A 61514-nucleotide genomic window follows, 5' to 3' on the forward strand; every position below is an offset into this window, starting at 1 on the left:
AAAAAGGCAGCATCTGCGGGTGGTCTGCAATTCCTGCCAGTGGCAGGTGTGGGTGGTCGCCGACCCTTGTCGGTCCTCGCCACCCCCCGTGCCAGTGGCATCTGCAGAAGCTCACTGCCACTGTGACCCCGCAGCCGCTGGGGGCATGTGCCATTCATGTCCAGATTAAATAAAACCAGTTCCTTCAGCTTCTCCTCAGAAGTCCTGTTCCCCAGCCTCCTCACCAGTGGCAACATGTAGGGCATGCATGGGGGGTGCACATGCACCCCAAGAGCACTGCTGCATTCCCTCACAGCCAGCATCCCCCTGCTAAGGCGGCAGGCAGATGGGAGTGCTGGTGCACCCCCTGAGAGCACTGGCCAGGGGGTGGGGGCACTAGGAGAACCTGGGTGGCCCTTCGGGCAGCGTTCCCGCTCAGGGCCAGTTCAGAGGGAATGCTGCTTTTGGGTTGCCGTGATTGGCTCCCTGGTTGCCGACTGGCCGCTGGGGAGGCAAATGTCCCCTCCGGCTTAGGAGGCACCAGTCACCCATGCCCCTCACCGTTTTCATTGCCCGCCACTGGACTCCCTCCAATTTGGCCACATCCTTTCTATAGTGGGGAGCCAAAAACTGGACACAGTACTCCAGATCTGGTGTCACTAGGGTGGTCATCAAGGAGGACAGTCCAATTGTCCTCTGTCCTCTATTGATGTGAAACCGGACACCTTTATGTCCTCTATTTTTCTTTTGAAAAGAAACACAGAGGACATAAAGGTGCTGGGTTTCATATCAACAGAGAACAAAGTAGCAGACAACCAGAACGTCCTCTACGATGGCCACCGTAGGTGTCACCAGCGCCGAATAGCGGGGAAGAAGCACTTCTCCGTCTGCTGGCAACACCCCTACAGTCCCCCTTTAGCCTTCTTCCCAGCCAGAGCACGGGGCTGGATCATGCCCGCTGAGGCAACAGGACCTTTTCTGCATGAAGGTTGCCAGCCCTCCAGGACTGTCCAGGAATTAGACATCAGTCTCCAGGGCGTTCATGGAAAGAAGTATGAAATGTTGAATCCCATGTAGACAGTCGCGCGGTGAGTTTCTAAAGCGTGCCGGTCACGTGCATTTTGCCTTCCTGCCCTCAAGTCTCCCCAGCGCAGTCCGCGAGGCGAGGCGCGGCCCCGTCCTGCGGCCTTCGGCACGGAAGGGCTCGGCTCCAGGGCGAGCTGGGATGCGGAGACCTCGAAGCCGCGGCTGCTGGAGCAGGGGCTGGGCCCGGCGGCCACCCCGCGGTTTCTGTGCTGTTCGCCTGGGTGTAACGCTGCCCGGGAAGCTGGCGGCGCGCGGGGCGGGTTGGACCAGGGGCCGCCTGGGAGCAGCTTCCTGCGCTCCAGCGCCGGGCACTCCCGCGGGGCGGGGAGGAGGAGACGCCCAGCCTGGCTCCCTCCCTCCCGGCCTAGGCCCCTGGCCTCGCTCCTCCCCTTTATTTTCCTTTCCCGGGGCCGGAGCGGCGGTAAGTGGCGCGGGGCCGGGGCCGGGGCGCGGGGCAGGGCTGCCGCGTCTGCTGAACGGAGCCTCCCGGCGGCCGCCTCGTGCCGACCCGCGGGGCTCCTCTGCTGGCCTGGCTCTGCCGGCTTTGCTGTGGCGGGAGGGGGGGAGGCAAAAGGACCGGGCAAGGCTGGGGCCCTGGGAAAGCCCAGATGGGCCCAGCCCCTCTGACAGGAGCCAAGGGAGGCAGGAGGGCAGGCGTGGGGGGCAGCAGGGCCCTGAGGAAAGGCAGCGCATGCCCAGCTTTGGGAATGAAAACCTAGAAAAGTGAACAAAGTGATCCCCTGACGTCTGCTGTCATGGTTGTGCTGCACGTCCACATTTAGTCAGGCTCCCCAAGACTAAGGAAAACAGCCCTGCAGAGGCGAGGGGTCGATCAGAGCGATATGATCCCCACCGTCCAGATTCAAGACAAATCTTGCTTGCAACTGGGGCTCTTGCTCTTGGCTTTATTTGCGCTTTGTGCATGGAGGGGCCCAGCTTGCCTGCAGATTGCAAGTGGGGGATTTTGGGTTGCTTCAATGAGAGGCACACCCTTTTCCCAGAAAATTATCCCATGACTCATCTGCTCTTACACAGGGCTTCGAAAATTTATCAGGCAGTGTCTAGGTAGAGAGTTAAACCAGGCAGCCAGAGAAAAATAGGGGTAACATTAACCCAGGGGCGGGCAATTATTTTGGGCAGAGGGCTGTTTACTGAGTTTTGGCAAGCCATTGAGGGCTGCATGACAGGCAGCCCAGTGCAGATTAATATTAATTTTCTAAACATTTGAGGGGCCCCATGGGCCAGATAGAGTGTCCTTGAGGGCTGCTTCTGGCCCCCAGGTCACATTTTGCCCACCCCTGCACTAACCTAAAAAGTAATCTGAAACTTTCCCCCTGCTCTCCTAGTTGGAAAGACATTGGGTGAGTGAGTGTGAATGCGTTTTCTTTTCAATCCACAAAGAGAAACAGAATAAAGCCAGACTCAGGCTCAACTGTAAATCCATCCATTTCAATCTGATGTACATACTAATACAGTTTAGGCCTATATGCCCTGTTCAATGAATATGAGGACAGACATAGAAGTCAGCAGAACTATGCAAATGTAAAAGAGGCACAAGGCTTTTTGCCTCTTCTCACCTCTGGATTATGTCGGTGCTCTAAGGATCAGCAGGCAGACCTGCCTAAAGGCTCCAGTCAGAGTTCCAGTGTGTTAGGAGCTGTTCCCGACTCTTCTCCCCAAATAATTCCTAGCAAGAATTAATCTTGTTCCAATCGTGAACAGATACCAAGCATGGAAATGTATCCTGAAAAAAATCCTGAGAGCACGAAACAGACATTTTGCACTCTTGACTACATCATTCCCCAACTAAAATAATAAGAGAGAATACTAGCTCCCTTATTAGAAAGACTAGAATATTGATCCAGTAAAACCATAGAGAAAAATTCTTCATTAAGGGTAAGATGAAGATTATTTTTCTTTGTTTTTAGTAGCAGCCCATTCTGATATATGGCAAGAACTTTTGGAAAACCATAAAAGGAGTATCAGGAAACCTACACCGGAGCTCTTTAATGACTCAGATTTGCCACTTCAGTCAAACCTGGAATTAATAAATTTCTGTTTGAAAAGAGAGGAGTAGTAGGGAATCTAATGGCAAATCCAAATAAGGAGAAGATACATGAACAAGAACACAGAACTATAAATGAAAATCACTAGCCATTTGTATAGAAAGGTGTACCTTAAAAACAGCATGGACCATCAATCTGCCAGCGAGCATAATTAATGTCTTCTCTGAGTTCTTGTACATCTGTTGCTTCTCAATTAAAAAAGCTTACGGCAATTTCAAAAATGGCAGAGAGATAGGGGGAAAAACACTGCAGAGGAAAGATTGTCTTAGTTATGCAGGTTATGCAGGAGTAAAGGCAAAGGAACTCCAGTGAAACCATAGAAGCTATTGTGCATTAACATCTGTGTATGATTAGCATATGGGTCTTAAAATATTGGTTGACATAAGCATTACTGATTTTAATTGTTATACTGAGATTGTAAACCTGGATGAAATGAATTTGGTTCACTCACAGACACAATATTTTTTTTTGAATCAGAGTCAGGGCTTTGGATAGATTCTGCTAATGCACTGTTATAAAATTAAAACCAATTTTCTCTCATCTTTAGGACTTTTGTAGCATCAGTTTTCAGTAAGACTTAGAAATAGAGAAAAATAGGCCTCAAGAAACCATCTAATGCATGCTCCTCCCAAATCAAGATCATCCTTGTCTAAACTATCCCAGACATATGTTTGTCTAACGTGCATTTAAAAAGTTCCAGTGATGGAGACTCCAAAATCTCTCTAGGTAATGTTTTAGAATTAAACTTAAAAGAGTTAAAAATTAAAATTAGAATGAATTAAACTTAATTGAATTTTAGAATTAAAATTCATTAGAATTTTAGAATTAAAAAGGTTTTCCTCATATCCAACCTAAATCTCCCTTGCTGCAGCTTAAGCTTATTACTTCTTGTCCTGTCCCCTGTGGACACAGAATATTTGATCACCTTCCTCTTTATAACAGTCTTTTTTGTATTTGAAGGTTATTGTCAAATCCCCTTGAGTCCTCTCTCCTTTGTACAAAATAAGATCAGTTCTTCCAGCTTTTCTTCATATCTTTCTAGCCTACTAATAATTATTTTCGTGTTGCTATCCTCTGAACTCTCCAATTTGCCCTCATCTTTCTTGAAGCATGATGCTCAAACCTTTAATGCAGGGGTGTGTGTGTACTCACATGCCTCTCAAATGTATTGTTTTTACCTACTCTTGTAAATTCTCTTCACAAGGGTTGCATCTACACGTGCCCTATGGTGCCATTGTTACCGCACCATCATTTGATACTTTGGACGTATACCGAGGGAGTGCATCGCTATGGCAGTGTAGCAGCTGGTTTGTGCCTGCTGATGCTATGTCATCATAGTGCAGGGGCAGACAATTATTTTGAGTGGAGGGCCGCTTACTGAGTTTTAGTAAGCCATATATAACCATTACATTTTTTTTTTTTTTTTTAGACCAGAGCCTCTTGATGATTTCCGGATTATATGCCTAGATCTAGTCTAGAAATGTCTGTTAGATCATACAAAATATATTAAATGTTCAGATAATTACATATAGAGGCTATTATGATTGTCTTTCTATGTAAGCTCAGCCCAGCATTCTTGCGCCTCATACTTCTGTGTCCTTCCCACACCTACCATTCCACTTCCATGCCACAAGCAGAGATGGAGAAAAGTGAGAAAGAAAACCCATATATGAACTTGGGTATCTTTCAGCATGAACCAGGTTCTGTACTGAATTAGACTCTGGCAGAAACAATGCAATATTTCTCTCTTCTCCCGAGTACTTCTGTCCTTTTAATTATGTTTTCTTTTCAAGAAAATAATCTTGTGTTCATATATCTTTTTTCTCTCTTTTCATTTGCCCATGATGTGTGGAATGTAGGCTAATTTTTTTTTCTTTAAATGTAGAATACAACTTAAATTCTGTATGCCTGAAAACGTTCTTCCTGTTACAAGCAGCCACTTAAGTTTACAAGAATCGAAACAAGTAGAAAGAAAAGGATATTGCTTCCTAATTCTTGGCCTGTTTTGCACATGTGACAATGCTTTGTGTAGTCAGCTAAAGGGAGTTTGCATGAGTCTTTCACAGAAGTGGGAGAAACAATAAGAAAGTGAGGTTCTAGAAAAACAAAAATGAGCAGAGAAACCCAGATGTAAAACCTTAGAAGAGAATGAACTATATATTTTGGGGTGACAGTTTCTCTTTAAATAAGACAGAAACCTCAGGATGGCAGTTTAGAAACTGTCTAGTCATTGTGGTTCAGAGAATAATAAAATAAGCTTCTGACAAAGAGAAAAGGCACTGCAACTTCTAGAAAGCCAAGTGAGTCAGAAACCAGCCACCCCTGCTGAGTGAATAATATAAATGGTTTAATGAATAAATGGTGTCTTGTAGATGCAGATCACTTACGTGGGTAGAAAGTTAGTAAGCCTGCTTGGTTTCACTGCAGTCAGTCAAAGGAATTTGCCATGTTCTGGCCTGCTCTAAACCATGTTACAGATTTGCCCTGTTTTCAGCTATTGATGGCCAGTTCCTGGTACAGATAGAGCGGTGTAAACTGTTTGGGCCAGATTCAGAGCAGTGTAAACTGGTGAGTCACCAGTTTGGTCCCTTGAAGTCCATGTGCGCTATTTGAAAATGTAGTCCTTAGTATAGATTGGCAAACTCACATTAAGCTGCAGCATTTCAAATCACAGCTTCAGACAGTCAAGCTGCATTGGTGCAGCTGGCCACTTCTAGTGTGGAAATGCAAAATGCAGAGTCTGGTGGCAGCTAATTGCTAGGGCAAATGCCCAAGTGTGCATGAGAGTTTAGTTATATTTTAGATGAAAAAGAGCAGGAACTTATAAAAAAAGCTTTTCTGTATGTCAGATGGCTCAGGATATTACAAATGATTTGAAGAAACAACACTGGCTTTACTTTTTTTACAGAGATTATTGTAGTTATAGAAACATCACTGAACAACTGCATCTAGGTTTCACATTGGGCTTTTCATCCTGTGAAGCATAGTTATGGTACACAATGCAGGTTTGATTAACAGTTTCTCAGTTGATCCTATAAATTCATCTGATTGTGATCTCATAAGATTTCTTAGGTATTAAGTTAAATCTAGGTACAGCACTTATATCTAAAAGGTACTTAAATGTACTTCATAATTCTCTTTAACTACAATTTAGATTTGTGTCTGTTCTTGCATTGCTGCATTAGCTGTCATTAGGCATCCAGAAAAACAAATCATGTTATCCCAGGGCAATTTGTTCTTATTGAGGCTCATCATTTTCCACTGTGATCAAGGAAAATACCAATAATTTAGCCAGGTGAGGAGGGCTGTGAGCTCCATCAGTGTAAGACTGGGACGTGTAACATGTATTCATGCATGTGTACAGGCTGATCTCATAGATGCTGCCATGTACAGCTCTTAATTTGCTAGAGGCAACATCTATTATAACAGCAAGGAAGATTTTTATTCTGTAACAGGATTTTATCTTTGGTATGGAGTTCACTGAGTTGTGTTAGTGATCATATTGTGTTTCCAGGGGCATTTCTACATGAGATGCTAAATGCGCAGTAAACTAATTCTACTGCACATTAGCACAGCAGGCAAAAAGAGTGCTAAATGCAGAGTAGAATTAGTCTACTGCACATCAGCATCACAAAAAAGTGTGTGCTGGTGCTCCTGCGCAGTAGCACCAATTATGTTACGTTGCATTAAGTTAGTAACTGTTATTACCGGTACTAAATTTAATGCGCCTTAATTACGACGCATTAATGAATGTGTAAACATGCCCTTGGTGGGTACAGCTCGGCCAGGGAGAAACTAATACTTGCAAACCGTTCAAATTGACAGCTATGGTACATGGCTGCTTGCGTGCAAATTCTTCTTTTTTTTACAGACTGAGATGGATTTGATGCAAGTGATATTAATGAACTTGAATTATGATGCCCTCCAGGCATAATTAATCATATCTACTGGCAGCATTTTAGAGAGACTCTTAACATACTGTAATAAAGTGATCTGTGAGAAGTAACTACCTACTATGCAGTATTATTTTATTTCATTTTATGAAATCTAGAATCATGCACCAAGAATGTCTAATAAAGTGGACATAAGCTGAATGCATAGCAGACTAGAGGACAGCTTCTGTATCACAGACCACTTTGCATCCTTTTCTTAGCTTTAAACAATAAATAACCTATCCCCTGAAGCTTGCTTGGATAGGATGTCAGTATTGTTTTGCATGCTGAAATTAGCAAGCTTTCTGTTAGCAGACTGGAAATCCGTTTGGTATTGGTGGGACAAGTCTCATACTATTGAATTTTTTATTTGTTGTTGCACACTTACTGTCATAGGTCCAATAGCATGAAGGGACAGTTGGTGTTTGACCTGAATTCAACTCCAATCCTGATTTCACACTGCAAATCTCCAGTTGCTTGAAGATGAGACTAGAAGGCTTGGCATATGGTTACCTTAAGAATGGCAGGTGAGCCATATACTAATATAAGGATTATCCAACAAGTACCCTCAGGAACAAGTCCTCCATCATTCATTAACTTGCTGAAAATACATCGAGAACATTTAGTCACTAGTATCCGAAACACCCAGTGTTTGATTGACAACTTGATTAAGAATGAATACTTCTCAAATGAAGACGCTGAGATTGCTGCACAGTTTCCAACTCAAACAGATAAGGTATTTTTCTTATTTCATTATTTAGCTCATACTTACTGTTGTGGTTCAGTGGTAGAATCCTTGTCTACCCCATGGGAAACCCAGATGCAATTCCCAGACCTTTGTGTAACTACAGCTGTCAAGGCACTGAAGGTCTAGACCTGGTTTGGCCTTTGGATGTTGTCTCAATGGTCTAAAAGAAGGGATGGAAAGTCTGGCAGCCTCCACTCCTCCATATTCCAGCCTAGGTGCATGCATTGAAGGTCCTGGTGACCTCTTGTGCATACACCATGATCCAGAAAGATTGACAGTTGCCTACTACTGTTTAGCTCAAGCTTTTTATTAGCCTTGTAAACTCCCATAGGCTTAAGTACATCTGGCAACTTTCCTTCTTAGATTTATATTATATTTGATATACCCAGTCCAGCCTCCCCTGGAGAGAAATATCTGTCACAAGTATCCCTGCCAGCGCTGGAACTAATTGGCCTTCCTGTTGGCAGGCTGTTCTATGGATGAGGCAACTGACTCAGTCTTTCCTCCACTCACATTTTCCTTCCTATGAGTAGGGTCATTGCTGAGGTGGTCTATGTAAATTTTCACAGTTGTGAACTTTGCTCTAGGCAAGACACAATGTTCCTTAAGGTGTGATCCAGTTCCCGTTAAAATCCATGGTAGCCTTTGAGTTGTACCCTCAAGCAACTGTTATATTATCCCTGGAGATTTATTTTGTTTTTTAGCAATTTTAATTTTAAAAAATCTATGAAATCTATTTTTAAAAATCTATGATGTTAAGGCATTTTAAATGTACACCTTTAAAGTCTTGCTGTTTAATTACCATGCAAAATACTAAACTAAGAAACCATCTTATTTCACCATAACATGGGACATATGAAAAGTTGATCCTAGTTTTAAGGGGGAGGCATTTATTTTAAAATTGTAATTATTTTCCACCTGTGCAGTACTTCTCTTTGTAAAGAGAGGAGTTCCTTCCATATCCTCCTATGTGAACTTAGGAAAAACTTTGATATTCTGATACATTCTGGCCTTAGATTTGTCCCTAGTAGAGAACAACAGTAAAAACTTCTTGGAATTCTAAGTCTTCCATTAGAGGAAAAAGATTGGTTCAGGAAGTTTTCCCTTTTATAATGGAGACATTGTTTTAAAACAACACCTGGCTCTGATTTCCCTGATAAACCAGTTACGCAGCTTAGAAATTTCAAAACTGCCTCATAGCCAGAGGTACATAAACCATAAAATGCTCAGAGCCCTGGCCTTCATCAATTTACAGACTTCTCCTAGCATAATCAGTCTTCTTGAATAATGAAAGTTTTAATAACAGTGCTTATCTGTGTAGTAAAAAAGGCTGAGAGCTGAAAAATGACAATCTTTATGGTCATCTTGCCATTGTAACAAGACAGGCTGTCAGCAGAGGCAGCATGCACTTTACAATATTAGCTGAAAAGGAGATTTTTGTGAACCTCTCTAAAAAGCTGTAAGTTAGGTTACAGAACAGTCTTTGCTTTAAATCACCTGTCCAAAAAAAAACAAAAAAGCGATCGTCTTTTTGGTCACTAAGATCATGGCAGACAAAAGCAGCTATCTCCAGAAACCTGAGGAATTTGAAAGCTTGAGGAATTTGCCTACTGAAGAATTTACGTCTTTGGCTAGCTCAGTTTCTTGAGCAGGAACAGAATCCAATCCAAGAAGTACTCAGAGGGACTGCTGTACTTTCTAGGGGCACTTGAACTAAGGTCCTTATACACTGGTTGCACAAAAGTCAGACTACACCTTGCCCTCATACCTACCCACACTGCAAATCTACAGTTGCTTGAAGATGAGACCAGAAGGGTTGGCATGTGGTTATCTTAAGAATGGCAGGTCAGCCGTCTGCTAATATAAAGATTATCCATCAAGTACCGTCAGAAACAAGTCCTCCATCACTCATTTCCAGCTGTCAACCTTTCCAGCTGTCAGTTGGAGTCAGTCCTTTTTGCTAACAGGTGTGAGCATTAAATCTCTGGCTTCTGGGTGAGTTGGGAATCCAGCATAGCCTGTTCGTGGTAGCCTTGAAGCACTGAACTAGTCTGCTTGGAGGGAAGAATGCTCATGTTTAGCTCTATATTCAGTCTTGGAGAAGCCTTCCACCTCCTATACCGCAGATCAGGCTAGGGTCTGATGTACACCACAGCTGAAACTTACATTTTGAAGGGCCAAGTCTGGAGGCCAGAAATCTGTTTTCTAATATCACTTTAATTTGGGGAGGATTTAAAATTTCCTTTCCTAGTCTGTGGTTCCCAACCAGGTCTGGAAGGTGCTTTGCTGCTCCACAGTACAGAGCCATTCATCTCTGTAATTAACATCTGTAATTAAGGAGACTGAGATTGAAATCAGAGCTCCAGGTCCAGTCTCTCTGTAACAGCTCAAATCTAGCTACATCATCCAAACATACTGAACTTTGGGATTTTGAAGGTCCAGATTTTGAACTGAAATTTTTAAGATGGACTTGAGTTTTCTTTTTCAAGTCCTGTCTCCAGTGCTGAAGGGCCTCAAAGCATTCTGTAAATGTAACAGATAGCAAACTCTGCATATTACTAACATTTCACTTGGTCTTTCTTCAGGTTCGTAAAATTCTGGATCTGGTTCAAAGCAAGGGAGAAGAAGTTTCAGAATACTTCATCTATACCCTGCAGAAAGTCACTGATGCTTATCATGAGCTTCAACCCTGGTTGGATGAAATAAGGTTTCAGCCTTCTGAGAATATTCAGAGTAAATTGGTTGTAAATACAGATCCAGGTAGGTAGTCATGTAAGGTCTTGTATGCAAGTCAGTTCTATGGAAAAAACATTTCTCCAGTAAACTCAATTCATGCATGAACTGTAACTTAATTAACCTGTATGTTGATTATTTTCATTCTTTGCCTTTAATTATTTTATCTGTCAAAATCAAGCTTTAAAAAAATGTATGACCAGAGATATAACCCTCTGGTTTTCAGTGTAGGGAGTATGTGGTGAGATTTTTCAGCTCTGCTGTTACTGTGCATGGCTGAATGTGGGCTAAAGACCCATATACAGTTGCTGGAAATTATCTTGGTGAGGACAGCACTTAGTATAGCTATATACTTCCAGATACAGGTCCCACCATTCCTCAGTGAAGGAAATATGAAGCAAGAAGGTCCTTAGAACTATGGGAGACCCTGAATAGTGCCAAGACCAGCTGCTGTGACTTGGACAGTCCTCTCTTCTGCCTAAGTTAAGGCAGTCTCCGTTCCAGACCCCAAAACATGGTAGAACCATGAGGGTCCAAAGATGGATGAATGACACAATAGCCCCTTTTCTCAGAAGTTCGCAAGCCTCCCCCAAGATGATTAGCAATAGCCAGCCATATGATAGAGATTTCAATAGTGCAGTTACACCATTCCAAAAGTGGTGATCAGTTTGTGATGAAGTGATCAATTTGAGGTGAATTAAGAGACATTTAAAACAAAATACTAATGTTAGGGTGAAGAGAGGAACAATGTCAGAATGTCTTACTGGAGGCCAGATGGAGCAGCTACAGTGCTACACTGTGCTCTGTAGTATCAAGACTTTCAAGTGAATTAAAGCTTTCCTTTTAATCCAGTGGTAACAGCAGACATTTTTTAAGCATGAGCATCCTTAACTACTTTGTCTCAGTTCTTTTTAAGGTAAACATTCTGGGGTTGTAAAGAGGGGCTTGAGTAATCAGTCAGCCTGTACTTTTAAAACAGCATGGCATCTAAATTATCCTTACAGGCTGGATGTTCCAATCAGGAATGGTGCAATACGAACACAGAGCAACCTATATGTAAGATCACCATTTTTAACATGGAATAGGAAGAAACATAAGTATTTCTGTAAGGTCCATGCAGCCACAGCCAAAGAAAAAAAATATAGAAACGCTCAGCTCGTAGATGAAAGTGTTACGTCTTTGTAAGCTCCATCTGCAAGTCATGTACAGTATTAAATTACAGTCCCATTGATTTAGTTGAAGAGGTGTCTGTCTCATTTCACTTTTTCTCCCCTGAATCTCAAGGCCATTTTGAAATTAGAGCATCAGTCTCGCATTTAAGTCTAATATTGACTAGCTTTTTACATAATGCAGTATCTTTGTGGTGACTGTTTGTGGCAAAGTGACAGACTGCTGATTTATTAAGCAGGACATTTATGTATTTCTGTTCTTTTAAATGTGAGAACTGGAACATTTCCCAGGTGGCATAAATACAGAAATCACTCCACCCCTCTCCCCACCTGAAGTAAAGAGCCCTTTGCAACATTACCAACAGCCATGCTGCACAATAGTGTGAAGTTTCTAGAGCCTGAGCTATGTGTTTTACACATAGAAATCATAACAACAAGGCAAGGAGTGAATATTAACTAGTTCAGTAAAACTTAAAGAAGAATTTAGATGGGTAAATTGTAGCTACCCAAATACTGCAGGCATGTCAAACTCACCCTGGGCTGAATCTGGTAGACCTGACAAAATGAGCTGTGCCTTACAAAAGCTTGTGCATCTCTGAATTAGTCTAAAAGGTGTAATTCTGCCCTGGCTTCTGCTTGACTTCAGACTAGCATAGCTAACTACTTCTCTTTGCTCAAGGTAGATGCAAAAAAAAAAAAAAGAATGCTAAGCATATAGCTGTTAGGAGGTAGAAGGGAGTTAGCTGTAGCCTTCAGCAAAACAATTTTTTATTATGCTAACTACTTACCTGTGAACTAGAAGCAGTTGAGCTTGCGTGGCCTGTAAGTCTGTCTTAATTCTCAAGCATGGCAGGATGCTTTGTATTTAATGAAGTATTGGACCTGACTGCTTTTAATAATAGTTCATTCCCTTTTTTAGTTAGCAGGTACCGTCAGAAACTCAAGTATGAATTGGGAAGAGACACAAAGTTTGTCATGTCATATGCCCAGAAGGAGGAGATGCTGCTGGAGGAAATCTACTCTGATAATATCATGGAGCTGGTCAGTTATGCCAATGAGAGTCTTGGCAATGTGAACTGCTTAGAAGCCCTGTTTGATGATAGAACTGGGCTGATTAATGAAGATGGAGAGACCATCTGTGTCTTTGGTGATGCAGGAATTGGAAAATCTATTTTGCTGCAAAAAATGCAAAGTCTTTGGGCCCGAGGAGAGTTGGATGTTGGTGCCAAATATTTTTTCCGGTTCCGGTGCAGGACGTTTAGCTGCTTTAAGGAGAATGAAACCATCAGTCTGAAAGATCTTCTGTTCAAATACAACTGTTACCCAGACCAGGACCAAGAGGAGGTATTCAACCACATCCTGCAGTTCCCTCACACAGTCCTTTTCACGTTTGATGGGTTTGATGAGATCTATTCTGACTTTGACGTAAACAGCATTCCTGAGATCTGCTCACCCAGTGAACCTATCCACCCACTCGCCCTGTTGGTGAGTCTTCTTAGAGGAAAGCTTTTGAAAGGATCAAGGAAAGTTCTCACAGCAAGGACTGGGACTGAGGTCCATCAAAACATTATTAGGAAGAAAGTATTGCTCCGAGGCTTCTCCAGCAACAACTTGAAGGCATACACTAAGATGTTTTTCAAAGATGAGGGGCACCAAACATTGGTACTGAATCATTTAGAAGCTAACCCCAATCTCTGTAGTTTGTGTTCTGTACCTTTGTTTTGTTGGATTATTTTTAAATGCTATGAACATTTGCATTCCATGTTTGACATCCATGAGCTTCCAGATTACTCTGTTACATTGACGGACGTGTTTTTGCTCATGACTGAAGTCCACTTGAACCGAACTCTGAAAACAGATTTGCTGAAGAAAAACACCAGGAGCCAAGTGGAGACATTCAGGTCAAAAAAGGAAACCCTGCTGTCTTTGGGTAGAATAGCCTATCAGGGAATGGAGAAGTCTCTCTTTGTCTTTGAGCATGAGGAGGTCATGGCTGTGAACGTATTGGAAGAGGATTTGCAGTTGGGATTCCTCAGGACAGTTTACAACTATGCAGGCTGTGGAGACCAGTCCTCTTATGAGTTCCTGCACTTGACCCTTCAGTCTTTTTTCACAGCTTTTTTCCTAATTGCTGAAGAGAAAGTGGGTACAAAAGAGTTACTGAAGTTTTTTAATGAATGCTCCACCCTTGAGACTACCCAATTTACCTGCCTCCCTATTCCATGGTTCAATAATCGGCCAATAAGAGAAGATCCTTTCCGAAACAATGAACACTTTCACTTCACCAACCTTTTCCTCTGTGGTCTGCTTTCCAAAGCTAGACAGAAGCTCTTGAGACATCTAGTCTCACCTATGGCCATTAAGAGGAAAAGAAATGCTCTTTTAACGTATCTCTCAGAAAGCATGAAATCTCATATGAAGGGCCTGACACGATCAAAGCTTGCAAACTATAAGCAAGTTCAGGTTACACCCAATTTTGTTTGGATGCTGCGGTGCATTTATGAGACTCAAAGTGAAAAAGTGGGGAAGTTGGCTGCTAAAGACATGCGGGCCAATTACATCAAACTCACTTACTGCAATGCCTATTCAGCTGACTGCAGTGCCATTTCCTTTATTGTGCATCATTTCCAAAAGCATCTAGCTCTCGATCTAGACAACAACAACATCAATGACTATGGAGTTAGACAACTGCTTCCTTGCTTTAGCAAGCTTCTGGTGATCAGGTAGGGTTCTGTGCCAAGAAATTGCTTCTCTGCGGTCTGTTACACAGCACAAATATTAACCTTACAGAAATTCTTTGAAGTGTGATACTGCTAGTGTCAGTGCTCCTAGAAGTAAAATGCTTTCAGATGGTAAGATTTGGTTTCAGAAGCCTCTTCCAAAAGCGGAAGCCTAACTGGAGATAGGTTCATAAAGCCAAATTTTGATCAGCCCATAGTTTGCCCATTTCATATCCTTGGGGGTCTTTGCTGAGTCAGTGAATAGTCAACCATAGGGAGGAGGTTTGATTTGAAAATCCAAATCGCAAAAAAAAAAAGGAATGAAAAATCAAAACCACCAGAAAAGCTTAAAGTGCTTAGGCCAGTGGTTTTGGTTGGGTTCCTCTCAAGTCTGTCTTTCAAAAAATTAGTCACAGCTGCTTCTCTCTCAAAGGTCCAATAAAAACTTTATTTGCACTCCTTTGAAGGAGAAAAGAAGAGGCACCTAAACATTTCAAACAAAATGAAGCGCTAAGGTCACAATTCAGACTCCTCAGCTTGTAGTCCTGTAGCATTCCATCCTCTCACAGTCTTTGACTGCCTTGATAGTCTGTGGCAGTATCTTCTAGCATTTTTTTTTAATTCCCTGAAACTCAGGAGAGTTGGTTTTTCACTGGATCTGTTACTCCTAATTGGCCATAGCCTCTGCTTTTTTCTGTAAACCTCACCTGCCCTTGAGGAATAAGCCAGGGCTGTTAGACTCTGCCTCCTCTGACTAATTTGTAAAACAATGTAGCTCAGTTCCCCAAAGAAGGAATTGGAGGAAAAGTGCCATAGCACAGTAATTTTCAATCTTTTTTCATTTGAGGACCCCTAAAAATGTTGATTGGAGGTGCATACCCCTTTGGAAATTTTGAATGGAGGTGTGGACCCCTTTGAATTATAAGTCTGGGTATTCCCTTACTTTTGATTGATCATTGTAAGTGTGGGTATTCACATACTTTGATAGTCATCTTTTGCAGACCCCTTAGACAGTCTGCAGACCCACAGGGGTCCATGGACCACAGGTTGAAAATCACTCCCATAGCATAAAACAAAAGGGAGAAACACGTAAGTCAGGACAATCTTTCTGACTCCATCAGTAGTCACATGTGCTTACCCAATCTTACTACATGCAGGTGTTGAAAAATACAGAAACAACACCACTCAGCATTAGACTGCCCTGTCATAGTGCTTTTTGTTAGCTTGGTGCATCTTGGCTCATGGTGTTTCATTTCCAGTGCCTAGCTCCTATGGGATAGAAAATGTATTGTGTAATTAGAGAAGTTACCGTATTTTTCGGACCATAAGACGCACCGGACCATAAGACGCACCCCTCTTGGAGCCTCAGTCTCCGCGGCAGCGAGTCCCTCCTTCGGACTCCTGCCCCGTCTGTTCTGGCCGGCCATTTTTATTGCCGGCTCCCGGCCACCGGCACGGGCGCCGGCTTCCGGTCTAAACAAGCGGCGGATGTCCCGCTCGGGCTCCGCTGCCTCCGCGGGCAAGCTCCGCCCCGTCTCCCCGGGACACGCACCTTCGGACCATAAGACGCACCCTCGTTTTCCCCCCACTTTTGGGGGGGAAAAAGTGCGTCTTATGGTCCGAAAAATATGGTAATTGCCTGACCAGTCACTTCCAAAGCAGAAGGCTCTGATATATAGAAGTAAAGCCAGATTTCCTTTCCCTACCAACATATTTCAGAGCAGTTAAGACACCAACTCAGAATGAACAGGCAGGTGAGAGGTATTTCTCCATAAACAGATCCTTGACTATAGAGCTTGTTTGCAATTAGGACTGCTTGCAAATCTTTCAGCTGAACAGTTTTCCTCTCAAAAAAAAAAAAAAAAATTGATAACATTCAGAGTTTCCCTGGAACATATCAATTTAGATAAGATCAAAATCTCCCATTTCAACAGAATCAAAATATTTTCTAGTATAAAAATCAAAACAAAACATTTTGACCTTATGGAACTGAATATTTTGCTTAATCAATTTCCATTTGTTTGTCCCAGTTTAAGATAAACACATAATTTGAAATGTTTGAATTTTCCTGCGGGACTCCAGTCCTATTATTCAATCTTGTCTCTTTACAGCCTTGGTCAGCCTACAGCCTGTCACAGTCTGAAGGATATTGTAACTATGGGCACGTCTACACGAGATGCATTAATGTATATTAGCCTAATGTGCATCACAGGTGCTTGTCTACACATACATACCCTTAATGTACATTAAAAATGACAAAATTAGGCTAATCATGCCTAAATTTGATACCTACAAATGCAGGTATCAAATTTAGGCATGATTAGTTAAAGCACATTAACACACGTGTAGATGTGCTAGCCACTAGGGGCACATGCCAGGGCTGTAGGGACTTGGCACCAACTTTAGTGACAAGTCTCTGCTTGTGTAGACACCTACCAAAATTGCTTAATGCTCATTAAATTTAGTTGCACTTAAATGCATATGTAGACACACCCTATGTTCACTTCTTTCTCCAGGCCTTCCTTGGAGTACAGGCAGGGATAAGGAATGAGAGGAGAAGATTAAGGACCAGCTGAGTCATCAAAAGAATACCTGCCTTTTTAAATCACAATCAAGTGGGAGGATGGGATGTGTCAATCTATAGCATGACTTTTTTCTGGGCAGTGTCCAGAGCATTGGGAGTTTTTAGGTGAAAGGTAAAAATCTGAGGTCACATACTCATCAATATCTTTAATGCATGGCATGATTCTCTCTGTTAAATGTCAGAGTAAACTGTCCAGTTCTCTAAATGATTAATGTACAGAAAGCAGGGCATAAAATGTTGTGTAGGTGGTGAACACCATGTAATTTGTACTGACCAAACATCTGTTTTCTTTTACCTTTTTTTAGGCTGAGTGTTAATCAGATCACAGATCATGGAGTAAGAGTGCTGTACGAAGAACTCTCCAAGTACAAAATTGTGTCTTACTTGGGGTATGTATCCACTGGGAATTGAAGAAATGGATTATTATTACATTTATATAGCAATGATCTTACAACAGTAGCACTTTGGGACCGCAAAGACAGGCAGGAAACCCAAGCAGGCTCATTAATTTATTGAACCTGAGCATGTTAGGCACTGCAGGCAGTATTTTGTGTCACAGCAGAGAGCACCGAAAGGTAGCTGTCATTATAAATGTGACACAACCTCAGGAGGGGAGCTGTTACTTTACACAGAAGACCCTCTTCTGCCTCCCTTGATCGCAGGGTGATCTCCCACGTATCACCAAAACAATCCCTGAAATACAGTACAGACCATTGTTTAGTTATTAGGCATGGGGCCAACTTCACAGCTCATACATGATCTCCTTGGGCTTTATCTGCTTCTATTGAAGTCACTTCTTGCTGTGATATAAAACAGAGATGGCTTAGAAGGGAAAGGGGGAACAGACATGTGACATTTTAAACTGCCATATTATTGGTTCCTTTTGTACAGAGGCACATAGTTAAACCATGTTAGTCTGAAGTCAAATAGAAGGCAAGGTAGATTTACACCTTATAGACCAACCAAAGTAGATATTTTATATATGCGTGTGTGTGCGTGTACACACACAGTATCTACTTTGATTAGTCTAGAAGGTGTAAATTTACCCTGCCTTTTGACTTCAGACTAACACAGTTAACTGTATTAACCAAGACAAGACATTATTTAAAAAAAAAAAAAAAAAAAAAAAAAAAATCAGCCAGGTACTTCATAATCATACTCAGTGTTGGCTGTATTTAATCAACTTCCTAGTCGGTTTCCATTCCTGAGCACATGCTGCTTTTAGCAGCAGTTGAAAGATAGACAGTGCATTTAATGTGGGGCTTTTTGCTCTGTTATGATTAGGGGGAAAAAACCTTGTCTTCTATTCAAATAAATATGGCGTATATGTATATAGCGTAATTTTTTGTGAGTTCAGGTGCTGTGAAAGGATGTGGAGAAAGCAGAGTATATAGACAGAGAAATTCCCACCTCTCCCCCAGCCCTCCTCCCCTCTCTCTTCCCCCAGCCTGCCACCTCCTTTGCCTTTTTACTCAAATTTCTCTCTTCTTCTTACATATCTGATGAAGTGATCTTCAACTCACAAGAGCTTGTGCTATATATTTACTTTGGCTAGTCTGTAAAGTGCAGTTCTATCATGCCTTCCACCTGTAGAACCATACTTGCACTTATCCATATATGGCATAGTAGTTTCTTTAAAGGTAAAATCAGATTTTAGTTAAGTTTGGGGTAGTGGGAAAGAGTACCTTCACTCACTACTTTTGGTTAAATGGCTGCACAAAGATTACTTTAAGAAAAATGAAAGTCAGTACCAAGAATTACTTTCTCCACCAGTGGCCTACTCTGCGTATATTTACTCAGATATCTGACTGTGGTGTGGAAAGAACACAATGCATTTACAAAGGAATTTTGAGACCTTTAAAAGACTGGGCACACATTTTATTGATGACTGTGCAACAGTATTTTTGCTCTGGTACAAAAATAAACAGAAGTTGCATTTGCTAGAAAAGAATGTTTATGTTTTCTTTTCCTCCACATACTGCACCTTCCCGCAAATAAATCCCAGGCTGATATCTGAATTTTATAGCTATCCATTTATTATTATATTTTCATATAATGTATCATATTACCTGCACATCAAACAAGACATATTCAAATTATTGTACAGTCTTCTTACAAACAAGGTAAGTACTATATGGGTGCTGTAAATCATTCAGCTTGCATATATTTAACTTACAGGTGAAATAATCTATTTTTACTATTTTTAAGCCTGTACAACAACCAAATTACAGATGTTGGAGCCAAATACGTTGCAAAACTCATTGAAGAATGCCCAAGCCTCACATATGTTAAGTATGGCAGATTTTTTTTCCTTTATGCTGTGCAATATGTATAATTCAGAGAAAGCAAATTTAAAGTGAGGAGAGAATTTTCTTGAGTAACAAAAAAAAGTTTAAGATGTGTATACATAGAGAAAAATAAGTGTGTAGCATTACCTACTTCCTTATAATACTCTGACAGGGATAACTACCTGTAGTTCTTTAATCTATAACCTTTACTGAAGACAGCGTCGTTCTGTGGGTAGAATTAAGTCCTATGTTAAAGGACAGCATAACACTTACGCACCTCAAACCCAGTCTTAGGTGCTTGAGTGAGATTTAAATGAACAATAAACTTTCTGTGAGCCTCTGAATGGGGGTGAATTTCAGTCACTGTACCTAATTTTGCATTTGTTTAGACCTGACCTTTCTACGTGTAAAAAGAGGAATTTTATCTTGGTATCACATTTCCATGTAAGAATTACCAAAATTTAGCTGATGACTTGTTGCCATTAGTTCCAGGGGATTTCCTGCAAATTGGAACATGTAGCCATGCACAATAGTAGTTTTCATTCAGAGACAGAAAATTAACCCATGGTTTAATTATCACCACCAGAAAAAAACTAAGAGTGAGAACAAATCATGAGATCCTGTGGAATAGTACAGCAATGGGAGGCAGAATCCAATCTGCTGTTAATTTGAACTACTCACATCCTCCCTATTTAAATATTTGTACTGTACTTTAAAGCCATTCTAAGTGCTAATTGGCTGTTGCCATGGTGATCTCAGGGGTGTGATACAGTTTCTTATACATTAGACACATCTCCCAAGGTATTCTGGCTTTTCTGAAAAACCCATTGAGTGCCATTAATTTCTGGATGACATTTGAGTTAGATGAGAATGGGAAGGAGGGGATGAATCCCATGTACATGCAAAAATAGGATGATTTAGAGTCACCGGTCTGAAATTTTTTTAAACAAATGCACATGCAATCAAGACTCCAACCTTTCTCAGATCACACTAATTTGTATCACTTAAATATCCACATACATGCCAAAACCAAAGGATTCTCCCCATCTGCCGTGGGCCAAAGACTTCACTGTCTTACACTGTTCAAGTGTTGTTTGCCCTCTTCAGCAACACCTGGCAGATGGAGACAACACCTATCACCTGTACTCCATCTTCCCTATGATTTGAACAAATTGAGGCCTGGAGGTAGTTGCAACTTGGGTTTATTAACTGTAACGCTCCAAAGCTCCACACTGGTAAAAATTGTATTCTGCTTTGGGGCATCATGGAACACCATACAGTGGCAACTCCTGTACCTCATGTTTCATGTGATGATTGGCAAAAATCCCAGCTGAGAGTAGGACAATGTTAAATTGTGCAGGGAATTATAACTAAAATTGTGCAGTTGGCTCATTTCTGAAGCTCACCTCAGTACATTTGACTGTATTTTCCTTTAAGGGCTGAAGTGCTGGCTTTCTACACAGAAGTGAGGTCCTCCTCATATTATATTTTGCATCTGGAAGTGACAGTAGCTATTTATTTATAATCAAAAGTTAAAATATGGGCAGCAGTGTTACTCAATGGACATCTGTAACTGACCTCTGACATTAACAAACTTGGCTATTAAGGTCAGTTTCTAAACTGGAGCTCAAATAGCAAACAGATTGTTTACATGGAAATAATTTTTAAAGAACTATTTTAACATTTAATATACTATGTGCAGAATAGGAGCAAACAAAATAACCACCGAAGGAGGGAAGAGTCTTGCCCTTGCTATCCAGAAAAGCAAAACAATGTTTGAAATCGGGTAAGTACAATTTGTTAATGCTAGCATTGCCTGTTTTTCATATGCTGGGCCAGCCATGGAGCTCTGACACTTAGTAGCACATGAGTATTTAGCCTACTACATGTAGGAATGGCAGCCATGCACCATCTCTTTTCACCCCTTTGCAAAGCTGAACTACAATGAGTAGAATTACAGACTGTTAGATTAATTCAGGTTTCAGTGTTGAAAGTTAGCATTTTTGTTTTCCCTTTTTCGCTAGCAACGTTTGACAAGTATAACCAAAACTCACCCAGCCTGCAGACCCCTTTCTATCTAATACCATTCAGCAAAGCACTTAGGTGGGTCTCAGCTGGAGGCTAGAACCTCTCCAAATGAATTTTGCCTAGCTTGAGAAGAAGTGTTCATTTAAACAGAATATATTGAGTTTCCACATTTTGAGGCTTTTCTAATCAACCTGAAATGTGCCTAAGGACTGTGGGAAATTGTTTGAAATGGTAGTGCTTAGATGACAGAGCTCAACTGATTTCAAAAGAGTACCAGCCAATTACCTGCCAAGCTGAACATTGCTCTGAGTTGAGTCATCAGGCTTTTCCTAATGAAGAATGTTGTACCTCAAAAACAGCCTTTTAGACCTCCTCTGACAGGGTGAATTTTCAAAGCCGGGGGTCTGGAGAGAAGGATTTGTCAGGCTCCTCAGCAGGAGGTGGTGGAATTACTCTGCGTAGCTTTGAAACTGTAGCTTTCTTCTGGCACTGTGTTTTACTTGTGTTTTATTTAATTAGAAATATTATTCCTTGAAAGCAGTCATAAAAATACAAAAGGTTGTACAGGCTTCATGGATTTTTATTCCTTCTTTTGGCTGTCTGTCATTGAAGGTAGTAATAGTCCCTCAGGCCCCTTGCAACAGTAATAGGCTTATGACTATTTTATCTCAGTGTGATACTGAAGAAAGGGGACCTGCAGCCAGGGTATGTGTGTCCATGTGCAATGGTCATCCTCGAGCACATGTCCTAGTGTGCATCTGGGGAGAGGATGAATCTTTCCCACCTACACACTTCTTGCAGGACATATCCTCAGCCTCTGCATGCAGGAAAGTAAGGAAACTGCTCCCATCATATTTGGGCTTGAATCAGGGAAATGACAGGATCTTGGTCCCTGTCTCCCATAGAACAAGAACCAGGGAGTAATGCTGCATGTACACTATAAAGAGATAGAACTGAAGGGTCTCCCTAGAGTTCTCTCCCCGAGTTAATCTCTGGATTCTGGCTTTTAATCCAGAAAAGTGCTGGGAGTGGAACTGGTAAGGCTCAGTGAAAGTGAGGAGTAACAAATTCCTGACAAGACTGAAGCACTAGTTAGTGACACAAGGTCATGGGGAGAGTGGAATGTGCGTTGACAAGGATGGCGTTAAATCCATGTGTCTGATTTTCCTGATTTCCTTTCCTTGCCAGAATGTGGGGCAATCAAATTGGAGATGAAGGAGCTAAAGCTTTTGCTGATGCGCTCAGGAATCATCCTACCTTAACAAATGTGAGGTAAAAAATAGAAAAACAAAAAACGCTTTGGAAATGCTGTCTTTCTAAAGTGCTTTGAAAACTCACTTGCCTCTGACCATCTTTACCTTAGAGCACCAGTTAGAAATGCAGTCTTTTCTCTGTGGCCAGCAGGCCACCAAGTCAAACAAAAATGTCTTTAGATTATGTGAGACTCCCTGTTAGAAAGAAGAACTGTACATCTGGCACCCTTCCTCTTCCAGTGCTTGAAATAGCAATCTGAGGCCTGGTTCCCTGTAACCTTGCAACACACGGAGGCTGACACCAGCATAAAGAGTGTGCCAGCACTGCTGTTTTGACTCATTCGCCCTGCTCTATAATTGCACAAGTTGCAGGGAGATGGAAAGTCAAGCCCCTGCTGTTGTAAGTATTATGGTTCACCCTCTGATGGAGAAATAGATCCATTTATTTAGTATTGCTCACTGTTGCAAACTCTTTGAGGGCAGAGTGTTTGCACAACATTCAAGCTGTAGGGGACTATAAGAGAGTAGTCCTCATAATCAGCTAGACCTCTGTTAAGAATGAAGTTCAGTATGTAGTATTGAGCTGGCACTAAAATGATTGAAGTTGGCAGTTGGGGAAACCAGCAATATAAATCTGACCCTGGAAGTTTCATCTCTTGCCAGTTTTTCAAATGCTTATTGGGAACTTGAGGGTGATTTTTCAAAGTCACTTTCCATGTCTAGTGCCTGCTTCTTTATTTTGACCTCTGTTGTCCAGTACCTTCATTCTGTTTCCTAGTGATAATGAACTCCATTATTAATGTTCTTTTGAAAGACAGAGCCAGTCTTTTCATTTTCCCCACAAGATGGCACACTTCAGTTTCTTCTGCACAAACATAGTGATTCTGGTCAGCATGTTTAGGATCACTGAAACATAAGAATCACTGTTAAACAGATCAGGCATAATTTGGAATCCTGCCCGTGGCATTGGCAAACACTGATGCTTCAGGTCTTGCCTAACACACAGCTATTCCAGCAGTGGCTTACCTTATTAAAACAGGTTATTTCAGCCAGTCTCACTAGTTGTGGGTAGACTTTTTTGCATCAGCGTATGCCTGAATAGGAAGCTAACTCCACCTGTTGTTTGTGGGCCTGATCCAGCGAAATCACTGGAGAGACGCCTGTTGATTTCAGAGGTTCTTGAAGCAGACCCGAAATGCTCTGTCAAATAATATGGCCCTGTATTAGTATGAAGGGTCTAGCCCTTTCATTTCACTGAGTGTCTGCATTTAGCATGCTCATGGCTGGTTCAGAGCTTGGGCTCTTGGCTCTGGACATAAGGAGGAAGGCCCGGCAGTACAGAGGTTCTCTTCCCGACTGCACACATTTCCCCTCACTGATGCCTCCTTACAGGTGCTGGGTTTTAATCCAAGGATTACACTGTGGAGGACAGTTTGGAGAGGTGAACAGTTTGGACAAGTTCCTGGATCTCTGCTCCAAGAAAGTTTCTGTTAGTAGTCATCTACTAGGTCTGATATAGTTTTTCATAGTTTCTAGGGTCGGAAGGGACCTGAGCAGAGCATCTAGTCCGACCCCCCGCCATGGCAGGAAACAATACTGGGGTCAAACAAACCCAGCAAGATGTTCATCTAACCTCCTCTTAAAAACCCCCAGGGTAGGAGCCAGGACCACCTCTCTTGGAAGTTGGTTCCAGATCCTAGCTGCCCTGACCGTGAAGTAGCGCTTCCTGATATCTAGCCTAAACCTTCCCTCTGCCAGCTTGTGACCGTTATTCCTGGTCACTCCTGGCAGTGCACAGGGGAACAGTGACTCCCCCAATGCCCGCTGATCCCCCCTGACTAGTTTATAATTAGGTGGCATTTGATTTTGGGCTTCTTTGGCACAAACATGAGGTGAAATTCACATCTACACCACTTGAATCCAACTACCACAACTGGATTTTGGGGAACTCAAATGAAACTTGAAAGCATAGGAGCAAATCTTTCCTCTATACGTGGAAGATTTGCTCCTGTGCTTTCAAGTTTCATTTGAGTTCATAAACAGAATTTTAAACACTACAACTTAGAATTTAATATTAGACAGACACGTTTGCCAAAATCCACTTGAAGAAAAGGGAAGCAAATTAAAAAAAATACTGTGGTCTTCTACACTGAAAACCGTGCAAGTTTAAAGGTGTATGCAATAGCAGCACTGTGTTCTAGAATAACATTTCTGCAATTGCAGCTATTGTGATAATGTATATCATTTGATAGAATTATGGCAAATGCATCTGCAAGTATGCACGTATTGTTGATTACATGCTCATCTCCTTCCTTTTTGAAAACATTTGGCTCCCATAGACACTGACCACAATTCTTCTTTCAGTCCTTTAACTTAGTGATTCTTAACATTTTTAGATTCAAGGCACCATTTGGAAAATGTCAGCTCTTAATATTCACTCTATTTTTAAGTATAGAAAAATAGTAGAGCAGTTCTGTTGCAAAGAACTGAGAAAGACTGCAACAGGTCATCATGTTTTTAACACTATTGGTTCTTATTTGAAATCTCCAGGTTTATCTTGTGAATCATATTTGCACACCTAACAGTGCAAAGGATCTTAAGGTGCTCCAGGGTTGAGGAGTGCTGCCTTGCATAAAATTGCCTGATGCTAAACCTTGAACCCTGTGCAACTGAGAACAGAGTTGGGTCCAGGCTTCAACAACAGAAGCCTGCCCGTGAGTTGTTTCCACTTGTAAAGTGTTAATTAGTTACTGTTTGCAAAGCCTTTGAGCAAGCAAGCCCCCATCTAAATGTTGAGTACTAGAATTAGTTTTAACACCATTACGGTTACTTATTTTTGTTTGATATGAGAATTTCAACTTTTTTTTTTTTTTTTTTTTTATAAATCTCTTTCTTCACAGTCTCGCATTCAGTGGCATTACAACTGAGGGAGGCAAAAGCATTGCTGAAGCTATGCAGCACAACAACACAGTGAGGATATTTTGGTAAGCCATGTTGTTGTATTCTACTTCAGCTTATATATCATATATTCAGCTTGTATTAATGAAATTCAGTGGGCTGCAAATGAGAACTGCAGCTATTTTTTTTTCCACATGGGAAAGTCCATCTCATTTCCCTCTGGAATGGGCATGAACATGAACAGCCAGCAACACTTGTTGCTCATCTCTCCTGAAGAAGTGCTGGAGCCCAGCATATTTCACACTGAGGATATGTCTGCACTGGAGGGTGCAGATGTAAGTACAGCACAGGTAGGCATACCTATGCTGTCTTTCCTCTTGCAAGCACTGGTAGCAATAGCAGTGAAGATATAGACACAAGAGCTTTGGCATAATCTAGCAACCAGAGCATCTCTAAGTCATCTTTTACAGCCCATGATGCAGTTCAGGGTACCATATTTTCACTGTTGCTGTTATCTGTGCTAGCTAAAACAAAGCTAGTATAGGTAACTATGCCTACCCCTGTTTCAAGCACGCATTCATTTGATAGTGTGGAATGGGAGTGGCCAACCAGCAACCTCTGTGGTGCACAGCAGATCAGGAAGGGAACAGGAAGTAGATAGGGCAGGAAGCAGAAGGCAGGGCAACAGATTGGGCAGAGGAAGGGAATTGGAGTGAAACTCAGGTAAGGTGCAGGGCTAATTTGTGGCACCTCTTCCAAAAAGATTGGCCACCACTGGTACACACTTACCAGGATTTTAAGCCAAGCAGCAAAAGGCATTAACTCCTTTCACAGGGAAGCCTATAGAAGCCGCCACAGAAGCTGCCTGTTGCCAATTGCTAAGATAAGATTTTCACTTGAGCTCATCAGTGCAGAGAGAAACCAGAACAGGAGGTAGCTTGGTAGGATTCCCCAAGGGGAAGATCAAATGTTGATGCTTCCCTTTCTAGCTCAGAGCCTGGGAGGGAACAGAACAGAAGCACTCCCACAGAAGAAACAGAGGTGGGTTTGGCACTCCAGGGTATTAAGAATGCTTCTCCTTCTTGCTGGGGAGGAAACTCCCAGACTGAGAAGCCTGAAGGTCCCTCCTAACAAATGCATTGACGCAATTGCCGATTTTGCTGTGAGGCTAGGCTGGGTGAGTCTGTAACGTGGACTACGTGCATTCCCATGGCCCTAGCTGTGTTGCTGGAGGAGCTCCCACCATCTGCAGGTGCCTGGGCCTGGCTATTTGTTTCTCTCATTTCTTTTGCTACTGCACTTTGGCCATTCAGCAACACAGAGAACAAAGCCTCAATGAGAGGAGCCATTTACAGAGACTAAACTGCAATGCAATCTGTGCAAGGCAAGTGGGACAGGACCATTCTGCTGTGGGGGCAGCATCTCAGATCCACTTTGCACAGGTGTAGATGGCTAAAGTAGGTGCCAGGCCATGGGGAGAAAAGCTCCATGTCCAGCTAGATTCAGTGAGAAGACACCTGAGCATCAGTGGCATACTGCGAAAGTAAGGACCACCAGACTCCTACTATCAACTGGTAATGTGCACAAGACTGGTTTACTGCTCTGATCAAGCAGAGTTCCTCCATCTTGGGATTATTTTCTTGAGTCAGATAGAAACACTGTCCCCAGCTATGCCTTCCTCCCATTTACATAGTTCTTTGTACTGGCATACACTTTTCTAATACTAACATTGCTCACTGCAAATGCACCTGTAAATCCTAGCACTAGGAGCTCTACAAAAGCTAGTTACAGAGCAAGGCAGCTCCCTTCCTCTTTGGCCTTCCATTCTCCACATCAATCCCATCTAGAGCACAAAAAATTCTCCCAAGCCTGTGGACCACAAGGATTAATGGCCTCTATTAAATTCAGGCTTCTTCCTCCCTCAGATCCCTGCAAGCCTCTGCACTGCCCCCCCGCCAACCTCTGCAGCTCTACTCTCATTTCTTTCCACTCTTCGCTTCACTTTCCCCTTATTCTCACCTCACTTTTGTTTTGAGAGCAGTTTCTTTGTTCTCGCATGCTTTCATGCTTTCTTTGATGCTTACAGCTATGTTGAACTGCCCACCTCTTCTAATGCACAACCTCCCCTCCCCCCAGTATGTTCTCCAAGGCCCAGTCCTCCTAACTCACATCAGTGAAGTCCCACCTCCACCCACATTTTCACCAAAAGAGCCAGTACACTTCCCTCTCCTACCTTTTGCCTTCTCCCCAGAGTATTTTGCATCCAATCTTTGAAGTCACTGAGGGCAGGAACTATTTGTGGCTTATCTAAAATTTAGTGCATTTGTCAGCAAGTTAAATAACTGTGAAGCAAAAGATGTGAAATGAGGAGCTGTACAAATATCTCCTGATTGAACTGTCTCCCTCTGTTAGGTTGACTAAAAATGACTTGGATGATGAGGCTGCAGAGAGCTTTGCAGAGATGGTGAAAGTCAACAAGACGCTAGCACATTTGTGGTGAGTTCCACTTACACACAGGTCTGGTCTCTTTGACAACCACTGCATTATGGCTTCAGCTTGAGGCCTGGTTAGGTACCATAAACTTTCCGGGCATGGCCTGGATACGCTGGGTGTTTGGGTGACAAGTTAAATAAGACCTGCTGCCGCTAACATTTTTCAGGCTTTTGGAAAATGTGCGTGAAGTCGGACACCTTCATCCACCTTCAGGCACAACAGCAAAGGTCCTAAGTTTTAGAGGTGCTAAACATTGGCAGTTCATAACAAAAAACAGTGGAAACTCTTGGAAACTTTTAGAATACAGAGACTTTGACTGGAGGTGCTTAGCTTTTGGCATTTACAACTGAACCTTTTGTGCACAGTTTATTCTAAATCTCTCTTAAAATAGCATGAGCATATCTTTGGACCAGCGCCTGCATAAGGGCTCAGCACAACTCAGTCACTGCTGCCAGTAGACAAATTTATATCCTGGCTTTCCTGGTTAAGCCAACTCATGTCTCCAAATGGCAAATGGGCCCAGGCAGATATTTACACTTGAGATGAAGCCAAGCATTCTACCAGTATCTAGAAGGATTCACAGTGTTTTGCTGTATTTCCATCCATTGACCAAGTATAGAAGGTCCTTTAAAGTAAACTCCTCTTTGCCGTACTTCAGAGGTTCTTGAAAACGAATTCTCTCTACCATCTGAGTTACAAACCTCTGCTAGTTATGGGGGACTTCACCAAGAACTATGAGGCACATGTTGAGGGAGGCCAGGCTACTATAGATCAGTGGTGTTTTCAGATTTGTGAACCCCTCCCCCTACCCATTAGTAAGGATCACCTGCTCCCTCAGTTTCTGTATTTGTACATTTTATGTATTTTTCTTTTTAAACACTCATGCTAGGGGGTAGTTTATGTTTGATAAAGGAGCATTTCAAATGCATTTCTCCATAATCAAAGACGAGATGGAACCCTCCATGGACCCAGTAATCATGGCTCAGTTAAACTGGCTGGAGAAGTTGCCTGGATCTGTGGCTCACGTACATCTGCCCAGAAGTGGAATGTGTCAGGAATACTTCAACTCTGATGGAAACCAACTTCACCGAGAGGGTTTGCACCCACTTACACCTAGCCTGTTTCCAAAAGTCTCCCAATTTCTCACTGGCTTGACAAATGGGACCAGGATTAGAATAGCATTTGGGTCTCTCACATGATAAATAGTAACTTCTTAAAAAAAGTCAGCCTGCCGCAGAATAGGCACATAAAATTCTGTTTGCATCACTTAAATGGTGCTCCTTTGAAGAGTTCTAGCTAAATAGAAAATATAACTCTGACAGATTAAATCAGAGTAAAGCATTTTTATGTCAGTGGATTCAGCTTTCCTAACCCCACACTGAGAGCAATCAGCTCCTGCTCTTCAATCAAAAAGCAGATGTTCCAGCAATTGTATAATTAAACTCAATAACCCTAAAACACATGCACATACTTGTAATCAAGAAGCTTTAAGAGCCCAGCCCTACTTCTAGGAGTACATCTATGGGGAGACTGTCTGCCACCATCATGCTGTCTGCAGGGACAGAAATCAGAACCACCTCTCCTGGCAGCCATCCAGCCATGCTCTTCAGTGTCAAGCTTAGCTAGGAACTAAGCGTTGTTTTCTCAGTCAAACACCCCAGACATTAGCCACTTGTGCAAGGAAGGCAATGCTGCAAATTGTACCTGAACAGCTGGACTGACAAAGTGCTTTGTTTTCAGGCTTATCCAGAATCGAATTACAGTCAAAGGGGCCCAGTATCTCTGTGAAGCTCTCCAGGAGAACACTGCCATTAAAGAGATCTGGTAAGGCCCTGAGTCTCAGTAAGCTGCTTTCCAAACCACTCTGACTACAAGCTGCTTGCAGGAAGGTTTTCTGGTTTGTTTCATTTCGTTTTGGGGTATTTTGGGGAGCTTTTCCAGAAAAAATTTAGATCAAATTCCTAGAAAGTCAGTGTATTTCCAGCCTGTGAGGTATGTGACTTTCTACTCCAGCTATCTTGGCTAAGCTAATTCATGCCTCCAAATAGTAAATAGACCAAGACAGATATTTGCACTTGAGATGGAATCAGTCTCCCAGTAGCTGCAGGAACTCACCATTTTATTACTGACCAAATGCAAACACTTGTACCCACAGTCAGTCCTATAGGCTTCTCTCTGACTGCATACCTGGCCACTTAAGAATCAGGGTCTTTTACAGTCTTGAATTTTGTTTAACCTGAATTAATGTTTTCCAGCTTTCTTTTTTAATGTTTTTATGCTCCTAAACAGCTAAACCAAGATGCAGGTGGAGCTGCATTTAATTAGCATTCACAGTTTAGCTAATCAAGTTTGTGCTTTGATTTTTTTTCAGGCAGCGCTCCAGGCACAAAAAGTGCTAAGCTGCAAGATTAAGTTCTTGCAAGATTTGCTTGCTTTAGATTATGGCGGCATCAACCCCAATGTGCACACTTTGAGGCACAAAGCCAAACTCCCTCCACCTTCTCTGTGGGGTGTTAGAACTAGCAGAATCAGACTACTTTTAGCGCTGCTGCTTTTAGGCTAAGTGTTTGCTCCACCACACACACGCATAGCTATATAGAGAGATAGAAATAAATAATATATCCCCCCCATATACACACAGAGTTAAAAAAATGCAAGGATGTTAAGTTCTTGTTTTGAAAGAGCTCCCAACAAGGGAGCCTGTCTTTAGGTTTCCCAGTGAGAGTAGCTGCATTTTCTGAGGGGCTACAGCCTTTTTAGGCCTTGGTGAGGGCTCAGTACTTTTGAAAACTAGGCTATTTTAAATCAGGGACCTAAATGTGAATCTAGGAGCCTAACTTTAAGGACAACACACAACATTTTGCTCTAGAATATTTAAGTAGTCCATGAAATAGCCCAGTAAATTAGGTTTTGTCCCTTTTATAGTGACACGGATGAATGAGAGTGAAATGGGAACTAGGGTTTTGTCCATTTGTACTAGATGCCCAGTACTGTGAACCTTCAGTAGTTGGATGTTACCATTCACAATAGCCATGCCATTGTCAGCCAGTCACCCCACAGGCCTTTCAAAGCAGCATAGCCAACTTAAAGGCCATGTCTTGGCCTTCTTGCAGTCAAGGCTGTCTGGCTGTCTAAGGATGGTGCTTCTAACTCCATCATGAGATAACCAATCCCTGATTCAGTTTTCTAAAGTGCCAAGCCCCTAGTAAGCTCTTGTGCTTGCACAGGACCTATTTATTTAAGTAATTTAAGCCACTGCTTTTGAACAGTGTTGCCTCAGTATCTGTAACAGGGACACCAGTGTGAACTGGGTGTAAGGCACACCCTGCTGGGCTGTGCTCTGAGGTAAGCATCTGGCACACAGAGCCTGAGGAAACCTATCTCTGCTTCAAAACTTTGAAAGAAGCAAGAGACCCGGAATTACCAAAAGCTACAACATGGGCCCTGGTTTACTCTCCTTTCCTTTCACCCTCTCTGACAGTTTAAACGGGAACCCGATAAACCAGGAAGAGGCCAAAGCCTTTGAAAATGAAGAGCGGATTGTTTGCTTTTGAGCGACCACCTTCCAGTTTGGACAAGCTCAGTGTTACAAATGCTGCTTCAGCCCTTGGACAGTAGAGCTTCCATGGCCTCCATCTGTACTGGGGGCAAGTGTCGAGCTGCAGCCTAGGAGAGAGAGATGTGCAATTCACTGGCTTCCTGTGAACACACTGTGCTTCCCCCCACCAGCCCCCACTGAAGTGCCTGCCTATTACTCTATACTTCTGCTGAGTGCAAAGTTGCCTTAATTACTAATGAATGCATGGTGTTTGAAGAGAAAATGCTAAGTGTTATCAACCTGCACCCACTGGCAGATCTCTGTATATTGATAAATAGATGTATTCTGTACACAGGTGTAAATAACACTAACTTATTTATATTTATATACACAATAAAGGGAGAAGGAGCTTGTGAAAAATCCAAAAGCTCACAAGCTTTCTACTCACTGTCACTAAAATAAGTTTGTAAGCCCTTGGATACTATCAGTGGAAACATAAATCATTTCTGGTGGTTTTCTATACTGTTGCCCTCAGCACTGATAGTCTCTCCTGACTGATACCTGGAACCTGATTTTCAAAGGTGCTGTTCTTGCTGACTCTACTTGGAGTACCAAATACTCAGCACTCCAGCAAAGTGGTATCTTGGACTTCAGGGCATTGATTACTTTTAATAATCCTTCCCCTACATAGGAGCTGGTTAGTGCAGCTTCCCCTAAATACTCTTAAGGGCAGCCCGTGCTTGCATAGCCAGCATGGCTTTCCTTGTCCAAAGAATTAAAGTAGGTTGCTCTCTCAAGTACTCTGCCTTGGAACCTGGCCCTAGAAGGTGCTCTGATGGCAACATACTGTACGAGTTGCCTAGCTTCAAGGTGGATAAAAACAGATCGAGACAAGCAGGAACTTCTTATCCCTGAAGCAGGTAAGAGCAGGAGCATGTTAGCACTGGTGTGAAAGGCTTTCCTTCTCTATGTGATTGAATGGAGACACTGAATGTGTGGGAGAGGGATTAAAATGCAAAGGAAAGTGTGGAGCTAGAACATGGAGAAAAAGATTTTCAGAAGCAAGGATTTGGGGAATGCAGGAGGAGGTGCTTTAAAGAAATATGGCAGAGGGCCAAGTATTCAGTGCTTCCTGCTAATCAGCCCCCCATTGTTAAACAGCTCAAGCACTCAACATGTAAAGTAGCTAAAGCAACAGCTACTCAGAAAAGGCTTAGGCAGTGTTTCTAAAGTTTTCTTTTGCTAAATCATTGTTACTCTAAGATAGTTGAAAGAGCTGTTTTAGACTTCCCAACCACTGAGTAGCCCACAAAACCCTGATAGGCCAAAGATGATTTAGGGAAAAAAAAATCCAGACCTCCGCAAAAATTAAATGTGAGAAAGTTCTTGTGTATATTTCAGATCCATGCCTCACTCCATCTCCCTCCTAGCCCCCACACCAGTCCATGTCAGTCTGCCCCCAAACACACTTAAGCATACTTCAAACCCTGCAGAAGTGTTTTGTTACATTCAGGGGATTTTTCTTCCTTGGCTGTTACATCAGCAATGAGCCTTTCTTCACAGTGAGACCAACTGATGAGGTTTTTGCCTGTCATCAAGAAATCAGGCAACTTACAATTTGTACATATGGATTGTATGTTTACTAAAGCAAAAAAAAGGTCAAGTTACACAGGCAGCATGTTTCAACCACAAAACATCTGCCCACACAAGGCACTTAAAGCCCTCTTCATGGCTGTTTTTTTTAATTAGACAAAGGGATGGGGCAAAGGGTAGGTCTCATTGACCTCTTCCCAGTCACTCTTGACTGGTAGCAGGCACCAACAAAATAAGGTTCTGCCCTGAGAGGTGCTGAGTGCCATTGGCTCTAGTTGCGGTCAAGCAGGAACTTCTCCCCCAGCAGGGGAGCAAAGTGCCGAGGGAGCCCAGCGTGCTCCAGGAAGAATTAAACTTTAGGCCTGGAGGAAAGAAGGGTGCATTTTACAACTGAGAGCATTATTTTCCTCTTACTGGCTAGTCACAGAGATGACAACTCAGTATAAAATGTCCCTGCATGGAATAGTGCTCCATCAGGGCTCAGCCCATCAGGCTTCCTTATTCTGTAGTTTGGGACAATGTTTGAAAAAAATTGCTGCCTAACACTCATGGATGATTGTCACAAATGCTGTCCCATGTTGTCTGTTACAAACCATGTGTCCAGTTCTGTTACAGCTGTTTACTGGATTGCTAACAGTAACTTGCACTGAATCTGCCAGTAAATGCTCGCCAAGTTGGACCCTGTGCTAAGAAGCTGACTATATATAGCACTGTTATAAAAGGCCCACTCCAGTTCTTGTGATTAACTTCAGAGAAGGATTCATATTCACAAAGCTTCTGCCCTTTGGCTGGAATATGAAGAGGGCCTAAGCATCCTGAGTACTGTAGCCTTAGTCCAAACACCCACATATCAGCTCCTGTTCCAAGTGCAGCCACAACAGTGATCTGTTTTGCACATTTATTCCATGGCTTCAATAGTCCCAGTGATTTGGTTTTGAGATAATATGGCTGCTGTTCTGGGGGGAGGCTGAATATCCTTGGCATGTTGGTAGTTTTTTTCCCCTATCACAAGCATTGAGAGGGTCCAAAGGAAGGCCACTTGCATGATCCGGGGACAGCAGGGCAGACCCTACGAGGAGAGGCTACGGGAGCTTAACCTATTCAGCCTTCGCGAGAGAAGGCTGAGAGGGGATCTAGTGGCCGTCTGTAAACTTACTAGGGGGGACCAGTGGGGAATGGGAGAGACCGTGTTCCCCCGAGCGCCTCCCGGAGTAACAAGGAATAACGGCTATAAGTTGTTGGAGAGTAGGTTTAGATTAGACATCCATAAGAACTACTTCACAGTCAGGGCTGCTAGGATCTGGAACCAACTTCCAAGGGAAGTGGTGCTGGCTCCTACCCTGGGGGGTCTTTAAGAGGAGACTCGACATTTACCTGGCTGGAATCATTTGAGCCCAGTTTTCTCTCCTGCCCAGGGCAGGGGGTCGGACTACAAGGTCCCTTCCAACCCTACATCTATGAATAAGCTTATTGAGATACTGGAGGTAAGCTTCCAGGCTATGCCCCTGCAGCCAGCAGCACAGTCCGTGTTTGCTCCAACTTAGGTCTTTGGGAAGCAAAAATTAAGATGGCCATTACATTTTGTTAGTACTGTAATTTGCTAAAGAAATGCTTGTACAGAGCGCTGTCTCCTCTTTAACAGTCCTGTATTCATTTGCTCCAGGTAGGGGTCCAGTTCCCAGTGCAGAACAACCCCTACAGTTTGGTTCTACAAGTGCCCAGAAAAAACAGCACAGTAGGAAGGGGGATGTGCAAAGCAGCTTGAGGATGCACAGTTATACACTGCCTACAGCAGTGGTTCTCAAACTCATCAGATTCAAGGCACCCCTTCAGAACTTTTGTGAATTAAGCATAACCCCATTTCAAAAACTAATTAATATATTAGAGGACTCAGGCTTACATCCTTGCAGAGGCAGCTGCCAGTGGGGGCAGGTGAGCAGCTAGGCAAAAAAAGCCTGATCCTTCCCTTATCTCCTCATACCTGGCTTATCTCCTCAAACTTCCTGCTGCACCCTTTGTTACACCCCAGCACCCTTGATGAGAATCACTGGTCTAAGTCCCTATTACAAGTTAACCCCAGAGACAAGGTAGCAGTTTTATCAGTCTGTGTTTCTCTGTTCCTATCTGCTCTGGGCAACACAGCATCTACTTGGCTGGTCCAAACCTTGCAGGTTTACTAGGGAAACAAAAAACCCATCTTTATTCAAGGGCTAAGGACTTACTCAAGGACTGGCCCTTGAAATGACCCAGGGCAACTCATTCACTTCCAGCTCAGTTTGCATCTTTTACCTTTAGGCCCATCCCTATCACAGGAGGCAGGGGGAATTCATTATAAAACTGTTTTCATGTCAGCATCAGACAGACACAGTGGCACATCACCTAAACTTGTGCAAACTTTTTAAAAGACTGTTTAAAAAGGCTCCTTACGTAAGGGTAGGTGTGGCAAGGCACTTGGGGTGCCTTCCATTTTAAGAGGCTGGGCAGCCTGTGAAGCCACTGGCAGGTGTGGGTCAGGGCTAAATTGGGCGGGGGTGAGGGGATGGTCAGCTGACCCAGGGAGCTGGCAGATACAAGTCCAGACCTGAGAGAAGCTGGCAGTAACAACACCTGGGAGCCTGCTGAGAACATCACCTCTGGCTGAAGAAGGCCAGCTTGGAGAGGACACCTAAACCAGCCTGAAGGTTTGGGGAGGAACTAAGGGGGATGAGGAGGTCCCTAGGGACCCAGGGAGGGGTCCAGAGCCCAGTGAGAAGCTAAGTGGGACCAGCAGTGGTCCAGATCCTAGTGAGGGGATGAGTGTTGGACCAATGAGGGTCCAAGAATCCCAAAAGGAGGCTTAAGTGAAAGAAAACATTTATAAAAGGATGTCATCTATGAGGCATGGGATATGGTGGAGGCAAGGAATGGAGCCATGCAATTAGCACATAAAGCAAAGACCACATGCACCTGGCGATCATTTGGAAGAACAGTTTAGGAAGCCCTGGTGCCTCCCTCATTAAAATAACATATCAAGGCATGGCGGGCAACTAGAAGGGGTGATTGCCCACAAAGTGAGGGCTGCAGGGGCTTCACAGCCACCCGTGCAGAGGCACCCTGCCACAGTAAGTTATGCACCTAGCTGTAACAAGACCCTGGACATGCAACATGCTAAAACTGAATCTTCCATGGTTTTTCACACCAGGGCACCTTACTCTGAGGTCCAGAATGGACAGACAGACTAGCAGTAATCTAAGGTCAGCTGCATGCAGTACATGTTATTACAGCGAACCTATTTGTACTAAGCAAATATCTACGCCAGAGCAACTGCTACCATAGAATAACTGCAAACACACAACACCAGCTGACCCCAGCTGACTTCCTGCCCTTTGGGCAGGGGGCTGGACTCAATGATCTCCTGAGGTCCCTTCCAGCCCTGATGTCTATGAAATCTATGAAACACTGACACGTTGATGTATTTTTACTATTTTTCTTCGGGTAACTCCCAATTTCTAGTAAGTTACACCAGTAAACATGTTGCAAGTCCAAGACCTTAGTGCCTTCCCAGCTATTCATATGATGCAGATGCTGTTTGAAAAACGAAGATAAAAACACTCTGAAGATTCCTGCTGCTCCAGAAAACAGCGGATTAGGTCCAAGGTACTGCACTTTACTCTGCCATGTGCTACTTCTTCAGCAACCTTGAGAGCTGACCAGGACCATCAACACCTTAACTCTGCTCCTAGTCCAGCAGAGTTACTGTGTGCATCCATCAAGTCCTTTTAAATAGAAACAGCACAGAATCCACCATGTGCCCCCAAGTACCGCAGCACCTTAAAGGTGGCAGGGGGTGGGGAAGAGGGGACTGCATCATTAATCACGTTTATTTCTTTGCAGTTGTGATCACTCAAAGTAGGCAGGGATGGGTCAGAATCTGTTATAAAACCTTATGCCATAGACAACAGCAGCAGTCAGGAGTCACATTTTACCTCAGCAACCCCAGGCCAAAAGGCAACAAGACTACAACCTGGAACTTCGATGGAAACTAGAACTGGAGGCGACACCAGCATTTTGTTTTTCAGCCAGGGGATTATGTTATCTGAGAGGAAAGCAGCAGCGCGAGAGCGAGTTACAGCTTCCCCCCAGCAGAATTAAACAGCATTAAGACCATGATAGACAAAAATGTACCCAAGATAGGATGTCACCTACTGTACTTCAGAGACTGTACTGATTCATCTTGACGCTACTGTTGGCTATTACCTTCCCCAAGGGAGGGATTCATTCTAGCCGGCAACTATAGCCTCCCTGGAAAAATCAGATAAGGCTTGTAAACCAGTATTTACTTAGAGGTGTTGGAGGTGGTGGTGGGTCCCATTCCAGCTGCCTGATTCCTAATCTACAAACTGACTGGGGATCCAGAGGCAGCTACTGACACTAAGGAATTTCCATGGCTTATTCTAATTTATTTACACTTCATCTGAGATGAGCAGCTGGGCTTAATCCCACCTCAAACTGAAGAAGCAGCAGCAACTAAAGCAAGGAGTGTTATGCTGCTTTAGTTGGACCATAATTCGGTCCAATTATGATTATGTGTTACAAATTGAAGCTAAGGCTTCTCATTTGAGCAAAACCCATTATCATATTTATTCAAATACAAGACAAGGTTTTCCCCACCCCAGTCAGCACGGGAAAATTCACATATGAAGTGTGGGGGGGGGGTGGGGGGGGGCAGGCATAGACTGTCCCCAAGCCCAGGCTGGGGCTAAAGTCAGACCCACAGATGGCTATGTTGGGATGGAAGCAGCAACAGGCAAGTATTACCTGCTACCCCTTCCACATAGCAGCAAGGACTGTAAATAGCACCTACAGCATACAGCTACCCTGGAACAGCTGCTCATCTGTTTGCTGTAGCTTAGTGTCATTTACATTGGTGTACAAAACCATATGAAAATGTGTCATGCATTCAGGACCTCAGAGAGGAGAGTCTTCAAGGTCAGCTACACGTAGCACATCCTCTTAAAGGACCTGAAGAACAGGAGAGTATGCGTTTCTTCTCCACTGCCATTCAGTGCCCGTTTGGTCTCTGCAGACTGCTGTTTATCACTGTAAATGGCTCTGGCAATTTATCTTGCACCCAATCTTAGGAATGGCAATGTGCCCATTGACTCATTTCACTGAGTCCTCAGTTGCCATTAGATTGTTACCCCTCTTGGCAAATGAATCTGGGCTGAACTTGAATGAAATGCCCTTCATATGAAAAGCTCCAACTCCCATTCCAATGTTTCTCAGATGCAGTTGCTCACTCTTTATGGTATGTTTTAAATGGGCTGTGTTCATACAAAACATGAAGCCTTCCAACTAACATAATTAAGAGGGTTACAGATTGGTTACTAGTTGGGACTATGGAGCTCCTAAACTTGTAATACAGGACCTCGATATTTTGTAAATTCAACACAGCAACTGTTCCAGAAGGCGGCACATGAACCTACACGCTCCTCCATTAGCAACCACAGTTTTTCTACCCTTTCTTCAACTTGAATTCAAGAATGGGAAAAGGCTAGTACTGTCTATTCCCCTAATGCCAAATAGCCAATGCTTCAGTCAAGTTCCTCAAGAGTGCCTTATGGCACGGCTCATTCTAATGACATGGATCAAGGGAGTCAGCGATCCAAATGGTGCTTTGGGCTGAAGTTAAATCCACTTGCAGCCAGATGTACCTCATCACACCATAAACCAAATCAGAAATTCTGTTTAGGACCTCTTAGAGATGTACGAGACCCTTTTCCAATTGCACTGGCTGGCTGTGCAGTAATGACCTCCATCCTATTTCCTGGGACAATCCTATACATGCAGAAAAACCCAAGCTATATAAATAACCACTAACATGCAAGCTAGAAGAATAAGGCCTCAGTCAGAAGGTCAAGGGTCTCCTGAACCTAACTCCCCAAAGAGCTAATATGCCAGTGTCTACTATCAGTGACACACAAGGGAACAATATGACTAACATTGTATCTGTTCACCTTCACCTCCCCAACCTGAATGACTTCTTATAGGTCAGTTAGGAGCAGCCTGGGAGCAGCCTTCGGTTCAGGTGCAAAGTGAGACCCAAAATCATGCCTCATTACAGCTTCAGAGGCATCTTACTTGACTTGACTCCCTACTTTAGACCTTGCTACCCCTTAGGTAAATGATGCAGTTGAAGGGCATGCTAGAACCTGAAGGTGGCATCATCAAGCCTATCAGTTTTTATCTTGATGTCATGAAACCTGACACTAATTGAACCCTGTGAACCTAAAACAGAACTAAAAGGGAGCATGTTTCACATCCATGAATCGATGAATCTTATAATTCATCAGAATCGGCATCCCTTCACTGCAATGAGTGTGAAAAAAGACTTGAGATTCCAAGCACAAAATTCATTAGGGCACAGAAGTGTCCTAAGAAACTGCAGTGAGGAGGGGTTGAAGCAGCTGCTCATGGGGGATGAGGAAAAGCCATCCTGGGGAAGGCTAAGGACAGCTGCTCAGTTTAGAAAAGTTGTTTTCTGATGCCACTGTTGTTTTCTGCTGGGGCTGCAGTTGGCCCGAATCTTTAGCTATGGTATCCATCTATTCTCTAATCTGTCAAGAACAAGAAAGTCAGTAATCTTTCAAGAATAAGAGTAAAATTTGACCACAGGCTGCAGATATGGATGTAAGTGACTCTGTGATCACTAGAGGGCAGCCGGAGGCCACTGCTTAGTTCATTGTCTTACCACCCCACATAAGGTAGCCGAGCCCAGAGCTGATTGAACAAAGGCTGGAATGGCTCTCCCTTTTTCATTCACATGTTGTGCCTCGTCTTTCCTGGAGCTACTCACTACAAGTAAGTCCTCGGGATGGGCTAGCCATTCATTTTCAAATTGGGACCTAGGTATGATGGTTGTCAGCCTAACAGGGAACATCACAATGGGAATGATTTAGCAAACCTGTGCTGAGAGATGATTTAGGTGTGTCTGCTTTCTTAAAAAGGTGTATGGTCTGGTTATCAGCGACTAAAAAGATGCTGTTTGCAAATTTGGGATACATGTTCAAAGCAAAGGAACCTCTAATCAGTTTAAAAGCAATGCAAACTCCTGACACTACACATCACTTTTAAATCAGACCAAATCCTGAGAGGCATCAAGCACTTGCCATTGCCCTTGACACAGATGGCAGTGATAGGTCCTCAGCAATGCTGGGGAACCATCCAGCCTGGCACTTAAAATCTATCTTGTCGCACTGCTGCCTTTGATGGGAATGAGTCATCTTGCTACCAACCCTGGTTTTTATACAATTATTTATTTATGGCAAACCAGCCCTCCCCCCCTCCAACCCTGATCTCATCCCACTCCCCAGAATAGATGCTTTTTTTAAAAAATGATGTCTGGAGGCCACTCGGTGGATGCTGTGGGATTGGTATTCGCTAGGCTCATTGTTGTTTAACAGCTGGCTAGCAGGGAGATGCTGTGCGTGTACAGCCTCTGTATAGAGCATTGCTAATCATGTTACTATAGCCTTGTCTGTCCTGGGTGAAAGATGAAGGCTTGTGTCAACAGTGACACTTGACAGCGCCTGCATGAAGCTAGCCGTACAGTTGCTGCAACTGTGCTTTGACCAAAAAGAACTCTCCATCAGGCCCTGCATGTGGCTTTGTCAAGTTCTCTTTGTCAGGAGCCAGGCAGACAACATCAGAGCAACAAAAGCAGGCTCAGTATGCTCCCTATGGCAGTCTTGAAATATTACCATATTAAGGTAATCCAGTAAATGTAGAATCAAATGCAGCAACTTGCTTCAGGGCTGTCACAAGACTAATTGAGAGGCATCTCTTACCTGGGGGAGGTAGAGAAATAAGCTTTCAAAAAGGCTCTAAAGGTCACAGCAGCTTTTGACTACAGCTTCCTAAATCCTTTGAGGTAGTTCTACATGCAGCAATGATTTCTGCCAGGCGTTCAGGGAAACAGGGAGTAGCCAGGAAGAATTCAATGCCTCTCTCTTGCCTGGTTTAAATATTTAAGTGAGAAGTCCTAATGCATCCCCAGAAACAAGAATTTGATTTACCCAACACTCTCTTCCTTGTCCCTGTGACAACCATTCCCATTCATCAGTCCTTCAGTGGCTGCTGTGCCAAGACTCACCACACCTGTTTCATCTCAGGCCCAACCAGGCTACATAGAAATATGCCCCAGTGAAGCAGTACCAGAGCCGGAGAGGAAGGACCAGAGGTCACAGTTTGGGCAGGCACCAATTTTTGTCTTGTTGCTAGGAAGTGCTTTGAAAGGACAAACTTGATTTTTTGCAACTTTTGGCTGCTAGAGCAGAGAAACAGCTGCAGGTCAGGCACAAATCTCTTCCCCTTTTATACTTTCAATTCTCAAATAGCACAGGGATGAATGGGGAAGGCCATTTGCAGCACCCTCCTTTGTTCTTCCCACTTCCCCAGCTCACACGTGCACACACCCTCCGATTTCTCCGACACCTTCTTTAATGGTAGTTGAAGCTCGCCTACAAAGATATTTTTGACACTGAATGATCTGGGCCTGTGACATGCAACTGTGCTCTGTTCCCTGGCTAGTGACTGGGATTCTGAGATTTGCAACAGTTTCCATGGTCGGATTTTTCTTTCACACATCTCTCCATACTGCCTACTCCTGCTTACATGCAACTCATTTCTAGTAAGTCTATAAGGGAAGAGAGGCCTGCAGGACCCAGCCATACAGAAATACATACTGAAATGTCAAAGGCCTGGCCAAGACAGGCATATTGTGTGTTTAAGACAAAGCAGTTTCTCTAGCTAATAGGACATACAAGAGCCATCACATCCAGCCACCTTTGATTCCATGGTCTGAATGCTCACACTCCCGGCTTGGCTGACTGGGAACAGCCTGTGGAGCAAGTCTAGAGCAGCAGTTGGCCAAAACAGCCCAGCTCAGGTCTGATGCAGGCCAGCACTTGTGACCCAGCCACTGCCACAACTGCTACCACGGCATGGGTAAAGTCCCCTACCACTGGAATGTGACTGAAGCCTCCCAACCCATTAAACTCCCAAGTCTGCATTAAATGGTTCAGGTTGCCAATTCCTGGCCAAGAATCCAAAAATTTGCCTCCTTTGGGCAGGCAGTTGGCACTGACTATTGCAGGCTGCTGCCCCTCCTTTCCTGCTAAGTTCCAGCTCCTGTTTTTTCCTCTTATCCCTGAAGCAATGCCACATCCACTACACACAGAAGCTTCTGAACATGGCCCAAAACAGAGTTCGATCCTCACCATGCAAGTTGGGCCAGCTGTACTGGCCCTGAACCTCAGCCCAGCTAGAGACCCGACTGCACTAACATTTGATATTGATTGCTCCAGGCAGAAGGTCCATTTTGTACGCTTTAGTCTCTCTAGCACCTGATTAACCATCTGGTTCAGGCATTTACACCCGGGACCAATGAAGCACAACTCTCTGCTAATTGATGGCAGAGCTGATGCATTCTTGTGATATGCAGTGGGGCATAGTATGAACCCAGCAGATGCTGCTAATTTAAATTCCACACATGAAATGCTGTACCTACTGAATTGAAATAAATTTCCACGGGACTTCCTGTTGCAAAAGCAAACTCTGTTATTCTAACTAATTATAAACTGCTTTTGCAATAAAGCTCTCATTTCATGTATCTAGAACTAAGAAAAAAAATATAAGCATTGTTGGCAATGAAGTTATTCAGGTTTAGCAAAAACCAGCCAGGAAAAATCATAGCAGAAAAAAAGGACATGTTTCATAGTAATTACAGCCAATTACCTCATGGCAAAGACATGAATAATTCATATATTAAACTCGAAGAACTCCCAAGGAAAGAATCTGAAGGGTGATAAACACTTATTCTACCGACTGGCTTTGCTTCTGTTATTCTGCCCCCCTTGACCCTCTCTGTGGAGATATTGTCATGTGCACCCACTCAACTGAAGAGCTCCAAGTCATTCTTGACTGCTTCTGTGAAGCATACGAGATGCTTGGACTCACTGTCAACTTCTCAAAAACCAAGATCCTTTACCAGCCCACCACAAGCCAACCAGCTGCTCCCGAACATATCCCAAATAGAGAACAGCTCTTAGAGAATGAGCATTCCTCCTACCTGAGTAGCCACCTTTCCCAAAAAGGCAAACAGATGATGATATTCAACCCTGGATAATACCTGCCAGTGCTGCCTTTGAATGTCTCTAAAATTATACCTTTGTTGAATGATGAACGTGACATCATGACCCAAACCAAACTTTTTGTCTACCGGTATACTGACATTCCTACCCTGTTGCATGGATGTTGAACTTGGATGACATATTGGAAAAAGCTGAAAGTCTCACAACATTACCACCAGCAACATTTTCGCGAAATTCACTATATCAGCTAGGACAGAACAAATATGAGCATTCTAGCTCAAGTAAACACCATGAGCTTTGAAACCATGTTTATACAGTACCAGTTCCATTGGACAGCACATCTCATAAGGATGCCTAACAACCAGCTCCCAAAACAGGTTCTATACTACCAAAGTCAACAGTGGTCAGTGCTCTAGAGCTGGGTAAAAGAAGAGATTCAAGGACACCTTGAAGACCAACCTGAAGAAATGCATTAATATCAATACTTGGGAGACTCAAGCACTGAATCTCCTACAATGGTGACATGACATACAACAAGGCATTAATCCAGGGGCAGGCAATTATTTCAGGCGGAGGGCTGCTTGCTGAGTTTTGGCAAGCCATTGAGGGCCACATGGGTAGCCCCACTGCTTGACAGGTGCCCCACCCCCTGGTTTCCATCTTGGGATCAGAAGTCCCACCCCTTAACCCTTGACATTTGCTGCCAAAGTCAAAGGACTCCTTTCAGCAAGGGTTTTTGTCACCTCTGAACCAGAAACATATCAAGTTATATTCTAAAAATCAAACGTACTACAATATTCATTAATTTCATTTTAAAAAAATATTTTGTCCTGATTCACATGTGTTTGTGTAGTGTACACAGAGGTGATAGTATAATAGCTTAAAATGAAGTCTTGCTCTTGTATATTGTGGGGGGTGTGGGGGGGAATAGGTTTGTGGGGTGTGGGAGAGGGTGTGTGTGCGGGTATGGGTTTTGTGGGGGGTTGTGTGTATGGGGGGAGGGTGGCTGGGGAGGGATGTGACATGCATGGAGAGGGAAGGCAAAGCCCCCACCAGTGCTCCTGCAAGCCCAGGCTCTGCATTCCTGATACTCTTGGCCCTGGAGCAGCGGTATGGGGCAGCGAGTGGGTGTGCAGAGCACAGCAACAGCCAGGCAGGAGCGCGGGGCCCACACCAGTAGGGCCCAGAGTGGGACAGTAGGAGCACCTAGTCCAGGCTGCCAGGGACTCTATGAAGCCGAGCTGCGCCACTTAAGCGGGAAGAGGAGGGAGCCAGCTTGGCTCCATAGAGCCCCTGCCAGCCGAGGCCCTGCACTCCTGCTGCCCCACTCTGGGCCCCACCGGTACTGCCCCTGTGCACCAGCATGGGCCCAGCTGCCACTGCACTCCAGAAATCTGCTCCAAGTTAAACTGGTTTAAATTTGAAACTGCTACCTCCCAAGGAGTCACTCCAGCTCTACATCTGAATTATAAAGCAAGCTCTGGACCATTAGTTGAACATATTTGCAAGCAAGTTGCTCTCTCTAGACAGATTCATTTCCCCCACCAAACTCCTTATCTCCAGATGCCACCGAACTTCTTAGCCATGTGGAAAGGAATTACAAGGCAATGCAAAGGAAGGAAATTGAGAAACTTTCCAGAAAGGATTTTAGCTGCCGTGTGCTCATTACAGAGGCTCACTCAAATCTCCTAACTGGAAAATTGTATATTTTAAAACGTTCCGGATCTTTGTTATGTTTCTTTCCATCAATTGCAAAAACTGACAGATCAGCAAAGAAATCCTCCCAGCTGCAATATCACCCAGAAACCCAGGAAAGACGACATAGTTTTGCTGCATGAATAAGTGTGATAATCTTTGTGTACTGTGAATCACCCCAATGGCTGCTTAGGATCAGGATGCAGGCAGTGGAGAAATAACTATATAAAGCTAATGCCCAAAATGGCTCATGTGAAAAGCTCGTGTCATGCTAAGACTTGGTGGGGGAAGGGACAAAAGGATTCTTCCCTTTAGCTCTCACCTCAGTCCCCTGCCAAACACTCCTTTATTTTGATTTTGCTCAAAATACCAGGAGTTGGCCGTAAAGCACTGCAATTCAATGTGCCATTCACTGTGGTCTCCATAGCAATGCTGTAACAAACCCCCTGTATCATGACGCACATGTGACAGTATTACTGTTTGGATTAGACTCATTTTAGTATAAGGCATGTGCTTCCACACCAGCATCAGCACAGACAAAAAACACTGGTAAGAGCTCTAATGACTTTGTTAAATCCTTCTACTTGTATCCACAGTGCACAAGACACTGCCTAGATGAGCTGTCTGGCTTATTATCTGCACTCTGCTGCACAGGGATTAAGTTTGTAAGAAGCCACCTACCTGCACAAATTGCTCAGTCCTCAACAGAAAGAACATTTGTACGCTGTTTTGCCACCATCTGTTTCTTCCACGGCACTGCACAATGATTAGCTCCATTAGCAGCCAACGTACGTCTGAGGAAGCCTTCCTATAAGCATGCTGCCAGCTGGCCAGAGACAGAAGTGGCAACACCAGTGACCATTTGGCATGACAAGGAAATCCACTGACAGCTGAGCTATAGACATATTAATGAAGCATTAAAGATCAAAAGAAAGTTACAAAGAATGTTAGTAAATGAGCTTGGATTAAATGGTATTTAATATACAAACCAGAAGGAAGTGACCAGACACATCACCCTTGATCCTCTGGTTTAGTTGAACTCTGCTCAAAACAAGACCAAAAAGGGAACACAAGGAAAGCTGCCTGCCACTTTTGCCACCCCCACATATCTAGGACATGCCAGTGGTCTATGGATCCTCAGACTCGACAAAGGCCAGTTAATGCCAGGCAGGTATCGCCACAGAACACAACACACCCACTGCCCTCCTCCCCCAATCACACACTCTAGCCCATGTATGACTGCTGCCTCCTGAGACTGTGGGGGCAGTTTGTGGGCAGCAGCATTGGTAGGTGACTGCCCGCAGAAGCCGATGGCAGCTGCAGGGGGGCAGTGAGTGGCAACTGTCCACAGAAGCTGGCAGCAGCAGTGGCCAATCTCAGGGGGGCACATGCCCCCCACCCCATTCCCCCAGTTATGCTCTAGCCTGATGTGGGAAAAGATCAACTAAAACAACTCCATGCTACCAAGGAAACTTCTAGCTGATTGCTCAAAGGCCTGCTTCACATCTGCTTCGTAGTGCAGAGGCAGAGTTGGGGGTTACAGCAGGGACCAGACACTGGTACTGTACTTTGAGTTTCTAGGTGCAGGCCTCCACCCAGCCTGCAGAAGAATTTTTTTTTTCATTCCTGTATCTCCATACTGTTTCAACTGCCCAAAGATGCTTTCAACATACTCCTTAGGGCATCAAGAAAACCAATCTACCAAATCCACAGCATTATATGTTTTATCAATACTGAAGTCACCTGGAATCATGATGGAAAGTGTGCTTCAAAAAGATTTATTACATATATTTGTACATATTTTACATAAATGGAATGTTAAACATACAACCTAAAATCAATAAAAAAATATTTCATTCATGATTATGTACTGGCAGACCATCAAAAAATGTACCTTAACAATGTAAGTCATCTTCCAATCATACTGCTCAATTACAAAAATTTACAAACATGTTTTACATTAGACATTGCAAATTACATTCTTATTTATGCTTAGGGTAATGAAGGAAGACTTCTCGCTCATTACCACTAAATTGGAGCATTTTGTAAGCTATGACAGAATAGTTTGGAGAGACAGTAGATTTTGTGGAAAGAGGTGTGTAAAAACGTGGATACTCTTCATCTTTTATCATCGCATAACATCTTCCTAATAGTAAGGAGAGTTAGCACAAGAATCTCTTCAAGTGGAAACATGAATGTTACATCATAACTTGCTGAATGTAATGGCGCAGGTTTTCAGTTAAGTTTAAAATAGTCCTCTCTACAGCTGCCTCCCTGTTCTCCTAAATTTTTTGCAGTACTTTGGCAAAGTCAGCTAGAAGAGTGATATTTGCTATACAAAGATCAATACTTCAGCTTCAGTTCATTATGTATGGGAAAACCTACACAATCATAATGTGATGTCCTCATTAAATTTCAAACCTGTTGAGAGCTTGTGCCATTTATGATTCTAACAGTAAATACTTTTCAATAGGATAAATTAGGGGGGAAAAGAAAATGTTTGAAGAAACCAAGAGTAACAGGATTTATCAACAGAAGCTATTTACTTGCAACGTGGGGGTTTACTTGCATTTGAAATTCTGCCAGAATCAACTGGATCCTATTTATCACCATAACACCTTTGCCAAAGCAAACCCAATGGAGTAAGGATGTCAAACACTTGTGGACTGAAAGCTGCCACAAGCAGAGCAGAAAGCAAAGAAGCTTCTTTCAAACAGTTAGGCAGCAGGCCCACGAGGTATTGTTTACTGGCAACTCATTAGGGGAGAAGACTGTAGCTAACAGAGAGAAAAGGCATACACTAGATCATTAAGTCCAACCTCCTGTATATGCAACAGTTTTGCTAAGCAAGTGTTCAGTATCTAGCAATACCTCACATTAAATTGTTACACTTTATCCAATCAGTGGTTCTGGCACAGGTATTAAGGTGAGATAGTCTACAGTCTCCATAACACTGTGCAGTGGCTAGATAAATTTCTGCAATAGGAATTTTAAATACTTGGTTCCAATTTTGGTGCTGCAACTCCACAACCACCAAATGCACAGTGCAGGTGTAATGAGTCCTCCTTCCAACACTGGGGAAGTAGGGGGAGGGGGGAGATGGGACACACATTAAGGTCCAATCATTGAGCTGATTTTAGAAGTAAACATGAAATTGTGTGGAATTTATTTAATGAAACATAATTTAAGTTCTACATTTTACAAAGAAAACTTGGCCACTCATGACAGGGCCATCTGGGATGGAAAAAATTTAATTTGTGCAACCTGTTGTAGCTGCTGGACAAATGCAGTTAGGTTAGCAATTGCAGTAAAGATTACACTAAATGCTTTTCTTGCAGGCTGATGCAGTAATGTATCATTGACATATCAATGCCAAGAACGGTCTTTCTTTCCCGAAGAAAAAGGGCAGCGTAAGCTCCACAGTAGTTGGGGATAGGCAGAAGAGACTGACAGTTTGAGGCATGAAACCATGACTAGCAAAATCTTGCACTGGTCAAGTTAAGAGCCACAATAACTTACTAGGAAACTTCTTATTTGCCCTGGCCATGTTAAAACTGACGTATTCTGAAGCCAAGTATAAATTTGTGGCCAGATAATCCCACTCTGCCATAGATCTGATGAATGTAAACAGCTATAATCAATCTAAATAGAAACACTCTGTTGACTACGATGAAGCAGCTGAAACTCATGGAAACACGGGGAGGTACTAAAAGTGACTTGAGGCAGGGGTGTAACTGGAGACATGAGCACCATGGGTGGCAGTGTTGTACACAGCTACGTCACTGGCTGTGCTACAAGTGGCAGCAGGTAGTTTGGTAGCAGAGTTGCTGCTATTTTTGCTCCCCAACCCCCAAGAGCCAGTGCAAAGATCTGGTGCCCTAGTTGGTCTCTCTTCATTATGCCACTAGACCCAGGTTTGCTCCCCACCCCCCGCAACAGTGTGTGGCAGTTCTCTTGGAGATCAAGATTAAGTCTTGAAACCCTTGTTTTTGGTGAAAGATTGGAGAACTGGAAGGAGAGTATTTCTAAAGCCCTCCAATAATAAGGTTGCGGTGCTGAAATTTCCATCAAGAAAGGTTCTCTTTCAAATTTATTTCAGGAGTTAGATACAAATTAGAAAGAAAAGTAAGTTTCAAAGTGTCTGACTAAAAGTCTCCCGCTGTACAATTGCTTAGGTTCCAGTTTCTGGTGAATTCAATCTTACTGGATTTCTCATCTTCCACAAAAACAAAACAACCCTGACGTGTCATTTAAAACAAAAGCAGAACTTTTTTTAAATAACCTTTAAGAGCTTTTCTTTGAAACTATGGAACTTTTTACAACATAAAGAAGCATAAGTAGTCAAAGAAATCCCCCCACAACTCTGTGAGTTCCTTTCCAAATTCTTCATATACAAATACGGCAGTATACTCACCCTGAAACATAAGAATTAAGACAGATGCTCCTGCTTGTAATTCATTTATACTTCAGTCTTTTCCCAAAATTAAATACTGTGAGTGTGCAGCATGCTTCATCTCTTTCCTTTTATTTCCCACTCAAATCAATGTCTAACACACACACACAGAAGGAAAACTAGTTTACTATTTTAAAAAATGTGAAAACAGATGCACTAAATATACATACAGCTTCCTGTAACTGTTAGCAGCATGGTTCTCTTGGAATACGGTCATAAAATCATATGCCATTATACCCCATCACCTTTATGCATGCTGCTACTCAAGATATATGGTAAATGACAAGCTTCACTTTTTACGATGTTATAGTTACTCCTCCCCTTCTGGGAAATAGCATGTTTATGGCAAACCTGAGTATGAACATTAGCTCACTCTCTTACACACTTGGGCAAGATATAGGCCAAATGAAATAAAATCACCTGAAAGAATTGAAATTGGCAATTCCTATATTTGTAGGCAAAGAGTGTGGCACACCCCAATTTAACTTATTGCTTCTAGGTACACAAAGGTGATCTTTCCCTAGACAGAGCATTTTTTTCTTTTTTGAAGCACAGTGATCTAGGACCTTGAAAAGGGAATATTAAAAAAAAAAAGAAATGAGGATATCTGAAAATGGCATTGTTTAGAACTAACAAGAGAGCTGTATGTTTTTGTTTCATAAGCACTGGCAGACAGTATTTGGGGATAAAAGTTTACATACATGAACTTCCATATTAAGTTTCAAATCCAAACTCCAGTCTAATCTTTCCAGTCCATCCTAAGTATGGTCCACATTAAGGGTCTAATCCTGTATTCCACTGCATAGCCAAAACTTTACCAGCTTCAGGAGAAGTTTTGCATGTATCCAGAATTTAGGACTGAAACTACAACAACCATCCAAGGAATCAAAACCAAAACAAAAAAGGGGTTGCTGGGTTGGCCAACAGTGACAGAACCCTGACTGCAAAACCATAGGTAAGCATCTACTATTAGAATGGCTCTCAACCATTGCATGGACACTGGCCTTCAGTTTAAGTGATGAAAAGCACTGGAATGTTTGTTCTTTCAATCATTTACTTGCAGGTCTAAATGTAGAAGATCAAGTTTTAGAGAAAGCAGCATATTGGAAACAGAAATTGGGCTTAAGTTGTAAACAGATTTATGTTTAAAAACCAGTCTAATTTAATCCCCAGCAAAAGAACACAAGCTACTACCTTGGAGCACCGATCACCAAAACACCACTAACATCCTTTGTGTATTACAGTAGTTTCTGCCAGCATTAAGTCAACCAAGAACATTAAGTCAATGTAAATACCAAAACTGCCTCTCTCTCAACAGATGCAGATCATTCAAAACAGTAAAAAATGTGACCCTGTGGGAGACGATGTCACTAGTAAAATGCTACAGCTGCTGTAATGTTTTCCCTTAATATTAGAAGGCAACTAAACAATTCTGTTACGAAAGAACTTGTGCAGGAAACTGCTGTATGGTAGATGAGATTACACAACTTAAAAACATGACAGTGGTTCTACTTGCACTGCTATCAAAGGGAGTACCACTGGGTGCCACAATTAGCAATTCAATTAAAATGGATGATGCAAGAAAAATTTTAAAAGCACCTGGGAAGCTGTACCGCTGGTTGTCACAATTAACTGGTTTAGATTTCTTTAATTTGCAGCATAACAAAAGGCATTTTCACAGCATAAAGTTTATGGGAAGATGTTATCTAGTCTAAAATCACTCTGAAAGCAGAAGAGGAGACACTTATAATGTGGAACACAACAGTATTTCTGGGTAGCAGCAGTTGCTCCAGACTTGCCCAATATGAAATAGTAGCAACAGAGGGTGGGAAAAAAAAAAAGACACAGACAAAAGAAAAGCTGAATTAAGCAGACATAAGAACTGCTTAACGCTTGAAGTGTTTGTGCAACTTATTTTTGCTACTGAAACTTACTAAAAACTGCAGTCATTAATAAATATTCATATTTTTCCCTGTATTGTGAAAAGCTACTATGGATCAGTTCATAATATAAAAAAAATATTCTTTTAAGCCCTGATACCTGGTCCAGGTTCTTTTGTTTTCTAAATTGTGGTAATTTGTAGGTATTCATATTTATCCACAGCTCTGCCTGATGTATTTCCCTATAGGTATCTCCCATTTTTTTTAAAGTCCTGGTAAAGCCAGTATAACACAGTAGAACAATAAATTAAACAAATATAGGTGCTTGTTAAAAAACTCTGTCAAATGCTAATCTGTACATAAAAAGACCATTGATGTTAGACGTAAAGACTACAGATCTGCCATCAAGTAAATTTCAATTAAAAAAAAAAACTTGTGTATAAAGTGTTTCAAAAATGAAACGCAAATCCCACCCCTATGTAATCTCAATGCTTAGAAAATTCTTTACTGTGACCATTTTTACAATTTTCTACCTAAACCTAGAGAGGCAGTCTGGAGATGAAAGTAGTACAATAAAATAATTACCTGAAACATTTTTAAAAAATACCCGTTAAACAAATTACCTCAACTGGCAGCACTTAAAACGGGATAATTCTTATTCTATTAAAAAAATGTTGCATAGCTGCAAGATTATACTCTGCTGCGGTTCTTTTTTTTTTTACCCATAAGCAGTAAAAGAGAAATTTTAGTTTAAATTGCAGTGCAATGTGCAGATTTCAACAATCCTATAGCTGGATCAATATGAATTAGTCACCTGCCGTGGCTTTACTCTTTGGACTGCATTCTGACAGACAAAGGATTAGTTATGAAACTCTGAAATACGGTTTTTCCTATGCAGAGGAAAATTACATTTTCCATTCTTGAAATACATGAAGACCATACACCCAGGTGCAACTTCAGTGAATTAATTCATATAGCTAAATTATCCTTCAGTTGCTATTTAGTCTTCTTCAGCCTATGGAAAGATGAAAAGCTTCCACTCAAAAATCTGGTCATCCTCACATAAAAGTTTCAGAGAGAACTGATTCAGAATGCGAATTCCATGTGTGGGAGGAAAACAGACATCCGCAACTGCTTCTGCACAGAACTTAATAAAAGTTAGACTGAAATTAGTAACTTTGGCCTTTAAATACAAAATGTTGTCATTAATGTCCAAGGGAAGAAGATTGTTACAGAATGTGCAGCATTTTCAAAATCCCTGTGTGTCCTCTGTATAAATGTTTGGTACACTGAGCTCTATTGGAAAGCAACTGGTCTTCCTGCAGCCATTATTCCATGTGATTATCCATCTTTGCCAGGCTCACAGCAGCACAAGTCTGAAGCCAGGTATGTTCCCAAATTTGTGTTCAAAAATGGAATCTGAAGTCTCCTACATCTTCTGATCAGTGGAAGCAGCTGCAGCAGTGAAAATAAAGAAAGAATGGTATCTTCAGTTTTACAGTAAGATGCGCCTAGTAAGCATAACTTTCCAAAACACAGAAAGCTATGATTGTTCTTGCATTCATACTCCTCTGTGGATCATTTTTATCTTCTGGATATTAAATACATTTGATTTAGCAAAAAAATCTATAAGCGTTTACAAAGACAAACATCTTTAAAAGCATCATGCCGTGCTTCTTCTGTGGTTTAAATACACTAGGGGTAACACGTGAAGCTCTATGAAGGTACCTGTCAAAATGAAAAATTAGTTCTTGCACTGAGCTATGGCAAAACAGCAGCCTGCACATTGGCAAGTTTTTTCTGCTGCCTCTGTGATGATGCCGCAATTATCTCTAGCATCATAGCAAATATGAGCCATGGCGCACAGTGGTACAATGAAGAGCAGAACGCTGAGGACTGGTATTACATTTAAAAAATCTAAATTGGTTGAGAGAAAGAGTTGGATATCTATCCCTATTGCTTACAATGTTCCTATGAATCCAGGAGTGTTTTGTAACAGCAGGGCCTGGTAGCTTAGAGAAAGCTTAAAAACAAGTTACCCAAAAAAATAAAAGTCCATTCATAAACTCTGGCAAAGTAGGCTGTCACATACAAAAGTTTATGCCTCTCTGAACCAGGTGGTTTCTAAAGTGCTACCAGGCCCTTCCTTCTGCCCACTCCCCTTTAAATAAAAGTGCTCCTTTGGCCTCTAACATCAACTGAAAATTAAGACATGTTCAAAATAATAAAGTGGGACTCAGCCCAGAAAGAGGATTTTTATGTTTACTTTGCTATGAAAGATTCTTGGGTTTCACTTTAAGGAAATCTAGTTTCCATAATAAAAAATAGTTGTAAAACAAGCTACTAACTATTCATAAGAACTGCTTCTGGTGTCTTTCTAGTTTAAATACTAGACTTGATCATTGTTATTGTGGTTATGAGCACGCAGAAATCTTTTACACATGCCAGATACTTACTGATTAGTATCATCTAGATCTGAACATAGATCTACTTCAATACACTTATCTTATTATTGAAAAGTACAATGTAATGTGTAAAAAGAGAAATTACCAATAAACAGGAACCTGGTCTTAATCTGAAGGATGCTCAGGGCAAGATCTATTTACTTCAAACCATTCATCTATGCAGCTGTTGAAGAGTAAACCAAAAAAAAAATTAATGAAGGTTAAACATATCAGCTGCATTTAGCAATAAGGTATTTAAGTAGAATAAATTATCCTAGTTAAGGTAAGTTGAATAGAGACATTTTATGAAGTGCATACAAATATAAAATACCATATACAAATACACATGCAGAAATCAATATATTGCCCATCCAGCTGCCTCCCATAGGTGAAGGAAAATGCTGGGGAAATCGCACTTCAACTGAAATGTGTGGCAAAGTATTTTTCAAAGTTCACTGGATATTTTTGATTTGTACAGATATGTATGATTATTGTGTATAAAATCATATTTCACTCCTCTTTAAATAAGCTATAATAATAGTTTATTTGGGAAGTGTTACCTATTGTACACATTACACACACTTATATGGACACATTTTGTGTTGAGGGATATCATCACCTTAATCACACTGTTGTATGTCTGTTTTAACTAATGTTGCTGTAATCATGATCTAAAATTAACATGACAAATATTAGAGAAAACGTGTTGTGATTTTTACTGGTTTCCTAGTGTAGCCAATTTCTCCTTTTGTTTCTCTAGATTCTGCATATAGCAATGACAAGTAACAAGAAGGAAATGTGACTGCAAGGTGAAACAAACTGATAGCAGAGAGACCTGAAAAGTACTTTTAACTATTTTTAAAATAAAAAGGTGACTAGATCTTTAAACGCTAGTGTCCTTTTAATTGTTCATTACAAAAAAATGACAACACATATTGGCGCATGGACTTTTTAAAGGATTCAGTGTATACAGATTATGAAGAATACTTGCCCTTTATGATATATGCATAGACAAGGCAGTCGAGCTATAGTATCTCCTTGCTGCAGCTCTTCCAGGCATATTGCACACTCCCCAGCATCTTTACTCAACACATCCTCTGCAGAAACAGGGCAAGTTTTAAAGGTTTAAACACACAACACTTAAAGCACCATTTTTTAATTATAACATTCAATCAATCCTATAATAAAAACATTTTTGTACATTTGTTTTAGAGTACGGTGTAAAGTTGAACCTGGTTATCATGATTTGTGATACAGGTTTCCCTTGCCAACCACGGTTTTGAGTATCCACCCTTAATATTCTATAAATCATTTTGGCTACCACAGTATACAGTTTTGAATAATGATGGTTTTCCATGGCTGTGCATCAGTCCACCACCTGCCATTTTTCCCATAAGCCTTTTGTCTTGCCAGCCACAGGATCTTTCCAGGAACCTAACCCCAGCAGTTGGCAAGGGAAACCTGTATAAGATTTCTTATAGGTAATCAAAATAAAATCTGGATGCGTTTTAGGTCCCATCTGCTTAAACTTAGTGTAGGGCAAAATGAAGTACAGTATAACTAAGCAAACACCTGAATTGAGGAGTTACAGATAAAATACATGTTTATTTGCTGTGGAGCTGCACTTAAGGATAAGATAACCCTGAGGTTCAAAGAGACTATGACTCACTCCCTGCACGCAGCATTTTGCTTTGAACCCGGCATATCCCACACAGCAAAAACTATAGCCCAGTAGCGCAATGGAGGTGACCCATGAACTCTGTAGACCTGGAAACAGTATACCTGAATTAGCATGGTGCTGTACCCAATCTAATAAAGCTCTGCTCCCTAAGCAGAGGTAATTTCCCCAGGCACATCACTGCACAAATACAACTATACTGCTCCTCATTCAGAAGCTAGTAGGGGACATCTTGGCATGAGACCATTTTACACTGTCTGGGCATAAATGTCCAGTCTCATGTTTCTTCCCATACATTCCTCTGCTGTGTGCTTCCGTCTTTGACTTGCCAGCTCTCTGTTTCAGAGTCTTGTCATTTTTCTGCCTTCTCCCAATTCCAAATCACTATATCCATCCTTCTCCCATTCTTGGCTAGTAAGAGAAGTTACAATAAACTGATTTAAGTCATCAGAAACTGGTTTAAACCTGTACCAGAACAGAAGTTTAGTGCACATAAACCAGTTTCAAAAAGGCCAAAACTGGTTTAAGATAAACCTGGTTGAATGTAGTATCAGATTTAACTGATCTGGGTCAAAACAGTTTATTAAACTTCTGTCCCAGGGCCCTTCCTGGTTTAAGTTAAATCACAGTCCCTGAGCATCCCAGCATGCTTTCCAGCCCTGGGCTGGGGTGTGCTGTCTGTTCCAGCAGAGAAGGGTTGTGGGCAGGGGGGCAGGGACTGCCCCCCCCAGGCAAACCCCAGCTGGGGTCTGAGAGGGCCAGGGAAGGGAGTTAAACATCCCTTCCACCACTCAAACTTACTGCTGGCTGCAACTGTGGACTACAAATCCCGGAGACATCTGAAAGCAGCCCCTGCCTATTCCTGGAAGCAGGAAGAGTCCTGCTGCTCTAAGTCTGGACTGCAAATTCCAGAGATCTTGGGGGATGTGGCTGCATTTCCTGAGTCAAAAGTAAATGTGTGTCCAGTTGTTTCTCAATTAAATCTCTGCAGCTTAGAGTAACCTGCAAAGACTGAATTGAATCACCTTTGCCTTGGGCTTTTAGACTGTTTGTACTTAGCCCTTGTCACCCAGTAGTTAGGAAGTATGCACCAACATCCTAAATTATGATTTATGTCATCATTATTACGTCCTGTGGTAAATGAGGAAAAAGACAGCTCCCTGAAGGGGTACAGAACAACTCTAAAAACAAAGATTTTGTAAAAATATTAAGTTCCAGGACTTGTATGAAAGTCTTTTTTTTTTCCTATGTATACTTCTTAGCAGAACTGAATGGTGTCACAAGCTGCTGGTGTTACACAAATTGAGGGGTCTCACTACAGAGTTTGGGTTCATTATGCCACAGATCCAGGGACTGGTTAACGTTGACAGTAATCCTGTGCTGTACACAGCACACTGCACTAAGCAGAATGGCACTTGCATGCATGTTATGTAACAGAGCAATTCACAGCAAATCTGAAAGATGCCATCCTAAAATGAGGTAACCTATGCATTCATGCTACTATAATTATTTAGGGCATTTAGATCATTCCAAAGTCACTACATAATTGAAGATTCATTTTAAATTGTGATCAAAGCTTTTAAATTTTCTATAGCAGGTGAAGAAGGTCTTTCCTTTTTAGCTGATGGGAACAACTACCTGAAGTGGATTTCATGATGTCCAAATGGGATTTTGTAACACAATGAAGTCTCTAAAATTGTTCTCTTGGGCCTCTTGCAGATGTTACACTTAACATGTGATTAACAAGTAAATAGTAACCTGGCAACATATTCAAGCAATTAATGGCTTGATAAAACAGGGAATAAAAGCCACCAAATTATTCCAAAAGACACACATAATAATTTTGTGTCTGGTTTCTACCACAACTTAAACTGAACGTATGGCAGGGTCCCTATCATGCAGCCTGATGGCATCTGCACTGCAGGCTTTGTGACCAACCCCACTGTGGTCTCAGGGTTGATGGTCAGCTGATCACACCTCAGTCCCAGGTCCGCATGAGGTCACCAGACACCCAGTTTTGTACTTGCCAGTGCAGGGACAGTCCAAGGATCATGATTCTGGGCTCTCCCTGCACTGACAAGTAGTAATGGCATAACAGGGATCTGATCCCTAATCCCAAAATCACATGTCTTACCAGGCACATGTGGCATGACAGAAGGCACACATTCTGGCATCAGGGAACAGATCCCATCACGCCATGAAGTTAACATGTGCCAATAGCTATTTCTATTCCTCCATCAGCAGACTACCTAAACGCTGCTTAAAATGATAAGCAGCAAAAAGTCAAATATACAAACGGGGATGAACAAAGTAGATCTACTTCGTATACATCTTGCAGCTTCTTGGGTTGCTTAAGGGTTTGCTTAATTTCAAAGTCCTTAACGCCAGCATTTCAGTGGGTTACCATGGAATATTGCATCACATATGTAAAGAAGAGCCACCTTGAGTACATGAGCTAACTAAAGAAACATCATACCCTAATAATTAAGCAAAAAAAATAAAAAACCAGTGCATATTTTAAAAACAAACACAACATTTTTGCTTTTAACAGAATATTAGAAGCTTGCATGAATATTAAGGACAATTGTTTTGAAGCCATACAAAAAGTCTCTTGCAGAATCTACTTCCATCAAAAGACACTAAGAATTTGTCCAAAAGAGGTGCTGGGGGTGCATGTCTCTTGTTTTAAAAGATGTTTTAATCTGATACCAGAAGGCAAAAAGGACAAAGACAATTACATTTTTCTGTAAGAGAGAGACTGGGCTTTCTCCAAGGGTTCTCACATCTTGCTGCTTGTCTGCCTCATGCTTCCTCTTTCTACAAGCACTGCCCTAAATGTTATTTTTTCAGTCCCTTACACAAATCTACTCTCCTCCATTGCAAGGTCATACAAATAAAAGTTTCTAAAAATAATTCACATTCATCACAGTGAGATGTGTGAATTCAGTAAGATTATCTAATAAAGCCATCTGCGCCACTGCCTTCACTCTTGGCAGATATGTAAACAGCATACAGAACCGCATGCTATGTTCTTTACTCACAACTTTCCCCAGTACAGTCAGATGGGGGGCACTTTAGTCAGTCTCAAACCCCATGGTGGGAATCATGCTTTAAACACAAACACATGCCCACGTGAAGACAGCCTTACAAGACAGAGACAGTCAAATACTAACCACATTATAAATCTGTCAAAAATAAGAAAAAAAAGTTCAAAGATAATGCAATTTGTGTACAAATGTTTTACACTATTTTAGATTGTGTGTTTGTATTACTATTTGCTATACAGGCTGCTACTTCATAGTCCCAATACCTGCTCCTTTACTTGGGGGAGTAAGGAACTCTGATATACCCGGTTCTGCAAAAGTGTAAATTTTTGCTACCTAGCAGCCAAAAGGTACTGTTTAATTTTGTAAAATGAAGCATTTATACATATGTATGTGTGTGCATGATATAACAGAAAATGTCCAACTGTTACAAATGCACAAGTGAAACTGGCATGACACATCACAATACCAAATCAATGTATTCTTGCAATTGATACTTGCCGTTGAAAGAGTTCTTGCAATTGATTACATGTATGGAACGATGACATTGCCAAAGTACCCGTGAGACTTTATATTTAACTATATTTTGTTTCCTTTAAAGGCATCCAATCAGCAGGCTAATCAAAGAATGAAAAAAACCTTTCATACCTGCATCCAATCAGAATTCCTAACTGTACCCATTTTAAACAAGTCTCCCACCACATGGAAGTCATTTTGAGGTCCTTTTAAAAACTGACCTTTACATGCACCTGTCATGGAAAGATGCAGCAAACCATTTTACGTCTATCCAATGCAATATTCAACAGTCCCTTATCTCTCTTATATGTCCCATGCAGTAGAGTGGATCCAATAGCTGCACATTAACCCAAAAATGAGTTCAATACCTAAGTTTTTGATTACAGCATCCCATAATACAGTAATATCACTATTGCCAAATGAAAGATGAAGAAAGAGACAGAGATCTAATCCCATGCCTATACCTTGCACAAAGTAGGAGCCTAGGAAGTAAAGAAACTCCTCCTCCATTTCAGCAGTTGAAGGGCATGCAGCTTCACATTTAGACACTTGACAGCCAGAGGCTGATATCAAAGATGGATTGGACATGACCCAAATCCTTTGTTTTCTTTTTTGTTTATGTCTAGCTAACAAGGCCGGTATGCCAAACAGTGTGTCCCACTTAGCAGAGATCAACTACTAAATTACTGCCCTACTCACCCACCCCAATTTATGTTACTGCTCAGTAGTAAGTTTTTCTCTCAACATGTTTTTGTGTTTAACATAGGTTTTTTTAAATACCACGCCTATATTTATAGTGAAATATATAATACTGGATGAAAGGATAAACACCACAAAAAGTTCACACACACCATCAATAAAACCATTTCTATAAAGTCTTTAAAAATTCTGCAGGTATAAAATTTAAGTCACAATTGAGGAGAGCTTGAAAAGTTCAGCCAGCAGCTACCCGTCCAAGGTCTAAGGCAGGGAGGAAAAAAATTCCTGTGCTGACACATCCTTCCAATTTAAACAAGTGGGTCAGCTGAGTACCGCTTTAAATGATAGACAACAGACTAACAAAACGTAAAAAGTATTATTTCTAGACTAGTCAACTACTGGACTGGCCAATAATAGAAAAGAACATTAGAAAAATATCATCCAGAGAAACCAACCAAAAAGTATCAGAATATATTTTTTTTACTGATCAGCTCAAAAGCTGATTCAACATTACAAGTCCAGCTAAATAAATTATTTAAAATATTCATTAATATCTACTAAATAATGGATTTACTCAATGTTACCTTAACAGCCTCATTAATTACATCTTTCTGGCTTCTATTATATTTTTCTTTCTTTCTTTCTCCTCATCTTTCTCCTATAGATCTCATTTCTTCCTTTTTGTTCTTTTGTCTAATCCCATATGAAAAGTTCACTCTTTTTTTCCCTTTTTTGTTTTAATACCTGCCTGCAGCCAATACACAGTTAATATATTGGAAGCTTCTCTTCCAAGACAAAAAATGAGCACTCTCCCCCTTATAAGTCCCAACTATGAGAAGGGCAAGCAGAGTTCTCCTCCTCCCTAACCAGCTCCAGCATGCTATTACTACTCACAACTTTCCAAACAAGAACAAAATGAAGGCAAAGCAGTTCCTTCCTGCCCAAAGGAACTTCGATAGCATCAGTAAAGAAGTCAGTTGTTCCTTGTCAAAAGACTACCCCTGAAGATTAGGGCAATAGCTTTTTGAACTGTTGCCTTTCTGAAGCCTTGGGAAAGCAGCACTAAAGCAGTTATACTTGGGTTCATATGTGGGAACTCCAAAACCGTAAGGGCAGAAAATTTAATTTGTTGTCATTGTATTTTGTTTTTGCTTTTAATGGCAAGTTTACATCCTGAAGAAATTATTAACTCTTGGCCAAAGAAGTTTTTTATTGCACACAGCGAAGTGGAATTTTAGAGCCCACTATATGAGTTTGATATATAAACTATTTCTTCTAAAACCTTTTTTTAATATACTGCAGTTATGCAATAATAATAATAATAATAATAATAGACAGTCATATTACACTTGCAAGTCTGGAAGTTTAGAGTTAAGGATTCACAAGCAACTTTACTCTTCCACCCATCCTGTACTGGAGAATGATCTGTTCTGACATCCATGCAATACCCAAATATATACACACTGTACACCTACACACAGGAATACACCCCATTGCACACATAACTGCATCCCTTTAGGCAGCACACACAAATTCATAAGCTACCCTTGTAGCCCATCTAACCAGGCTACAGAAGTTCTTCAACATTCATACTTATTCGCAGAAATAGTTCAACAACCGTTCCCTCCTGTTCAAACACCCTTATGTTCCTGCTACAGAAAAAAAGGTAACATTCCTACAAACTCACTGTCTAAATACAGTCCCCCAAAACCACCACTAACATGTTACTGCCTACCTAGGACGCAAACAACATTAAATAAATCTTTCCCTTTACAGTGTTTCATAGTTAGTAGGGTCGGAAGGGACCTGAGCAGATCATCAAGTCCGACCCCCTGCCATGGCAGGAAAGAGTACTGGGGTCAAACGA

At 42.1% G+C, this 61514-nt stretch overlaps 1 protein-coding gene and 1 long non-coding RNA gene across 3 annotated transcripts; one reads left to right on the forward strand and one right to left on the reverse strand.

Annotated features, from left to right (window-relative positions):
* The first annotated feature begins 1408 nt into the window (after nt 1–1408).
* NOD1 (nucleotide binding oligomerization domain containing 1) lies at nt 1409–31942 on the forward strand. 2 transcript variants are annotated; one of them, XM_019536588.1, is made up of 12 exons: nt 1409–1486; nt 7460–7799; nt 10397–10571; nt 12633–14436; nt 17323–17406; nt 19226–19309; nt 21008–21091; nt 22522–22605; nt 25487–25570; nt 27897–27980; nt 29718–29801; nt 31459–31942. In XM_019536588.1, the coding sequence occupies exons 2-12, from the start codon at nt 7569–7571 to the stop codon at nt 31529–31531; spliced, it is 2871 nt and encodes a 956-aa protein (XP_019392133.1). In that variant the 5' UTR covers nt 1409–1486; nt 7460–7568; the 3' UTR covers nt 31532–31942. The 2 variants fall into 2 exon arrangements, with proteins under 2 accessions (XP_019392133.1, XP_019392125.1); XM_019536580.1 differs by lacking the exon at nt 1409–1486 and adding an exon at nt 6010–6136.
* Nucleotides 31943–46690: 14748 nt separating this feature from the next.
* Nucleotides 46691–53894, reverse strand: LOC109311149. Its single transcript, XR_002101433.1, has 2 exons — nt 53817–53894; nt 46691–52721 (listed from the first exon to the last, which is right to left on the reverse strand). It is a non-coding gene; the product is annotated as an uncharacterized LOC109311149 (long non-coding RNA).
* Nucleotides 53895–61514: the final 7620 nt, after the last annotated feature.

Source organism: Crocodylus porosus, unplaced genomic scaffold (genome assembly GCF_001723895.1).
Source record: "Crocodylus porosus isolate Cpor-Errol unplaced genomic scaffold, CroPor_comp1, whole genome shotgun sequence".
Lineage (NCBI taxonomy): Eukaryota > Metazoa > Chordata > Crocodylia > Crocodylidae > Crocodylus > Crocodylus porosus.

What these genes read in the sequence shown, in the direction of transcription:
- NOD1 (XM_019536588.1), top strand. Translation starts at nt 7,569, where the DNA reads ATGGTTACCTTAAGAATGGCAGGTGAGCCATATACTAATATAAGGATT. An exon ending in AGCAAGCTTCTGGTGATCAG is followed by an intron (nt 14,437 to 17,322) that starts GTAGGGTTCTGT and finishes ACCTTTTTTTAG; the next exon opens with GCTGAGTGTTAATCAGATCA. An exon ending in AAGACGCTAGCACATTTGTG is followed by an intron (nt 27,981 to 29,717) that starts GTGAGTTCCACT and finishes CTTTGTTTTCAG; the next exon opens with GCTTATCCAGAATCGAATTA.